General features: G+C 41.3%; 4 protein-coding genes across 9 annotated transcripts; 2 read left to right on the top strand and 2 right to left on the bottom strand.

Annotated features, from left to right (window-relative positions):
• Positions 1-6,971: 6,971 nt before the first annotated feature.
• LOC113950008 (cytochrome c oxidase assembly factor 7) lies at positions 6,972-8,946 on the bottom strand. The gene is made up of 3 exons (XM_027649254.1): positions 8,741-8,946; positions 8,530-8,670; positions 6,972-7,554 (listed from the first exon to the last, which is right to left on the bottom strand). The coding sequence occupies exons 1-3, from the start codon at positions 8,844-8,846 to the stop codon at positions 7,106-7,108; spliced, it is 696 nt and encodes a 231-aa protein (XP_027505055.1). The 5' UTR covers positions 8,847-8,946; the 3' UTR covers positions 6,972-7,105.
• A 2,771-nt stretch (positions 8,947-11,717) lies between these two features.
• Positions 11,718-32,790, top strand: LOC113950016 (protein zyg-11 homolog B). Of its 3 annotated transcripts, none has more exons than XM_027649268.1 (15): positions 11,718-11,946; positions 14,075-14,196; positions 17,396-17,561; positions 19,942-20,696; positions 23,290-23,430; positions 24,610-24,786; positions 24,951-25,015; positions 25,624-25,723; positions 25,805-25,855; positions 26,489-26,650; positions 26,758-26,805; positions 27,416-27,613; positions 27,707-27,759; positions 28,377-28,474; positions 30,775-31,093. In XM_027649268.1, the coding sequence occupies exons 2-15, from the start codon at positions 14,164-14,166 to the stop codon at positions 30,963-30,965; spliced, it is 2,238 nt and encodes a 745-aa protein (XP_027505069.1). In that variant the 5' UTR covers positions 11,718-11,946; positions 14,075-14,163; the 3' UTR covers positions 30,966-31,093. The 3 variants fall into 3 exon arrangements, with proteins under 3 accessions (XP_027505069.1, XP_027505071.1, XP_027505068.1); XM_027649267.1 differs by lacking the exon at positions 11,718-11,946 and adding an exon at positions 12,337-12,720 and having other exon boundaries at positions 30,775-32,790; XM_027649270.1 differs by lacking the exon at positions 14,075-14,196 and having other exon boundaries at positions 11,720-11,946.
• An 861-nt stretch (positions 32,791-33,651) lies between these two features.
• On the bottom strand, positions 33,652-40,290 carry ECHDC2 (enoyl-CoA hydratase domain containing 2). The gene is made up of 10 exons (XM_027649278.1): positions 40,206-40,290; positions 38,899-38,966; positions 38,203-38,290; positions 37,601-37,687; positions 36,490-36,582; positions 35,803-35,859; positions 35,242-35,429; positions 34,764-34,814; positions 34,394-34,441; positions 33,652-33,920 (listed from the first exon to the last, which is right to left on the bottom strand). The coding sequence occupies exons 2-10, from the start codon at positions 38,947-38,949 to the stop codon at positions 33,843-33,845; spliced, it is 741 nt and encodes a 246-aa protein (XP_027505079.1). The 5' UTR covers positions 38,950-38,966; positions 40,206-40,290; the 3' UTR covers positions 33,652-33,842.
• A 1,007-nt stretch (positions 40,291-41,297) lies between these two features.
• On the top strand, positions 41,298-59,436 carry SCP2 (sterol carrier protein 2). Of its 4 annotated transcripts, none has more exons than XM_027649272.1 (16): positions 41,306-41,458; positions 43,012-43,066; positions 43,619-43,690; positions 44,179-44,310; positions 44,899-44,963; positions 46,008-46,134; positions 47,015-47,078; positions 47,321-47,407; positions 47,945-48,095; positions 48,596-48,743; positions 50,192-50,299; positions 52,102-52,255; positions 54,847-54,940; positions 55,529-55,658; positions 56,992-57,071; positions 58,279-59,436. In XM_027649272.1, exons 1-16 carry the CDS (start codon positions 41,417-41,419, stop codon positions 58,372-58,374), a joined length of 1,605 nt encoding a protein of 534 aa, XP_027505073.1. In that variant the 5' UTR covers positions 41,306-41,416; the 3' UTR covers positions 58,375-59,436. The 4 variants fall into 4 exon arrangements, with proteins under 4 accessions (XP_027505075.1, XP_027505076.1, XP_027505073.1 ...); XM_027649273.1 differs by having other exon boundaries at positions 54,850-54,940; XM_027649274.1 differs by lacking the exons at positions 55,529-55,658; positions 56,992-57,071; positions 58,279-59,436 and having other exon boundaries at positions 41,298-41,458; positions 52,102-52,284.
• The last annotated feature ends 4,681 nt before the right edge of the window (positions 59,437-64,117 follow it).

Consider the following 64,117-nt stretch of genomic DNA (forward strand, 5'->3'; position numbering starts at 1 on the left):
AGATATCTGAGAGCTAATTTGATCTGATTTGGGATTATATTCCACCAAATATCTGAATAAACCATAATCTGGATCTGGTTCCTTTGTCGAACAGCAAAATAGTCTTTGGATTGCGATGGTTTCCTTTAGGAGCACACATAGCTGGGACCAAGCTCTGGAAGTCATTATCTGTTTATCTCCAGCATTAACAAGGTAGTCCAGCATCTCTAAGGACTCGTAGCTGCCTCCCTGTTGCACACAGCATTACTGTAGCTCTTGCTGCACTCTGGACGCCTCAGGGAAGGAAGCAGTTTGATATGGGCCTTTCCTGGGATCAAGAGGTACTTCAGTGGCCACCTTGAGTTACTTGTCCTTTTCTTTTACTGACTGAGCAATGAGAAAAAATAGAATTCACTTTGAATTTATTAATCAGATGATCTTATTTTTGTATAAGGACGAGTAAGTTCTAGCTAGAAATAATTTCTCTGCTATGCAGTTTATTCCAGATCATTTTTGTCGTGAAGATGCTTTTCTTTTCAGACTCTCAGATATTTTGATCCTGTTTTTCTTCACCAGCTCTGCTATGAACTGACTTCTTGGAGTGCTTGGGTCAAGGTGAGTTACACTCCAGCAGTCCTTTAAAGCAATCACACAGGGTCCAGGTGAGGGAAGCTGACACTTGATGTGCTGCAGAAAGTGTGCAGAGTCCCCTTGGTTTTAACTGGATTCATGGGCTGAGCAGTGTTGCACAAAGCAAGTTCTAACAAGAAACACCATTAATGTTTGGCACTTACTTGTTCAAGCCTCCAGGCACAGAGAGTACTCGATCAATTCCTCTCCACACATTGATCTGATCAATGTGCAGTGGCAGGACAAAAGCAGAGAAACAGCCCATAGCCCTGATTGCACAAGGACCTTTCTGAAAGCAAATTTTCAAGCATTAAGCTTCAGTGTAATTAGGTTTCAAGGTTGTGTCTGCCTCCCAGCCTCACAATATCTCTGGTTCAGCCTAGTGAGCAGGAACTGAATAGAAAAGCTTTGTTCTTTCATACTTACACATCAAAAGATGTTTACTGACTTTCTTTTTGTCACCCTATGTATGCCCTCAGCAACATTAATGCCCTTTGAGTGCACTAAGAAGCTTGAGCAATGTGTTTTCTTGAGCACCAGGTGCCTTGGCTTGCTTCTCTATGCCATTTTCCCAGATTGTGTGTGTGATTCTGGTATTGCATCCTGGCAGAGGACCTTGCCTTTGACTCTCCAGAGAGCAACAATTCCACTGGTGCTTCTAAGATATAAAACTTTTCCACAATTTGGCTCAAAGCTCTCATTGATTGGTGCAATGTATCTGCCTGTGGGATGACAGCAAGTGTCCTCGGTCAGAACTGCAAAATACTGAGGAGAGACAGTCATTGAAATCAAGTGGAGGTTATTTATTTATTCAAATCATAGGTCAAAACCCTTTCTTGAAATTGTTCCTCGAAAATTGTAATGGGGAAAGTAGTATATATATAATATTTCCAGGGCTCTGCTATGGTATAAATATAGCCTTAGGCTGCAACTTGTAACTGGACAGTGTCTAAGGCAAAATCATACTGCATTTGAAAGGATTGAATGCTTTACATTCTTACCTAAAGATCACTAGGGTACAGCTACAGCATAAGAAAATGCTCTCTGACCACAGGCTTTAGTTTAACACACATATTAGAATGGCATTAAATTAGGAAAGAAAGTTCACAGAGAATTAGAAGCGATCACTAGACATCACTTATCTCCTATCATTTATAGAACTATATTAACTAGCTGTTAATTTGTGTTGCAGTTTAAGCCATCAATGGATCAGGATTGTCACTATGGTGTGATAGTGTGATCTGGAAATGTCCATAGCCTGCTGTGGGAGCAATGAACACAACAGTCAGCAAACATCACACTCGGGCATTTCCTGCTGCAGTACAGAGCAAACAGAAATTACCCAGCCAAGTACACTGCAGAGATGTTTTGCTTAACTCTTAAAGGGTGTGGGAAGTTTTTACTGTTTGCTGTAACAAAGCCTTTGTGCTGCTCCTATGGAACCATCTCTTGTATTGAATTTGTTCACAGATTCTGTGGCTTTTATAACTGTGTCAGTCCCTGGCATTCTCTAGTGTCAACCCCTGGGTTCTGAGGAACGTGTAAAACTCACAAAACCCAGCAGAAAAGAACTTAGAATAAGCTCAGGATTTCAAATTATATCTGATCTCTCTGAGGGCCTTTGGAGCAACTGCAGAACAAATAAGTAAAATAATGCTGTAGAGAAAACTCTTCACTCAAGAAGATACAGAAAATAACTTCCCTGAAGGTAACTAAGCAAGGCTGCTTGCGGTGTTGACAGTGCCACAGCTTCTTATTTTCTCTTCAACAGTTATTGATAACACTTGTGCTGAGGTGGCTATCACATCTTTCTGGAATAATACTCCATAAATATTATCTGAATAACATTCAAAGGCCAGTTTCCCATCTCAGTGTTTCTTGGCTTGCAAAGAATTGACAAGTCCTTGCCATGATAAATATGATTTGGAGGATAATCAGTTTGGGCCCCTACTGGCACCGTGTGACCTGCCATGAGCCAATAGTCATTCAGTGCTTTGTCCTCCTTTCCTGAACTACAGAGATAATCCGGGTTTCCTTCTCAGGATTTTGCAGGAAAGATTGTTGCAAAGCAAAGAGTTTGCTTTCCTGGGCAGGAAGCTCTATAGGAACATGGCATGCTTCCAGTGGCAGGAGAGCTGGAAGGAAACCAGCCCATTTCTTTTCACTCTTTCTTGTGAGACAATGAAATGCTCAGACCAGGCCATTACGTGTCAAACAAGGACTATCAGCATAAGGAACTTCTAACACAAATTCAGGTTAGTTCAAGTCATGAAATTACATCATGGCCAAACAATGAACATTTTCTTTGATGTCTTTCTTACCCCAACTCCATATGGAATGGCTCTGCAAGCTGAAAAGGACTCTGTCTTGTGGTTCACTGGGTGAAGCGCACTAGAATGCTGTGGATGACAACTGTGGTATTAACATGGAGGAATTTCATCTTCTTTCTTTCTTCTTTTCCATCAGAAGCCTCTCAGTTGCTAAGAAAAACTCTCCAGGGTTGTTTAAAGCACCGTACTTCAGTCTTGCATAGACAGAATGAGATCCTACAGAGAACTTCCACCATACTCATGAATGGGAGTGTATGCATGTATTACAATTATGCTGTTCACAAATCCCCATCTGAAATCACCACTCCAAAGTGGCCTAAATTTTGTAATTCCAGAGCACACAAATTTCTTACTAGTTGATTAGGGAGAAAAAGGATTAAAAAATACTTTTTAAAATATTAAAAAAATGTATTATGGTATTACAAACAAGACTGAAAAGGTGTGTCTGTAAGAAACATAAAACATATTCAGAATTAATATAGCAATAGTAATTGTAAGTAGTGTTAGGAGTAGAAGGCAATAACATCAAATCAGAAATATATGATATAATCTGAAATTAGTGTAATTCGTGGTTATTATGCTTGCTTCAAGTGTGGATACTGAAAAATGAAAGCACTGGGAGGCTACAGACATGGCAAACTAAATCAGACGTTGAAAATTTGGCACAGAATTGATCCTTAAAGTCTTCTGAGTCTTGGAGAATCTGTTTTGTGAGGTTTCTAGGCTATATTGCTGATACAGTGTCTGGAAAATCAGAACAGGACACCAGTGTTTACTGCTGAAATATGTTCTAGGGACTTCATACAATCCTGACTCTTAGCCTGTGCCTCTCTGGATCAGGGGTGTCATTATGGGTGTACACAAATGGCCCAATATCAGGCTCTGAACTGGACCCCTGGCTGTTACCCCAGCACAGATTATTGCAATGATGGCACAACTGATATTGCTTGTTTTCTAATGTGTTTCTTGCTGTATCATGACTCCTTTTCCTCTCTCTCTTTTTGCTTCACCCCTCAAAAAGGCCAACTCTGAGCAGAACTGTGTCATTCTGAAGTCTAGTGGATGAGATGTGGGAAGCACAAGGGAAGGAGGAATTCTTCCTTCGCCATCTACCAAAGGAGAAGAAAAGCTACTTGAGAGTTCTTCTCTCTCACATGGTGAGTGAAAAATTGCCAACAGAGTATTTCTTTCTGTACAGCACAACAAAAAGGTTGTGCTGTAACAAGGAACACTCTTATTCTGGTTTCTTGGTGTTGTGGCAATGACACAAACACAGTCCCCCAGACTGTCCCTCTAGGTGGGTGTGTACAGCCACAAGAAGTCCCTTCACACACACACAGCAGAGAGGAGTTGCCACTGATGGCTGAATAAACGGTAAGAAAGATTCAAAACTGCTTTTATTACAATATAACAGAAACAGAACCACCAGAACAAGTCTGTTTTTCTGTTTCTGCAATGTCATGTGGCTCCTTTACCCAACTGCATCTTTTGTCCTGAATTAACCCAAATGACACTTAATAACACAACATGATGTGGCGCCAGTGTTTCTAATCTTGGTACAAAGCCAGCACTCCACTGGTGATCTTTCCACAGCCGCAGGAAGCATCCTGCAGAGAATGCTTTCATCATTTACAGCCAGGTATCCACAAGTCTATTTAATTAATTAGAGTTGGTCACCATTCCTTCTGAAGTGTATTGCTGCTTTATTAACAGAGGTCGGTGTGAGCTTAGATCAATGCAAAAAAATGAAAGGGAAAGCAGACAGTGGTTTAGGAGCTGTGAAGCCGAGACAAATTCTTTTATTTCTTGGGAAACCCACTGATCCTGAAGAGATTAACAGGTTCTTCCACATTTCCAAGCATGCTATTATGATCATATCTGTCACTCTTTCTTTATGACCTCAGAGGCTTTGAAGAAAGTTTTCTTCCCAGGAGAAAATAAAATTTAGCCTTTGTAACATCAGGTAAAAAGAAAGAGCAGGAAGATATCAGCCTTTTGGTAATACCCTCATAATACCAGAGCAAGATGGTTATAAGCCAAGATTTGCAGGACAATTTTCACCTCTTAACAGATTTTGATTATGTCTCCTGAATATAATCTTGAGGCTGAGAATAGACTGCTATTCATAGATTCTATATGCTGCTACAGATTGCATTAACCACATAGAATTTGTAATACACTGAAATGAGATTCATCTTTTTTTTTGATGCCATGTCACTTTGGAGGGAAAAGAGTCTTATAGGAGAGGACCATAGCCATCTAATACATGTTACAGCATCATCAGTATCTGTGTAAAAAAGGTATAGGTGTGTGCAGAACAGGCAGCAAACTGTTCAGAGACAGACTGGAAACACGAAAGAGCCCTCCTTAATTTGGGTTTGCCTTTTCAACTGGTGATACAAAATTGGATGATACTTCATAAACTTATCTTACCAACACACTTAACAGCTTTTATGAAAATGATTCATTTTATAATATTTAAACTCTGCAAGTCTGTGAGTTCTAAGTGCTGTGCAAAGGTCTCCCACAGCATGCACTTTATATGTGGCTTTAATTGTCTGAAACACGTGTTGCTTTTACTGAGGATGTTCCCAGGTGTCTGTGTTGATTGGAGGTTCCTGGGAGGGTTCACTAAAAATCATTAGTCCTGGTGGAAGAAAGCTTGCTCTGGTGCCTGGACTGAGGATCTGAACAGGTCACTCTGAGGCAGTGAGTATTGCAAGCTCAAAAAACAGATCAGGGCTTAAAATGTCACCCAATTCTCCAGTGCCCTGATCCAACAGTAATTGCTTACTTCTGAACACACACAGACTGTTTTATTACTAGTGTTACACTCCACAGAGGTAGCATTTACTTACCTTTCCCAAGGTCCAGAATCACAAAGAATCGGGCAAAGTGTGTTCCTCCAAGAGCTTTACCTTTCTGAACTGTCATAAAATATTAACTGTTAACAGAAGAATTACTTTCACTTTTGTCACCACTATTTGTTTTTCCAGGCTGCTGAATACACAAGCCAGAGGCCCTGTAAGCCTTTGCAATAATGTTTTCATACACTGCCATCTGTTGTTACGGTGTGTCCCTGTCACTGCTGTGCTGTCCCGCTGGGGTTCCTATTCCAGCAGGAAGCAGTTCCTTTCCAGGAAGTATGTTCAAAGCATAGTCAAGCTTTAATTCATACATGCAGAAAGATTCTAACAATTCTGCTTTCAGTTATGGCAATGGCTAAATTAGTGTTGCTTTTAATCCCACTTCACTTATTTCAATAGTAAGTTTGTACCTTTATTCACACCAGAGCATTCATGTTCTAAATCAGCAGTGAATTTACAGCAAAACATACACACACATATCACAAAATTCCCATGTATTTATACACACCAAAATTAGAAAGGATCCTGCCAGTGCATGAATACATTTACACTCACTGACCCGCTTATTTAGAGAGCTGTTCCAGAATCTGCATGTTTACTTAGCAGTTTGGATATAATTAAGCTATGGATTTGAGTCCAAGATCTGATCAGTTAGCACCTTATTCCCTAAATCTGTATTGTAAAAAATAGAACATAATGTTACAGAAGCTGTCAGAAAAGTAAAATAACTTGTGTGTGATTGAATAAGGAGTGATCACGTGTGTTGGAGAGCAAACCTAAAGCACCCAGGCACATAGTCACAAACCAGCTGGCAAGTGAAGGAGATAAGTGAAGGAGCTAGGAATTGGCCTAAGCCTATGGAATTACAGCTGAGTATCCCTGCCTTAGAGCAGCTCACCTAAGTGTGCAGCTATCCTTGTTCCACAAGTGCTTGTGTGGGAGATGGCACAGTTCTGACTGCAACTGTTATTTTTGTGTGTGTTACAACTGGTCTGAGCACAAGCCTCGGATCTGAAGCATTGGACACAGGAGAGAGCCTTTGTACTTGACACCATGGGGACAAACTTCCAAAAGGCCAGTTTTCAACTTCCTTAAAAAAGAGAATGTATCAGATCAATACACTTAAAGAACTCGCGTATTCAAAAATGTAGAAAGGCACAGGAGAGCATTCACAAAAATATAAGTTTATTTGCATATCCAAATACAGGATATTTATTTAAGTGAAAACTGTATGCTCACAATTTAAATAATTTCACTTGCCATCTAATAAAACTGCAGTCTTAATAACTGCAACTAACATTACTGCCCAAACACTAAAGAACTCGAAGCTTCTTTCTGTTCTTTATGCAGCTGTTTTGCCCTGTTTTTCAGATCCTCTGCCTTAGCATCATTCTTTTCCACGCCATCTCCCAGTTTGTACATGCGACTGGCGTTGGCACAGGCCCACACGTGCCCCAGCTCACACCCTTTCAGTGAGTACTTCAGGGCACGGCCCATGTCCTTGGGGACCCCAGGTGCCCCCTGCAGGTATATCACACCCAGGTTGAAGCAGCTGGCAGCAAAATTGCCATCACAGGCTTTTGTGTAATAGTCTCTAGCGACCACGGGGTCAGGTTTGTCATCGTTCACTCTCCCATCGTGGGCCAACAGCCCGACGTTGTGACAGGCATTCACTGACTTCTTCCCACCTTTCTCACATGACTTCAGGAAAGACTTGTAGGCAGCTTTCAAATCTGGTTCAAGTCCACCTGTCAGCCAAGAAACCAAAACATTTCAGTAAGGACATGCTAAAACAGATAGGAGGTCTCTGCTTTGCAGCATGCTTCCCTTCCCACTGGAAATAGAGCATCCCTCTCTTTAGATACCACAGTCAACATTTAGGACTTCAGAGACACCACCATTGTCTCAGTGACAAAGGTTTTGCAATGTCTTTGACTTAGGAAACTTTCCTCCACTCATAAGTAATCACAACAGCACCTGTAACCAAAAAATAAGCCAAACCAACAAAACACTCTTTCCACTACTATATCCATGGGTTTCTTACTTAAACAAGGCAAATATTATTTTGCCAGTACCTACACACGCACTGAGACTGTTACTAGTTTTGAGCTACAGTACAAATATTGTTCCTTACTAGTATTGTCATTTGGAAGATGTTCCACTCATTTAACTGCTTCCCATTACTGTACCAGCAAATACATTTTGGACAGACTCAGGGGCTACCTAGGTAAGCAGGGTTACCAGTCTGTGACTTTCTTACTTTCTCTAAAAGAGAAGAAATCCAAATCTTAAGAACTGAACACACTGCAACATTGAGCCCTGGCTATACTTACCACTTATACAGATGTAATTATAAAAAAATAATACATGTGGTTAACCTACAGCTGATACTTCAGAAGGAAGCAATTTACAGGTTTCCACCCTTCCCCTGCTTTTATGAGGTGATCATGAAAGGGGCGGGACAGGGGCTCCTTCAAGGTCAGGATGACACGCAGGTATTCGGGGGTCAGGTGTTGGAATAGGTGGTCAGGTATTGATACAGGGAGGTGGAGGAGTCGCCATCCCTGGAGGTGTTTAAGATGTGGATTAGTGGTTACAGTAGCACTGCTGGATGAACGGTTGGACTTGATGATCCTAAAGGCCTCTTCCAACCTTGGTGATTCAATTCTCTGACTCCAGGCGCTAAGCACCTTTACAAAAGCAAGAGCCCCCCCCCGGCCCACCTTTGCCGAGGGCCTGGTAGGCCCCCAGCTTGTAGCAGCTCTCGCTGTGCCCGTGCTCCTCGCAGTTGTCGCGCAACACCCGCGCCGCGGCCGCGAAGTCCTTCTTGATGGTGTCCAGGTAGTCCGCGAAGCGCTGGCAGCCTGTGGGGCACGGCACAGGGGCTGAGCTCCCGCCGGGCCCGCCGGGAGCGGGGGGCGGCGGGGCCCTTACCGTCCGGGTCCTTCTCCTTGAAGCACTGGTAGCTGTACTCCACGTGCAGGTTCTCCAGGTACGCCCGCACCTCCTCCTCGTCCGCGAAGTTGATGAACCCGGCCATGACCGCGCCAGGGCACGGCAGATCGCGGGGCCGCTCCCGCGAGGAACGAGCCTTCCGGGCGGCACCGGGGCCGCCCCTTCCCGAGCCGCCCCTTCCCCGGCCGCTCCTCCGGCCACTCCCCCCGCTCCTTCTCCTCCCGCCCCTTCCCCGGCCACTCCCCCTGCTCCTTCCTCGAGCGGCCGTTCCCCTACTGCTCATCCCATCACCGCTCCCTCCCGCGCTCACCGGGAACTCTGACAGTTCAGCAGCTTTAAGCGATAGCACGCTGTTAGTATTTTACTCTCAGAGTTTTGCACCACTGGATGCGTATTCCCGAGGTCTGATTGGGAACACTCCAGTCCACAAGTTGAGACATGTCTGAGGCTGAGACAGTCGAGACTATGTACATTAATGCGCTCTGCATGGCTTACGAGTCACGGTTGCTTCCCCCATTTGCGTCCCGCATGTTTTTATCTGGATTAACAGCTCCATAATTTCCAACTCGGAACGGAGGAGTTGCGGCGAGAGACTGTTCTGAGCCACCGCCCCTTTCTGTGGTGCCACAAAAGCTCTTGGAGGTGCTCTTGGAAGAGCTGGAACCTGACACCGAGTGTCTCTGAGCTGGCAGCGTCAGGGGCGCTAAAAACACTCAGGGACTGATAAGCACTTAACACACATCAAACCTCGGTTCTCCAGTGATCCGAGAATCACAAAATGGTTTGGGTGGGAAGGGACCTTAAAGCTCATCTCGTTCCACCCCCTGCCATGGGCAGGGACATCTTCCACTGGGCCAGGTTGCTCCAAGCCCCATCTAACCTGGCCTTGAACACTTCCAGAGATGGGCACTGACAACACTATGGATGAACTTAACCCGAATGTGATATTAGAGTACTTACACAAAACATGGCACACTATCCAATTCCAGCAGTTTTGAGCACAAACCGAATTTTCTGTAAAGCAGCACATTAGAAATTTATGTGCTGAATTGCTTAGAGTTAAAATTAATGTGAAAGTACGCTTGAGTTAAAATGAATTACAGAGAATATTTGCAAATGCTTTGTCCCAAATTATTTCAGTAGGATAAGACCGGCTTGCCAAGTTTTTGGGATAAATAAAACTCAGTTAAATCCTGTGCGGAGGTTCCCATAGGAAAAAGCCCAATCATTTATTAAGGGCTGGAGCTAATTGTGACCAACCATCATCAGCCAGACTGGCAGCAAACCCAGGTGGGCACATGGCTGAAACGCCAGTTACGGCTTCTAAAGTATTTTCCTAAAAGTTTTCAGACTGCTCTAAATTTGGATTGCAGTTAAAACACATTTCCCATAGGAAGCTAAAATCTTGTGTTCAAAATGTATTGACCCAAACCTACTAGAGAACATGAGTAAGAAGATGCACATCGTTTGGTCCATGCTGGCTGCGATTGGAGACTGTGGGAAGCTTGTGTTCTGGAGAGGGCCTTTGGAAAATGAACTGATTTTGTATCAGAAATATTGTTTCTTTGAAAAAACATCTTTGAAAAACATTCCAGTTTGCACAGAGTCACTAGAAATTCCTTGAGTTTGTTGGTTTATGTCCTTGAAGAGTCTGCTCCTGCTGGGATTTTGCCTTTGCAGTTTCTGATGCCGATGTTGAGCCGGTGCCAACTCAGCCATACGGCCTCTCCAAACTAGGACTGGAGTGACAGAGAGGATTCCCAAGTACAGCGGGGCAGGCCAAGAACTGGCACCGGGAGCAGGGGATCAGTCTGTCACTTCAAAGTTTTCACTGTCTGAGCCCAGACAGGAGAAAGGAAAATAGTTTCTATCATAAATCCATATGGAATGAGAAAGAGAAGGTGATATCTGTACAGAAGCTGGGAGTGAATCAGTGAATTTGTTAATAGGTATCAAAAGAACAACCTGGAAGTTTGTAAAGGCATTAGGAAGTGGATGAAACTCATAATGGACCAAGAATAATAAAACCAGCTCCTTCCTAATCTAAGCTAATTTCTGTGTTCATAATTATACAAATTATTTCTTCTAAGGAGATTAGATTTTTAAATTAAATTCAGAACTTGGAGGCTCTTAATTCTGTTCTTGTCGGATCCAGAGTACATAATTTATTTTCTCTACATCAACACCCTAATCTAAAGAATTGGGACTATAACTGATCCTCGTTATGTAGTCCTTAAACAGGCAAAACTGTGCTTCATAATATTTGTAGAATATTTTGTCATCTTGTAATGACAGAAATGTAAGCTATTTTAGCAATTATACCTTAATATGTATTTATGTGTCTTGCTGGTTTGCAAACAACAGCTATCCAAAGCTTCTGTATGTAGAATCAGCATTTCTTCAAGAGTAAACTCTTTATACATTAATTTTATTTGGGCAGGGTACTTGTATTACTCTTTACTTTGTATCCTGAAACAAAAAATAACTCTATTCCCTTTACAAGCAATACATTGTAGTACGTATTAGTTGGGAGACAGGTTTTCCTCACTACTACTACATCTGAATCCTGAAATTACTTTGTTTGTAATAGTTTATTCCTTATGGCAAAGCTCCTCTCCGAAGTAGATGGCAAAAGCGATTGTAGTGGTGCAGGCTAATATTCATATCACCAGAATAAACTAGTTCGTTCAGGAAACACTTAAATTTCAGAGGCTCGTGAGCACGAAGCAAGAAGTGACGCCGGTTCATGGCTGTGAGAGGTCCCCAGACACAGGGAGCTGCTGCTCACCTGCTCCAGCCCGGGCACTCCTGGTGCCTCGGTGTTCCCGAATCCTGGCTCCAAACCCAGAGCAACCAGGCTGCAGGAAGGTCCCCCGCACACAAGTAACCAGCGAGGCCGATGTGTTTTGTTGAGCAATGGCCCCCTCTCCTCACACTTCGAGCCTTGGAGAAGCTCCGCTCTCCCGCCACCCCCCAAAGATGTGCCGGCGCAGCCCCTTTAAGGGAGGCGGGCTTGGCGTTGCGTCCCGGCCGGCTCAGGCACATTCACTTCCAGGTCGGGGAGGTAAACACCGGGGAAGGGAGGGAGGAGAGAAGAAGAAAAAAAAAAAAAAAAGGAAAGAGCAGGAGCCCAGCGTCGGGACCGGCTGGCTGGGCGCTCGCCGGCGGCACCCAGCGCCGCGATGGTGAGGGGGCGATGAGGGGCTGGCGGTGGCGGGCAGGGAGGGAAGGAGGGAGGGAGGCAAGGAGGTAGGGAAAGAGGAAAAGAGGTGGAGAGGCTGCTCGTCCGCAGCCTCGGGGTGCCGGACCCGGCGGAGGGAGCAGAGGTGACCCGGGGGGAAGGGGCTGCCATGGCGGCGGCGCTGAGGGGCTGAGGCGACCCGGGGGGACCCCTTGCCGTCCCTCACGCCGGTACCGCGAGCCGGGCCGGGGCAGCCCCGCCGTTGTGTAACCGCGGCGCCGCCACCCGTTATGTAAAAGGGCGGTCGGACCCGGCGGACGGGAGGAGGTCCGAGCCCTGCCCGGTGCGCCCCGGTGTCCCCGCGGCGCCGTGAGCGCGGGGATGGCAGGGCCGGGCTCGCCGCCCTGACCGCCCCTCACGGCGGAGCGCGGGCAGGGCCCCTCGGCGTGAGGGCACCACTGCCTGGCCCGGCCTCCGTGCCTCCTCCAGCCCTCCGACAGCACCTCGGGAATTGCTTTGTCCACACAGGAGGAAGCGTGGGCCTTGCTGGGCTCTTCCAGCTCGGAGCTACCAAAGGAACAGTCTTTCCCTGCTCCAGACAGGCCAGAGCAGAACATATGGGAGCTGTTGGAATTGCTTCTCTGCTCCAGACATGAGTGTGCATATTTACTTCTAAAGGACTAGCAGGACCTTCCTGGGCGATCTGGTCTCATCCTTTGTCGTTAAAAGCCTAATTTCAGGCAATCCCCTAATAGATTTATTTATCGTTATTTTTAAAGTAGGTACTTTTTGTGCCTGCTGTTCTAATCAGTGAACTAGGGCAGAACTTAATTGTTTAACTATGTACTGACCGTTTTAATGCACCTTTGTTGCTGTGCTGGCACTGTGCTTCTCCTTAATGGCTTTTCCCCCTCTTATAGTTTGTATTCACTGTGGTGTATTTATAGGCAGCATTCGTATCTCTCACCTTTTGATCTGCTAGGCTAAGGAAAGCTGAGTTTATTTCCTATTCCCAACATGCTTCCCCCCCCCCCCCCCCGAGCATTCTAGGAGCTGTTATGTTTAAACTCAAATGATTCAGGTATCGCTTAACCCAAATAGCCCCGTGAGATACTCAAGTGTCTTGAAAATGACCTAATCCTTCCCTATTTTTTTTGATGCTTCTCCTGACTCCTTCTTTGGCTGCTTCGTGTTGTTTTCTTGTGCTTCAGCAAACCACTCAGGTTCTTCTCTCCAGTCATTTCTAACTGAACTTGTATTTGAAGTTCTTCATACTAATCTTGAAATACATGGCCTTATTATGTCGTTCTGATGTGGCAGTATTTAATTTTAGACCTCTCGTGATCTCTGCTGACTTTGTATCACTAGCAACTTCAATTGCACTTGTTGTGCCAGAATGGTTTATGCTAAATTTGAGTTTTGAGCATAATCCTTCCTTGAGTCTGGTTAACAAATTGCCTGCATCTGTTTTATTTCATTTAATTCAATTTAAATAGGATAATCATAAAACTTTCTTAGTAACGTAAATCATGGAGCTGTTTATTTTTCACTGCCTTTCCTTTATTAGTGCTCAGAAGAACTTTGATGGCTGTTGCCTGAGTTGCTATTTCTTAATCATTTTAAGAATGCTCATTTTAAGAAAGTAAGTAAAATTTTCAGACTGTGGAGAGGTGGAAAAGAGAAACATGATACGTCCAACACCAAAGGCTGAGGCTCTAAATTATCTCTTATTTCCCTGCTAATATGTTGAGAGAAGGAACTGCCACAAACATTACACGTTTGAGGTTTGCCATACTGAGTTAGGTATAAAAATCAGGGAGTGCATCATAAACATGATACTGCTAGAGCTGCAATTGCTGTTTCTCTTCCAGTGTTATATTGCTGGTTTGCTGAGGGGGGAAAAAGAACCAACCAAAACAAAAAACTACTTATGAAAAGAAAAACCCCTTTGGTTTGTAATGAGTCTGGCACACAGAGCCATTAGGAGCTGCATCTTTCAGGCTGGAGTTGGAAGGATCACAACACATATAGTGAAAAAGGCCCACACAGCAGTGGAATTTACTTTTTTTGAAAAGTTAGATTGTAATTACTGACAGAAAACATCAGTTAAACCTGTTTCTTATTTTTTTTAGGTACTGTATAAGCAGGTGCTTGCTTGGTGGTGCTTCCCCAAAGGAACAGCATTTTGTTTTGACACACTCAGCCAGTTAATCTAGGCATAATGTTGGGCTTAAGATTCTCTAACTTATTCCAGGTACTCTAATATGTCCCCTCAAGCTCTTTTTTTCTCTTCAACTTCATTTTGAAATATATGTTGAATATATTTTAGTGGTATTTAAAGTCGATTCAAGGGGTTTTGAGGAGAAAGTGCTGGAGGATAATGTTCTTTGTGAAAACCTTTCCAGCTGCCCTGGTGTGAGCTCGAAGCTGAGCTGGTAACATCATGTTGAAGTGGGTTTTGCATTTCAGTTCCCCAGGATTGGATTACTGTCAAAGGCCAGTAGCCAGGCAGTTTACTGTCCCCCTGGACACTTTTGGTTTGCCTTGGTTATATTAAGCACTTAAAATGTTTTTTGGGTTTTTTTTAATCATTTTAATAAGCCTTAAAAACCCATTTAAATGCAGTTGTTCTCCTTTTTGTGCTATTCCATAAGCTAACTGGATTTAGATGTGTCACATTACTCCTACAATATATGTTTTAGCTAATGAAGGCACCCAGGCTTGCATAATTTTGTGTTTTGTGGAATTTAATTTTATATTTGTTTCCTGCCTACTTAATTAATATCATAGGATGAAAGAAACTGTGAGTTTTAATGAAAGCATCAAAAAATTAAGAGGGCTATGAAAAAGTAAAATAGCATAATGAAAGTTCTACTCTAATACCACTGGATTCTTTATTAAATTTAAAAAAATATTAAATTTAAATGCCATGCTGTGGTTGACACACGTTTATGGTCTCTCATTAGAGTATCAGAACCAGAATGTGAAGTGAGCTGAAAACAAATGGCAGGTTTGTTTTCAAGCTGACATTAAAAAGCACAGCTAAAGGAAGGAACCACTTAAATTCTGACCTTCTGAGAGCCTAAATACAGCTTTAACTGGGCAATATTCTCTTTAGGTAAAGAGAAACTGAGCCACCAGCTCACACAAAATGTTTACAGGCTGAGTTCAAGCTGCAATTGCAGTAGCAAGCAGTCTGGGATATTGTTTTTATGGTACTTGCCAAAGTACTTTATTAGATACAGATAAAAACATTGTACCTCTGCCCAGGTTACCCCAGGAGCCTTTGTTAGGGCTGTTTCCTCAGCCTTTGGGTAGGAAGTTGAAGAAACATTACAAATGACTCCTACAACTGGGACAGGTGGAGTTAATAGAAGTGGTACTGTGTTGTTTGCAAGGGTAATTGATCCCTCCTTCTGGGGTTTGTTCCTTTATTGCCTGGAGATGCCCTGTGTGAACTTCTAAAGTGATTATATAAAAATCCAAACATTATTTTTAAATGGCAGATCGGCCACTTAGAGGTACTGGTTGAAAAAAATAGTTTTCTGAGTCATCTGCTAGTGGCCTATCTGCAGGGCTAAAAATTCTCTTTGGAGTTTGCTCACTGATAGATAAAAGTGTTTCAGCTTTTCTGGCAGAAATGGTGGAACGGTGCCAGAAGGAATGAGGAGAGCCAGGATTCTGGGTTTGTCACATCTGAGCATCCAAGTAGAAATACAAGAGCTGGTGGGAGACAAGGATGTCTTTGCTTTAGTGGGAATGATTTTCATGTACCTCTGAGTAAGGATTCTGATTTTGGTTTGAATCATCAGCTGTCATACAAATCCTGGGTGTATGTATTGATTTCAAGTTAAAAAAGAAAATTCTCCCATTTCCTTTAAAAATGTACTTATAAAATAACCAGTTGGCTTTTTTCTCTTTAGAAGTATCTCAGGTGTTGTTGCACATTACAAAGAAACAGAAGGCATTCACAGTTCCAAATTTTGTCCTTCCTTTCCTTACCAATTTAGGATTGGAGGCAGGCAGAAGTGCTGTTTTCTGGTAATGTGAGCAAGCTGCATCACAAAGGAACTCCTGTTTCAGTAACAAAAAAATGTAATAATTAAACTTAAAAAAAAATTTCAATACCTAGCAAAATTGAGACAAAGAAGTTGGAAGTTGAATGTCAAAAGCTGCAGAAAGAGCTTACATTTGAATAATTTCAAGGTTTTAGTTCCAAAGCCTGTACTTAAGTCTTCAGGAGCTATTAAATTGCAGTCTCTCATTGTTGTCAATAAATGATTCATTAAAGATAAGTTCCATTCCATCTTTGCTCTAATGTGGTACCTCCCAGTCTTCAAATATGTGCACCTTGTCTTAGAAGACTTACCTCTGTAGACTTATTTATATTTCTTCTAGGGAACCTTTTATATGTTTCTGTACTTCTGTGATGAGCATATTAGGCAAATGAAGCAAGAGAAGTTAAATGAGCTGGGAAAGAAAGGTGAAATTATCCAGAACTTTCAGTATAAAAGGGAAGCTCCAATTTTTGCTGCAGAGGAGCTCTGGCACCGGTTGATGCTGTTATTTTCAATATTGTCTGGGGGAGTATGTACCAGTCACTCGGCCTCCTTTTGTGTGGTGCTGGGCATGATTCACAGTGCTGCAAGTCACTCTTTATGTTGATTAATCTGTGTGCCTGAAAACAGTAGGTTATTATTAGACATGGAATAGAAAAACCTTTTGAGACTTTCATGTATCAGTGTACAACCTCAAACTCTGAAGGAGAAGGTCAGGTTTATATTCTGCCTTGTCCTTTGTACCCAGGGTTTTGCTAGAGGTGATTTCCAGGCACAGTGTAAAAAGGAGGAACAGAACTACTGTAATAGGTATTACTTTATTGCTGTGCAAAATTTGGAATAAAACAAGTTCTTTTTGAGTTTCCTTTTTTGATCTGAAGCTCTAGCTGCCCTTTTCAGTATGAAAAATGGCTCATATATAGGAAATTTATCTGCAATATATGAAATTTATCTGCATTTCTAATGTAGGTTGGTAGTAGACTTCTAATATGGGTTGACTTAAATGAAAGATTAAAAGAAATAACTTTAATCCAGGAGTAAAATTTGATTTTAAAATCTTCTTTCAGTCTGTCTTGAATGATAAATTTCCAGTAGACTTAATAAATTAGAATTGTTTTTCAGCAATTACATTTCTTCCTGTGGGAACACAGGCAGGGTTCAAGCCCAGCAGACCTGACTGGATGTGTTTCTGGGGTGACTGGAGAAGGAGGCTCCCAGCAGTTGGACCAGTTGTTTATTGTGTGACCTGCCTTTGCCTGGCTCTGTGGGACACATCTCCTTTTGTAATATTTACCAGACACGAAAAAGAACATTACAGAGTAATGGGAGATTCACAGACCAGACAGAATGATTTGACTAAATCTCCTTTGTTTCATTGTGTTTTGTGTATGACAGGAGGAAGCTTCTCCTTATTCTTTACTTGATATCTGTTTGAATTTCCTGACTGCCAACCTAGAGAAGTTCTGCACAGAAAGGCAAGATGGGACACTGTGCTTGCAGGAGCCAGGGATGTTTCCTCAAGAAGTGGCTGATCGACTGCTGCAGACGATGGCATTTCATGGTAAAAACAGTTATTTGTGGGGCAGCAGTGAAAATATTCTACTGGAATGTGACACTGCAGTTCTGGTGTACTTTCTAGTAGAATCTGCTGTTGCAGCTGTTTAAGCTGTGTTCATTAATCTCTTAATAGAGAATTTTTGTTATTTTTTGGTTTTCCACAGTTTCAGCAGAATTCTGCGTTGCCGTGTAGATAGTTCTAAATAGGTCCTTTGTCTTGCCTTTATGATTTTAATGTTCCTTTAATTGAACATTCTTTAATCTTCTTTGGTCACTTAAGAAAAAAACCAAATATTTGATTCTACTACTTCTCACAACACTCAAATATTCCATTATCTCTCACAGAGCAATGCAATTTTCTTTACTGTGTGTCCTTACGATTAAACTAGAAAATAACCTTGTGATTCTTAAAAATAGTTTCTCATCTCTTTGGTCACTTTTATTGAAGTGGAATTGTTTGCTCAAAAGCAGACAGTGTCAAGAGTGGTGTAAGCACCTTGTGGTGTTTCTAACACATAGTGTACTGGCCTGTCATGTTCCCTGTCAGCACATCTCTGAGGAGAGGGCTGCCCTTGCTCGCTTACTTTAGGCATGATAAAGGAAAAATTGTGCCAATAAAGCTTCTTACTATGAAAAATTGAATGTGTAGATTACACTAGAGAAGAGGCAGGAGGACCCATTCCTGGAGATCCTGGAGACTTTTGGTAAAAGATGAGACATGACACTACAAAAATTCCTGTACACACATCAAGTGCCCTATCCTATAGATGCAGATTTGATTGGGTCTTACTGTGCAAATACTGGTGTTCTGGTCAGAAATAACAGAAGGAACGGTCCTAAAAAAAGACAAGCTCAAAAAAAATTAATCTTTAATATACTTTGTGTTCTGATAAGTAATTCTTTATAGTAGTCCCAAGAAATCAGATTCAAGAAAACCAAATTACCAGAAACTTATTACCAGTGAGGAGGACAGTTCCAGATACCAAATGACACAAACACACAGAAGGCAGGATGGAAAAACGTGCATGGCAGGGTAAACAGGTCAAGGAGGGCCAGTGAGGGAGCCTCAATCCTTAGATGAAAAGATGATGGAGAAGTAATTTGGTGATGCTTGAACCAAACTATTATTATATTTATTGCTTTTACTTTTTCTGCTTGGTACCAGTTGTTTCACTCCATGTTTTTGCTTTGCCAGCAAAAGAGGAATGTCCTGACTACTACGTCAGAAATGCCCAAACAATTTGCTCTTTAGAAAGGTCTGCAAATCTTAACATTAATTTGACTTTTCACAGAGGCAATTACTAGCTCATGATTTAAATCCAGACTGTAGTGGCAATGATGTTATTTTTCATATATAATGCATTTTTATTTTGCTTTCTGTGTTAAATATATGTGAAGATAGGAGGTTAAAAATCAGGAGTGCTGACATTGGTAATGCTGTACAGTGAAACCAGAAGGACATGTTCTTCCTACTCCTTTTGTGTGCAGGGTTGTGCAACTGTACTCTTCTAGTGGCTTTTTATAAAGCAGTAAAACTGCTGTTGATAAGATACCATGGTATATTCAATGCATTTTGGGTAGTTCCATGCAGGGAACTCAATGTCTTGTTTCAGTTAGGATGTTGCCTGCATGTTCCAAGAAAAGGCTCCTTATGCATTCTCCTTTCTACAGAGTAAAAAGATAATAATTTCAAAAAAGGATTGTTGCATTTTCCTTTTTACGTCGCTGTCTTTCTCTCCTTCTCACCCTTTCCTTGCCCTCCTCTTTCTCCTCTTTGAATCACTTCTTAGGTTTCTTTCTCACATTCAGCTTGTTTCTGAGCAACACTCCTACCTTCTTCCTGAGGGATGTATAGAACTTGATTAGCTTAATTTAGTGTATTGATCCTACTCATGAATTCAGTCAAATGCTAAATTATTCAGTTAAAGCAAGATGAGATCAGGTCATTGATAGGTGGTGCAATCTTGAGGTTAATAGACCTATGGCCAGGGAAGAATTATACTCAGAAATTTTGAAATTCTGAGTATAGCACAACTTCTAACAAGTTTGGAGAGAAAATCCAAAAGATGCAGGCAGCAGTGGGATTGTTTTTGAATCATATCCATGTTTTATTTATTGCATGTTCCATGTTCTGAACCAAACAGGTGATGTGTACATACTGCTCCTTAATATATCTATCCTATTCTTAAACCTGAAATTTTCCAAAAGTGAGGTCATAATCTTAAAAATGGAGTCTCAAATACGAGATTTTTGGGATCAGTGGCGTAACCATCCAAGACAAACTCCCTTGTATAACTAATTTTCTTTGCTAACCCTTTGACTCCTTAAAACAACAGTGGTGTTCTGTAACACTGGAGCCAAACGCTGATGCTGTTTTCCAACAGGGCTTCTGAACGATGGGACTGTGGGGATCTTCCGAGGGAACCAGATGCGTTTGAAACGGGCTTGTATCCGGAAAGCCAAGATCTCGGCCGTGGCCTTCCGGAAAGCGTTCTGCCATCACAAGCTGGTGGAACTGGATGCCACGGGGGTGAACGCGGACATAACAATCACAGACATTATAAGTGGACTGGGCAGCAACAAATGGATCCAGCAGAACCTGCAATGCCTTGTGCTGAACTCACTGACTCTTTCCCTGGAAGACCCGTACGAGAGGTGTTTCAGCCAGCTCTCCGGGCTGCGCGCCTTGAGCATCACCAACGTGCTGTTCTACAACGAGGACTTGGCGGATGTGGCGTCGCTCCCGAGGCTGGAAAGCCTGGATATATCCAACACCTCCGTCACTGACATCACAGCACTCCTCACCTGCAAGGACCGGCTCAAGTCTTTGACCATGCACCACCTGAAATGCTTGAAGATGACCACGACCCAGATCCTGGACGTTATTAGAGAACTGAAATACCTGAACCACCTCGATATCTCCGACGACAAACAGTTCACGTCGGACATAGCCCTTCGTTTGCTGGAACAGAAGGATATCCTGCCCAACCTTGTGTCACTGGACATTTCTGGCAGAAAACACGTGACAGACAAAGCTGTGGAGGCGTTCATCCAGCAGAGACCCACCATGCAGTTTGTGGGACTGCTTGCCACCGACGCCGGCTACTCGGAATTCCTGACGGGAGAAGGGAACCTAAAGGTTAAGTGGGGGAATTAATTTCACTGAAAAATTGCGATGTACAGGAAAAATAGAACTAATCATGTGTAACAAATGTATGTGGGTGTTTCAGGAGGAGACTGTAGGTTCACTTTTTTAAGTGTTAATTGTAATTACTTGACTTTATGTCAAATTCCTGCTTAATTCTGACACAAACTGCTAAATTTGCATAATACTATTATTGTAAGAATTACCTGTTTTCTTTTCAGTGAACCTTAGATCCTGATTTAACACACCTAAGAGAGCTGAACTTTGTCTAGTCTGAAGTCATTTAGTGGAATAATATTATCTGGATCCCAGCACAGTGTCTCTCATAACTCAGAGTGTGTAAGAGGTGGAAGTACAATTTGCATAAGCTTTGAGCAGTTCATGGTTAACACAGCAGATACAGTAAAACTGAATAACTCAGCTGCTCTTACCACCACCACTGCTATTTCCTGTTACAATATTCCTACCCACCTTAAAAGATCTTTTGGTGATGAACATATAAGAAGGAATTACTTAGGATGAATGACTTCCTCTTCTTGAACAAATCCTAAATTCCTTAGTCCCTTAGGGTGAGACAGTGTTTGCTGAAGTGCATTTATTTATCTTTTAGTGCCAGGCAACAAGACATCATTCCCTGTTCTGTAGAATATGGATGCACTTATTAGAGAATGAGCCTGTCCTGTCCCTACTATGAAGGGGTCAGAATTAATGAAGAAAGAAAGAGATATTTTAGGCAACTCAGTGGTATATCATCTTTAACTCTGAGTTTTGTTTGCTGTTGTGCCATGAGGATGATGGAAACTGGAGAGGGAATGAGGAAGAGTGCATAATGTGTCCATAGTTTAGTCTGTCTCCTGTCCAAACTGTGTTTTGCACTTCAGTTTTAAAATTCAGAATGCTCTTGTTATAGGCAAGTGGAACAACAACTGCACAATTCAATTTTTTTTTTCCCTGAAACTTTTGAAATTTGTTACTGGTCAGGTCTCTTGAGTACTTAGTTGTCACAGTGACAACTAAGTGTATGAATGTTGGAATGGCTGGTTGGAGAAAGCAAATTCCCCTTTGGTGTGATGATGTACAGCATCAGGGAGTTATACCTCATGTTTGTTATAAAATAATTCAGTGTAATCCTCCTATTTAGAATACATGCTTCAGAATTGTCTGTGCTGTGAAAGTGCAGGAAAGGAGAAGGTTCTAGTAATGTGAAAATCCCAATGGACTTGTAGCAGTGTAGTTAACAAAAAGCAGTTTGCATTTTATTTTTCTTTTTTTAAGACATAGTTGCCAAGAAGAGACTGTAGGCTGTGATTGTTTTTATTTCCTTTTTTCCTTTTTTGTTTTGTTTTGTTTTTTTTTGGTGACCTAAATTCATTAGTAACTCTACTGAAATATTCAACTGCTTAGTCTAGATACTGCTAAAGAATAAACAGGACACAGCACTCATGGAAACAGCAGAGGTAAAATATTACTGTCTTTGCAGCAGTCCAGTGAAATTTGATTATGAACACCAGGCAGATATTATAGTTAAGAACATGAAACCAAGTGGAAATACTTCATGTGGGGTATAATTGGCTACAGGACATGTCAGTAAATATGATTGCCCTGTTCTAATCAGTAGAGAATATAAAACAAAATCCAAGATGTTTTCAGTTCTCTCTAGGCTGTAATATGTTTCTGATCTCAAAAGTTTAAAAAAATATATCTCTGTTCAATACAGGATATACAGAATGTGACACTTTAATCTATGAACATTTGCTTTCCTGTGTGTGAAGTGTTCAGGAGAACAAGTTCTGCATGCTGCCCTAGGAATTGTAAAAAACAGTGATTGCAGCAATGGTTCATTAAATAGTAGGACTGAGGAACAAATCATCCACAGTTATACAACTTACAGTTATAAATAGATAAAATATAGTTAAATAGAGAATTTAGCAGACTGGGCAGTGAAAAAAATTGCAGCCAGTTGCTGATTTAATATTCTGAACTTAAAGCTCATGTTAGTTAACAGCTCAGCTTCTAATGCAGTCTTTGCCCAACTTAGTTCATTGTTTGGTTTTCACATGTATTTCAAGTCTGGTTTTAAGAATTACTTCTTTTGCAGGGAGCATGAGTTAGTTCTCTACTGTGGTGCTGGAAAGCCTTTGCTACAGATACAGTTTATAAGAAACTTGATGCAGATAAAGAATGGAATTTTTTTTTTTTATTTATTTTTGCTGGAACTAGAACCAGGGCGAAAAAATTACAGCTAAAGCACCATGAGTTTATCAGCTGCAGTGACAGAGTATTCAGTTACAAACAGTGCTTGTAGGCATTTGGGGCATCATACACAGCTTTTGGTAGGTGTGAAGTGCTACTTTTACTTAAAGGTTTCATACAGTTCTGCTTAAAGACATGGCTGAGGCCTGATTTTGGCTTACAACGTGACTTCTTTATGGAGAATGTTTGCAGATTGTATAGTTCTGGATTATCCAAAGTTAAAGCGATCCGAAATATCATTGCCTTTGAAACTGCAGCTTTGCACTTCTTGAGATCGAAGTTTTTAAAGCAAAATGATGACATCTTGAACTAAAGATTATTTCTGTGCTCACAGGTGTCAGGAGAAGCAAATGAAACTCAGATTTCTGAAGCACTGAAGCGTTACAGTGAACGGGCCTTCTTTGTGAGAGAAGCGCTTTTTCATTTATTCAGCCTGACACACGTCATGGAAAAAACAAAGCCTGAAATTTTAAAGGTAAAATAATATGGTTTTGATGATTGTCCTGCATTGTTTCTTAAACTGAGCTCGCCCCCAGAATCTTGGTATAAGTTATTTTATACCATTTTCGGTTGTGTTTGTTGAGATTAAAATGGTAATGTTAGATAAAAATGAAAGAACTCTTTAAACAATGGTGATGTAGAAGACACCCTGTAGCATTTTGTATCAAGTAAAGTGGATCTGGTCTAATGTATAGTACTTAAATTAATTTTTTCACATAACTTTTAATATGAGATGAAGTTTTCTTTATATGCTGAATTCTGTCAGTAGAACATAATTGGATCAAATCAAAGGTCTGTCATTCACCAGACAGAACTGTGCCTCCTGCTGATGCTCACAAACAGTAATAATAAGTAATAATAAGTGACAGTTTTCTCTACTGTCACCTTCCAGTATGACAGCAAGTGAGTAAATATCATTGGTGTTCTATATTGGGCTCTATTTTGAAGCCTAGAAACTTCCTTAGAAATCCATTCTAGGCATTGGTTTTCCATGTCTGGAACACCAGAAATGGTTAATTTTTGCTGTGGTAAAAAAGATATCAGTAGGACACATGATTTTTGTTTTTCTTGTCCTCTTTGGTGTTGAACAGGTGGCCTTGAACTTGCTGGCCTCAATATCAAAAAGACTTTGTCCATAAATAATCAACAAGAAAAGTATTCCTAGGTGGGATCACAATCAACATACTTAGCCAAAAACAATTCAGGAAGCAGCTGCAAGGAATCTGTTCTGACCTAGCAGCTGAGGATGTGATTTGAAATTGCTCATCACAAACAAGCCACCACATTGTTACCATTGCACTGCAGAGATTATCCTACCTCGTTCACCTCTGAAAGGCTTTGGTGATTTCAGCCTAAACCCTGGATCTTTCTAGGAATTTCTTCCATTCCATGCAGCCTCTCTTTTGAGAGCTTGCTGCAAGCTGTGCAAAAGGACTTGGAGCACTAGAAGTTGTCAGCTTTGAATCACTGAACAGAAGGAAATGTTCCTCCTGAGAATTTAAATCCCACCAGATGGATTTCTCACTGAAGTGACAGGGAGGCAAAAATTGGGTGCTGGGAGTCAGTGCTGTGGCCTCGAGCAGCAGGAGGTTGTTCTTGGGATCTGTGTGCAAATGTGTAAGTAACTAAGGTGGGCAAAACTCTTGTATTTCAGCTGGTGGTGATTGGGATGAGGAATCACCCCCTGAACTTGCCCGTGCAGTTGGCAGCCAGTGCGTGTGTGTTTAACCTGACCAAGCAGGACTTGGCAGCGGGAATGCCCGTGCGGCTTCTGGCCGACGTCACCCACTTGCTCCTGAAGGCCATGGAGCACTTCCCAAACCATCAACAGGTAAAAGACAAAATTCCTTTGTTTTCTGTAGGATTCTCTGTCTCGTGGATCTTAAGGCTTTTCTACATCTCATGGCCTCATGGAAATATGTTTAATGATTCATAGTAAGAAAGTATTCTGAAATATGTATGTTTCTGATGAAGGAATTCTGTTTCATTTCTCAGCTGCAAAAGAATTGCCTTCTTTCACTATGCAGTGACAGAATCCTTCAGGATGTTCCATTTAACAGGCAAGTTTTATGTATTGGTTAAAATTATGTTAAATGTAGGATTGCAGAATATTTTTCTTTGTCTGTTCCGTCAGAAGCTTTGTTTCTGGTCTCAGTTTTGGTCAGCTTAAATCATTCCATTGTGCTGAATTTACCTGGCCTATGTTATTTTAGGCCTGTGGACCCAAACATATACCAGTAAATACAGGTCTGAAGAAATCCTTTGGTATACAGGTATTTTTTACTTCAGCTGGATGGGTCTGTCACTGATGGCATGTAACAGAAGTCAGGATTTTTCTGAGCATTTCTATGGGATTGCTTTTTGCAGTCATTTTCCTACTTAAATATTTTGTCCAGATGCTTCCAAGTGTGTTGACCTGATGTTTCAGAAGATTGTGCCAAATTTTTCCTCCTTCTTTGGAAGCAATTCCTGTATACTTTAATATATAATTAGAAATAAGAGAGGCTAAGCAAACAGCTCAAAGCTGGCAGAGGCTCATGGAATACCTGCAATTTGACTGTATTTCTACTTTTTTTGGTATGGGGCATACTTCTTCCAGTTTCTGTTGTTTGTGTACATCTGTCTTTTACTAAGATTTATGAAAATTAATTTTATTTTTTACTTCCAGGTTTGAAGCAGCCAAACTTGTTATGCAGTGGCTGTGTAATCATGAAGATCAAAACATGCAAAGGATGGCTGTAGCCATAATTTCCATTCTTGCTGCAAAGGTATGAAATTTAAGCTTTGAGATGATAGGATTGTATTTCTAAAGTCTAAAAAATTGTTGATATGATTTTGTTTGTTTACAGCTTTCAACAGAGCAAACAGCTCAACTTGGCGCAGAACTCTTCATTGTTAGGGTAAGTCAGATACTTCCCTGACATCCCATCCTCTCCAGCTCTTCCTGCTACCAGTATTCCTGAGATACAAAATAAACATAAGGAGATAATCTGTTCTTAAAGTTCTGACTTGTGTTCATATGAAAGTTCTTTAGAAGGGAAAAGCCTAGAGATTTTGTTAGAGGTGATAGCAGAGTCGGTGGCAAGGAGACATATTAGCACAGATGGAAAGGAACTAATGTGGAAAAACTTGACACAATTAATACAAGGTGAAACAGCAGGACTTCTCTTGATTTGAAATCCACTGTGTCAGGTGAAATATGCTCAGAGGGAGAATATTTGAAGCGAATGCTTCGTGCAGTCAGTGTTTGTGTGGGGTGCAGAGTTCTGTGGGTGGCTTTGTGCCATCCATAGTGGTGCTACACATGTAATTACTGTGAAAACAAGGGAATTCCTTTAGAAGGCAACCATGTTCAGAGGGGAAAATTTAATAGCTGTTTTATTTTGTATAGTTTGACCCTAAACACGTAGATCTTTACTCTGCATGTAAATGCCACTGTGCATTACCCTGGTTGGTGCCAGAAGAAGCAGAGGAGCCAGTACGTATTTCAATACACAGTCATAACTGGGATTTTTTGATTTTTATTTTTCCAGCAACTTCTACAAATAGTTAAACAGAAAACAAATCAGAATCTTGTAGATACCACCCTCAAGTTCACACTGAGTGCACTTTGGAACCTCACTGATGAATCTCCAACAACATGTCGGCACTTTATTGAAAATCAAGGGCTAGAACTTTTCATGAGAGTCTTAGAGGTGAGGAGTGCAGTGGTGGTGGTGGATTGTCAACACAGGGTTCTAATTAATATGGTTTCAGTAATAACATAAATGGTTACCTGTTGTTTTGTCTCTTTTTTCTACAGTCTTTTCCATCTGAATCATCCATCCAACAGAAAGTTCTTGGACTTCTGGTGAGATGAAAAAGAAAAATCTGAAATACATACTTCTAAATAGTAATTTTGAAAGGGTTTTTTTTAACCCTATGTTAATCTGAAAAATTCCATTATATTTTTATGTTCTTCTTTAATTCTTATAGTGTGTATTATTCACAATTGACACGTTTTTGGACTGTTTTATGAATTCTTCAAAAGTTATATTGAAATTTGATGTTTACAGTAAATAAAAGGAGCTTTTAAGAAAGTACAGTGAGTGAGGCTTCATGTGAGTCCAAATGCAAAAAGTAGATTGATAGTCAGTGGAATTCAAAACTGTGCACTGCTGAAGTTTCCTGAAAATGTTTTTTAGAATGTTAAAATCAGCCTTTAATTTAGTGTAATCTGCATGTTAATGGCCTAAAATTATTTTATGGGAAAACCTGTTTGTTTTAAGATGTATTCCTGCATTAGGCTGGAAAAATTTTCAAAAGCAAAAGTAGTATTTTGGCATGTGGTGGTCACCTGGATGTATGAAGATCTCATCCAGGTGTTTACTGACACAATGTAGCTGAAGTTTATGTTTATTTCCTCACACTATATTCTTTCTGTTGATATTCTCTTTTTTTTTTTTTTTTTCCCCTTCCAGAACAACATAGCTGAAGTTAAAGAGCTCCATTCTGAATTGATGTGGAAGGACTTTATAGACCACATCAGTAAATTGTTGCACAGTGTGGAGGTGGAAGTCAGCTACTTTGCAGCAGGGATTATTGCTCACTTGATATCTCGGGGAGAGCAGGCCTGGACGTTGAGTCGCAGCCAGAGGACGTCTCTCCTTGAGCAGCTGGTACAGAAATGATGGTGAATTTTGTCATACTCTCTTAGATTTTTTTCAATGTTTGTATTTAACAGTCAGTGTTCTCGGTTCTGTGTTTTGCAGCATTCTGCCATTTTGAATTGGCCAACCCCAGAATGTGAGATGGTGGCTTACAGGTAACTACTGTCTTGATCTAGAGTTTGGAAAATAAACTCAACTAGATTTAAAACTTGTTCCCAAAGCAGAGTGAGCTGCCAGTCAGACATGGTTTCATCCAGTGGAAAAACACCTATTGGCTAAAAATATGCAGTGGGCTGATTTTCCCTTTGTGACCAAAGAAGGTTAAGGACTCCTGTACAGTAAAAATATGCTGCTTTTCTGTTAAAGGTATTCAGCTGCAGGCCTAAAAAACTTAGACACAAAGATTAACTAGTAACAATTATCTTGGCTCACACCAGGTCTGTCCTAGGTAAGAAACTTGAGGCCAAAAAGTCCAATTAGATAATTGCTGGAGATCTAACACTTACGTTTTCCACTGTTTTTACTCCTATTTTTAAGGAGCAGGAGGCACCCAGATCTTATGGTAAACACATAACATATCCACTATATCTGATTTTTGCTAATAACTGCCTTCAACTAGAGTTTTAGATGCAGCAGGCCAGTGTCTTAATCAGTGTCTTTCCCAGTTAACCTATAGCTGAATGAACAGACAACACAGACAACATGTCACCTCTGAAGTAATGATATCTAATAGCAAAGCAAGTAGCTGTTTCTCTCCTCTTTGTTTTAATAGGTCTTTCAATCCGTTTTTTCCACTACTTGGCTGTTTCATGACACCTGGTGTCCAGTTATGGGCAGTGTGGGCCATGCAGCACGTCTGCAGCAAAAATCGTATGTATTGAGATCATATTACCCTTCAAATTCTTATTTCTTAACATACTCACTAGCACAAAGTGGGGAAAAAAATAAGAATTCCTCAGATATTCACTCCTGATCCTCTGGAGAAGATACATTTGGGCCTTGACTAAATGGGGCAGAAAAAGAAAGTAGTAAAAGTTCCTTACATCCTTTTTATTTACTAGAATTTTACTGTTAGGTGCATAATATTAATTCCAAAATGTGGATGTATTAAGATTAACTACATTTTTTTGCTTGCACAGGTGTTTTTATTCAGAAATATAACTATTAGTAATGGGCAACAGATTTCTTTTAAGTTAAGAACAATGACCATAGCAGGTGTCAGTGTCTCACTGTGGGAGCAGAAATGCTGGGTAATCCTGCCCTAATCACCTTTTGCAGTAACTTGCTGGGACAGAAAGATCAGTTCCTTAATCCATCCTTCCCATCTACAAAATGGGAACACCAATGTCTAGTTTGTAAAATGATTTGAGAGCATTTGATAAAAGTGTTGGGAAAGGAAATAAATCTCCCAACCATATCTAAATGTAAGAGTGGACAAACGTTCCTGGCTTTTAATGCTGGGGTTTTTGGTTGGTTTTTTGACATAAATTTTTGACATGAATGTGTGTATATAAAGCAGCTTTCCTCTAAACTATTAAAAGTGTTTTCTGTGCCAATTTTTAATCTTCTTGACAGCAATATATCAAGGCTTGTTTATCCCTGTCGCATAAATCACTATTTCTGCAGTGATAAGGCATCTATTCAGGACTAACCAATAAGATGGCAAAATATATAACTGCACACAGAATACTGTTTGCTGCTCTTTATAGAGCTCATAAATATAATGAGCTACTGTTCCCAGGGTGCTGCCCAGAAATCTGAGAGGGCTCTTCCTGTTGAAGTAGGATTGTTCTGACAGAGCTGTTTTACTGGTCAGACTCTGGATAACAGATTTTGATTAAGACCCTGTCATTTCTCTCTGTCCTTTTAGTCCTGTTAACTTGGTACTGTCCTATTTGTTCTATTTATTTGTAGTGTTTATTTTGTGCTGCCCTAACCTCTGAGCTTTCAACATGCCACAGGGGTTTGTATTGGCATACTCCTGATTTGAGATCAAGGCAGTTCCTGAAGTTTAGTTCTGATGGTAGTTGATGCCAGAAGCTTCTGCACAAAGCTGCAGAGAAGCCAAATGTTTGGTAGCAAATGTAATAACCTACTCTGAGGGAAAATGTGTTTAATTCTGAAATATGTAGATTTATTTTGGGGGAAAATGTTCAGCTGTTGGTGCTTGTCTCCAAGGAGGCTTTTTCTCCTGGAGAGGAGATGCATTTTATTTTGACCCACTCTTATAGATGAGGCTGGAAAGTAACCTGGAATTAATGAGGTTTTTTAAATTTTTTCTTGTTTATTTTTCTCCTTTTGCTGTTTGCCTATATCATATTCCCCTCAATGAGCTAACTTCACTAAAATGTTAGTAACACTGCAGTAAATGTGATCCCCAGTGAAATGCTGAACGTCAGCACTTAAACAACTCCGGTGTTGCATCATGGAGATGAATGGGGACGTTGGGCCTGGCTGAGGCCTGTGGATTGCATTACAGTCATCCTGACCTTTCCATAACAACCCCTGGAGCCTGCACATTACATTCACCATGCAGCTCTTTTTATAGTTCTTCCCTGCTCTCAGTGACACCAGAGCTGCTGGAGGTGCAATTTCAACTTTTTGAAATCAACAGTGAAAATGGAAGAAACCCTGGAAAGGCATTTGTAGCAACTTGTTGCTAAAGGCCACCATCAATAGCATTTGGCAAAGTGTATTTGAAGGAACTAGTTCGTATTCATTCCACAAGCCTGTACAGATGGTGTGGTATATCTGACACCATTTTTTGGTAACTGTTCTGTACTGAGGTTTTTGGCAAAGGTACTACTTTTACCTGGATACTCATAGACACTACAGTACTTCTTATTTCTGTTTCTTATAGTCTGTATGTGTACACTTAAAATGCCTGCAGAGGAGGTGGAGGAAAGAGAGGATCCTGTGCACATTACAGGGCACTTTCCAGTCAGCTGAGACAGGCTTGGTAACAGACCTCATTACAATCTGAGTCCTGTCCAAGTAACTCTTGTTGTGTTGTCACTTGCTTAAGTACCAGTGCACTTCTGTGGACACTTTAGGGAGTGTCCTAAATGTTGCCTGGAGACAAAAATGGATTCCAATGAGTGTTTACAGTATCTGCTACCTTTACCCTAGATAATTCTGTTTTTAATTCCCTTTTTATAATCTCGTTACAGCTGCCAGATACTGCAGCATGTTAATTGAAGAAGGGGGTTTACAGCATTTGTACAACATCAAGGAAAACGTCCAGACTGATCCCCATGTCCAAAGGATTGCCATTGCCATCCTGGACAGTTTAGAAAAACACATTATGCGTCACGGGAGACCCCCACCGTGTAGGAAACAGCAACAGACCAAACCAAACTGAAAGCTGCAGGTAGAGGAGTGTAAAGTATTGTCTCTGTAATAATCCCTTCTGATGTGTGTGTAGCTGGAGTAATTTGTAATATATTGGTCACCATTAAAGTGATTTGCCAGTAACTGTGGTACCCAAAACCATGTGTGGAAACCTTTGCTGAACATCAGCTTTGATGGCAACCACGTGTGTGACTTGTCAAGGGTCAGGCTTGAGCTGGTCATAAGGTGGGGTTAGTGCTGCCTACCAGGAGATGGGACTTGTACAGATCAATGTGCACATCTGAAAACAAGACTTGAAGGAATATCCTGTTTTGTGACTCCTGGGAGAAAAAGTTATTCCATCCCTGTGATTGCTCTTCATAACACTGTTCACCAGTTTGGTGTTTGAATAGAACTGTGTGTGGTTGTGAGATCCAACACTCCTCCAGACTAAACCACAAGTCCGTGCATGCAGGTTACAGTGAGACTTGTAACTAAGGCGACCAAAATGTCCATTGTCTCATAACCCTTCTAGACACAAATGAGGTCTTCAGCTTCCTTTTCCTTTTGCCTGCAAGCCATGTTCTTTTGTTTTCCTTACTGCTGGAACAATGCCTTTTTGTGGTTCATTTCTCCAGAGTCCTCCCTGCTCTTAGCAAGGTGGGGACCACATCATGTTCAGGGAAAGGGGAAACCCACTCAAGTAAAGCAGTAGAAACAGGACTAAAATGAAACAGTACTAAAAGGATGAACTAAGTTTGAGATTTTAAACTTTATAACAAGAAGGGAGTTTTGTTGTTGTGTGACTACTTTTAGTTGTGTGTGATACCTTTTGTTTTTAGAATACTTGGGAATAGGGAAAGGAGAAGGCTCATTAGAGCAAAATACTGACTTGACTTCATCGTGAAGGGGATTGCATGTACTCCTCAGAGGCCCAGGATATTTGGTCACCTTATTTATAAGAGACTAATGATTGCTCTCGTTTTCTGTAAATATTCAGTCAGTATTGTGCAGTGAATTATATTTCCAAGTCATGGCAGTGAGTGTAAAATACACCCAGTGTTCTATGTAAACCCTGTGTCAATGGCATTGCTTTGTGGAGTGTGAAATTTTACATGAAGATGCTAATTGTAACAGCTTGTTCCTTTCTTGGTTACCTATGGGTTACAAATGATGTGTCCAATGAAACATATTGCACAGCATACAGATGCCTGATACAATGCAAGTGATGGAAGCAAACTGCATGTCCATTCAAATTCAATTTAATTTCAGGTATTGTTTTTGTTTATCTGCTTAGTCTCTGTATTTCCATGGCCACTGATTGATATTCAGAGATACTTCTGTAAATACTTGGGAACTGAGTTTAAAAAGAAAACTTAGGTTTGGTAGCTCATGAGCAGGGATGGCTTCTTCATGATGACCATATTTTACTCTTTTTAACTCCTTCCTTCTCCCAGCTCCAATCCTTCAAATAAAAATATCACCTCTAATCTTCCATAACATTGTGTATTTCAGCAACTTCAAAAGGTGCTCATCCAGTAATTTAATCAGTGTTTTCTCATTGTTTTTTGTACAAAAGTATAATTTGGTTATAATTTCATGTGTGTATCTGGCTATGTACAGTTTTCTCAATTCAGACAGAAATTCAACTGGCTGTAGCTTTGAATTATGAAGGTGGTTTAAAAATTAAAAACAGCCTACAAGCTTTTACCCCCCACCCTTCTGAGATGTCTGCTATGGGACTTGTATAGAGTTTCCATTACATGAAGTGGAACACAAAACTTGTCAAAATTGGTGTTAATAGAATAAATATAAATCAATTGCTATAAGATTTTAAAATAAAGATGACAACTCTCCTTACAGTACTGTTTTTTCCTAATAATAGGAGAACTTGCTGAAGCATCTTAACTAAAACTGTGCAGGAAAAAAAGTACTGCTCCCTGCAGCACAAAGTGCAGGTGATAATGGCATCAGGCCACAGGTCTGGAAGACGTGTCACTTCATGAAGTTCTGCAACCAGCAAGCAGAGAGATTCTGAACGATTTTTTTTGTACCCTTTTTCTTTTGCTCTCACACACCTCAGGCAAACTGTGAGCAGAATTCTTTCAAGCTGAAAAATATAAATTACTACAAGGTATAAATCCACTAAATTTACAAGTGTATGTGCCACTTACAGAAAGGTTTCTGCCAGGGGACAATAATTCTGGAAGCAACTTTGAAACTCTTGTATCCCACCTCTAGCATCTTTTGTGAAGGCTGAAGATCCTGACTCTGCTTTATCTTTTCAGATGTTTACATAGAAAACTTGCAGGTGTGTAATTTGTTAAGGTGACCTCACCCACAGAATTGTTTGGGTAACTTTTCTGGCACAAGTGAAACTGTGGTTTGCTTTGAGACAATCATAGCACGAAGTGACAGCCAGTTCCAATGTGGTAAGCCAGACTTAGTAAGTATATTTTGATAACCTGTAAAGTGTTTACTAAAACCACATTTGCTTCCTAATTTACTTTTGCTTGAAAGCTCCAGTCTAGGGAAGTAAAGCACTTCCTAAGTTGTCTTTCTCTTCGGTGGTTGTCTTTCCTAACAGTGTTTAGATGCAGCATGTTTTCTGCCTTTTTTTTTTTAAATTTCTTTATGGTGAGCCAAAGCTTCTCCATATTCCTTACTTGACATCTGTGTGAGAGCAACACTGACTCAAGATGTACGTGCTTTAAGGATCAGGTGTACAAAGTTAAATCTTTATTGGAAGATTAGTACAGAAAAATGATCCAGTGGAGTATTCAGAAATGCAGTCCAAGGCAAGGGGTTAAGTGCACAGAATGGTGTCATAAAAATTATCCCCAAGAAATCAGTGGGTGCTCTTCAGTCCTACTTTACTTTCCAAAAATCAAGGGGAAGCTAGAAAGTGTTATTTGCCGATAAAGCGCGGTGGTCGTTTCTCCCTGAAGGCAGCCATCCCTTCCTGACGGTCTCTTGTGGGAATATTCTATATTAAAAAGAAAAGCAAAGCAAATGGTATGTTTTCCACTGACAAGTAGATGTGCTTTTAAGTCCTGGCTAATTTGGCAGTAGTGGTGTAAGACTAAGATTGCTTTTCTGTCAATACATTAAGTCCCAACTTCCACGTTCTGCGATTAGGAAAATAGAGACTGGGTTCTAGAGTAACTCACAAGCAAAGCATCTCAGACAAAGACTGTAGAACTAGATAGGAAAACAGTTTTCCCTAAACTTAATGCTTTACCATCTTAAAATACACTGAGAGGCACGTTATATTGTAATAAAATAATGTACTGTATTGTTCCATTAGCTAAGACAGGTGCGTGCTCTCAAAACTTGGCACAAAGATTCCTCACAGGAGGAATCGTTTTTAATTTGTCAAAACCAAAACCACTTGTAAAGCTCATCCTGTAATTAAAATACAGTTGTTCCTTTCAGGAATGAATTCTGAAGGTAACCTACCTGGGCATAGCACATCCCCTCAATAGCCATCCCTGATGCAATGTCGACCTGGGGATGAGAGGGAAGGGTGAGATTTTTCTGAAGTACAGCCCTCAAAGCTCTTCATAGTTTTCAAATCAATAAACATTCACTTGTAGTACAGAGTGACCTTCACTCCTGTATTAGAACTGCAGTGTTAGTGACTAGAAGAGAAATTCTGCCCTATTAATTTTATCTTTAAAGAAAATCTTTAAAACCTCTGCAATGGCTTTAAATGCCTGGTCTAAATATGGATTATAACTCATCTGTTCTGATCATTTTTAATGTAGTAATTTGTAAGGGCTGCTCGTTTGCTTCATTCACCTCAATATTTATAAAAAAAATTTATTACCTCCATTCCTCTGTTTATTGCCAGTTTTCCCATTTTCACAGCAAATGGAGCCTTTATTAAAAAAAAACAGAAATCAAACTACAACAAACATTTAAAATAATTAAAGCCACATTCATTCATAATAGAGGAATTGTTATGCCATTGTCCTAGCTCCAAATGACCTTCTAGTCTACAAAAATTTGCAGCAAGTTAGTAAGTATTTAAAAAAAAAAATTAAAAATCGGTGTTTTCTGCAGTTCACATATGTACATGGTGAAAGGTTTCAGTGTGTCCTGCAGGGCTGCATGACTGCAGCTGGGGGTAAAACTGTCCTGTGGGTTAATCAGCTGGATGTTAATGCTTGTTCCTACAGAAATTGTATTCACAAAGGACAGTTAAGAGACTTAAACATGAAGAACCAAGACTTCAGTATTTCACAGGAAGGAATTTCAGTTGTTGTTTGCTGTCTTTACGTTGCCCACATAAACACCACACTTACCTGGGGAAGGATTTCTTTAGCCAAAGCTAGTGCTCTCTGGTAAGCTGCATCTCCCTCGCTGTTCTGTGGCACTGAGTGATTTACCAAGCCCATGGAGAAGGCCTGTTGTCCATCAATCTGTCTGCCAGTGAAAATGAGTTCCTTTGCAAGACCTATTCCAACACATCTGGGCAGGCGCTGGGTTCCACCTTAGGATAACAGTGAAAACACCTTTTCTCATTTCTGAGAAATGCCCCACTAGTATTCTGTCTCCTTAAAAAACCAGGAGGTTTAAAAAATAAAGGCATCATATAACCACTAGCTGACTATGTCAACATTTTGAAAGGCATCTGAAAAGCTCCCTTTTGAGTATTTCGATAAACAAGAAAAGGTGTAAAGGGACTTTCCTAAATTCAGAGTAAGTCTGAGACAGGGTTTGGGGCAGAACTCTTGATTCATAGATCTCCTGCATCACTGTGAGATGCTACTTCTAATTTACATCCAAAACACTTAAAGTGCTCTAATGGCAAAATATTTACTGTACAGCTGAGAAAGTGTGACTGAAGATTGAGTGCAGGTCACCTGCTCCAGGAAGAAGTCCTCGTGTGGTCTCAATAAGGCCCATTTTAGCTGATGAAGCTATTAAAAAAATAAATGCAGGGTTAGTTACTTTTTGATTTGTATAACTACAAGTTTTCCATACTGAACTGATTGATAAAACTACAAACTGGCAATACTGAACTGGAACTCCATTTCTCCAAGTAGCCAGAAAGTGAGTACTACAGTGTTTCACCAATGTCCATCTCAAGTGCCATGGGGGATGTGTGGTATGGCTGCTTAGCCCAATGTAGCAGTTTTATCTAGAACAAGGAATCTTATGTCCATACTAGATAAAACGTAATGGATGGAAGCACAGAAACAGAAAAAGGAAATCTTCCAGTCCAAACTGATTTAAATTGGGAAGGTTAGATCTAGCCAGAGTGCTGATCCAGAATTACATTCCAATAACTGCTTAATTTTACTAATAAAGTTTTCTAAAGGAATCCTAATCTTACCTAAAAATAGGCTTTACTTTTTAAGCATGGAAACTGCTTTTCCAATAGTAACTAAACGTCACAATTTCTGAACAAATGCTTCCTCATTTCCTGAACTGTTTTAAGTTCCTCTCAAACTTCTGGATTCTATCAACAGTCCATTCTCAAGCACGTAAGTTCTCTTCAAAATATAGTCACTGATTGCAGGACGATTCCTACATGGAGCAACACCAACCTGCCACTCGAAGGTCACAGGCCAAGGCCAGTTCTAGTCCCCCTCCCAGCGCGTAGCCATCGATGGCAGCGATCGTGGGCACAGGCAGGGCAGCTGCAGAGCACAGCACAGGTTACGCACTTGTGTCCCAGAAGTTCTCTTCTGGAATTTGAATCCTTAAACTCTAAAGCTTTTAGTCCAAAATTGCCCAAGAATTCATTTTCTACTGCAACACAAAGCAGGGTGAACTGTCTCCTTGCAAACTGATCACATCAATGTCCAGCTGGTGCAGCTCAACAGTCAGGGCAAAGAAGCCACCCCAAGTCACTGTCACAAGGATCAGTTTTTCTGGTGTTTTTGTCAGCCAAGGCTCCTGAACTTGGTAAACACTGTTGTTACCTCACAGTTGAGCAACGTGATGTATCTGGAGATTATCTGCTTGATACCTTTCCAAATATTCTGGGAGCTGGATGCAAACTTCAGACATGTGCTACTTCTGTGCTATAACCACCCCTCCCTGACTGCTCCTGGGGGTTTTTTAATTACTGCAACTCTGATTGGTATTTTAGTCAGCTTTCACTTTGGTTTTTCTCTCTAGTGAGAGCAGAATAATTCATAAATAGGGGAAGAAAATCAATTGCATGAGTCCGTATTCCTTTCAGAAAAAAAAAAAAAGGAGTGGAGGAGTTGTAGATACAAACCCAAACATTCCACAAATCCATTTAGCAAATCCATTCAGAGATTCAAATCCATGTTGTTAGGGCACTGCCATATCCTGAGAGTTTCAGAGCATGTACTGGAAGTGGGACAACCAGCACAGCTCACGTTGTCTAGCACTGCCTCCCTAGGATTCCACAGAACTGGATATAAATGCTTTGCCATAGCAGGTATTTTATTTATTACACCCATGTGTGTGCACTGCTCATGTTGTGGGTAAGGCAGTACTGAAATGCATCTTGTCCTGGGAGTGGCAGCAGGAGAGTTAGTATTTTACCAGATCTTTGTTTCAGGCATAAGCTGGAGTAATTTGGGAAGCAACTCCTACATGGATAACCTGCTGGTTGTCCCCTCCTACAGCATGTTTCACTACAGGTAGTCTGGGATAACTTTTCCAACTGAAATAATCCTTTACCTATTTCATCCATGAGATTTCTCAGCCTTCTAACAAACAGTCCAACTTCTGCATCATCCATCTGTGCACGTTCCTTTAAGTCTGCTCCTAAATAACAGAGAGAAAGGTTAGAATCCAGGAAAAGCCATCCAAACTGTGTTCCCTCCTGTCCCTCTCAGAGGACAGACCATTTCATTTCAGAAGTTTTGAACTACAGCATTCTGTAGAGGTTAAGTAAGGTCGGGGGAGGTCAGAGTGTGGACACTTGGGCTGCAGCAATGGGGGCTGCTCCTCTGTGCCCTTTCCACAGAGGAACACCAACCACTGTATGTAAGGATGACAATCCATAAAACTGGAAAGAAGAACTCCAATACCAGAGCAGCTGTGCTTGAAGAAATGGAAAACAAATAGTGGCACCATGCAGCCTGTGTGGCTCACTCTGTCACACACATCTTCATCATGGAAGCCAAGAGACAGACAGCTGAGAGAACAATGTGGTTGTTATTTGCCACACAAAAAAATTGCCTATTTTTCTTTTAGCACACATTTTCTGCTTGATCTGATCACAGTCCCAAGAGCCATCATGTTTTTTGAGCACAGTTTGCAGAGCCTTTGTTACTCACCTGCACAAAACACACCTTTCACCTGGCTCTTGAACACCACCACACGCACCTTCTCATCGAAGCGGAGCTGCTCCAGGGCACTGAACAGCTACGAGGGAGGGAGGGCAGACAAGGGGGGAAAAACTTCAGGCATAAATTAGAGCAAGCTCCTAATATATGATACAAGGGTTTTCTTTTTGCCCTGCAGGTGCCAGGATATTTCTGGAAATCATGTAAGTGGAACCAGCAGGATCTTTCCGTGACAGCCTCAGAATGATGTGTTTCCCCATCTCTTTTTTCCTTCCACTCAGAGATGAACCTTTGCTGTACCTTAAACTCATTCCCTTTTCTGTCAAGGCATGAGCTGGACTTTCTCGAGGATGTATTATTCTTGAACAGATCACCTGCTAAGGTGTGACAATGAGTATGTTTTTGTTGTAATTACACAAGTAAGGACATTAACTTGCATCTGAGTTTAATTAAATTAAATTAGCTAACTTCAATAACTCCAGTATCTCTGTCCAGTCCACATCTGAGATACTGCAGTAACTATCACAATCCCTTTTTCTCCAGGCTAACCTGCCTTGCCCTGGTGCCATCTCCCACTGACCTTCAGCAAGGGATAAGATTTTGTTTTACATTTCCTACAACTATTCTTACTGCAGTTGGTTATTGATCACAATTCCAAACACACTTACAGGCCAGGCCCATACTCACTTCGTTTACAAATACTTTTCCCAGTGAATTTCTCGCGTGGGGTCGGTTCATTAGGATTTCAGCAATACCTTGGTAATAGGAGACAATTTCAGTTATACTTCATTTAGTTCTCTGACACAGTAATTCAACTGGGAACAATATCTGCATGTGCTGCATCTGCTCTTCCCTGAAAATGCATGTAAAGTATTTTCTAAACCAATCAGTTATTTGAAAAGTAGAGGTGGCACACCATGTCTACAAAACCCAATTATGCAGAAAAACTGTAAAATTCAGCAGCACTGTAAATACTATTAGACTTTGAAAAATCAACACAACATCCAAGAACATATGTCTTAGAATCACTGCAGAAATGGGGAAAAAAACCCAACAAACCAAAACCCAAACGATCCATCTTAGATTTCTCTTTTGAATGTTACTTAATTTAGTTCTTATTGTACAGTCTTACTATGTTCAAGTACATTTCTTTAATGAAAAAAATTCTCTTGGGATTGCTGTTGGCATGAGAACAGCACAGACTGGTCACTCTCAGTTCATGTTCCAGAACCACTAGGGAACTGCAGCTCCATTTTATTTAAACTTAATAAGCTCATCAGTGGAAAAGACTCCACTAAAAGTTCCTAAGTCCAGGCAGAAAAATAAGGCCAAAATATATATCTACTTCTCCCTTGCACTTGTGACTTGTAAATTATTATCCAATGGCTTCTGTGTGCTTTGGAAAGAAAAAAAGATCTATCCTGTTTCCTTGGCTGGACTTCTGCTCACTTCCCAGGCACGAACGTTCTAAGCTGCTGTTGCTGCTGCTGTAGGTGCACAGCTGTACCTTGCACGTGTGTATTCCTTTGCCTGTGCCAGGGGCCAGCTACTGAACCAGACACAGGTGACAGCAGCAGCAGCAAAAGACACAGCTGTGGGAACTGTTCACGGGTATGTAACCAGCAAAACTACCAAGAGGTGTTTAGGAGCTCTTGCAATAGTTACAAAGAAAGTAAATCCATTGGCAATCTGAACCAAAACTCAAACTGTTTACTGGCTCTCATGCATAACTGTGCACAGACATGCCCAAGTCCTGTCCTACCTTTAGCGCTGTACATTGCTGATGTCAGAAAAATCTAAGGTATGCAAACCAGAACTTCCTGTGCTGAGCTCTCCTGCACACGTAACTTAAGAACATGCATCTAGCTGTTCATTTGGCAGGGGCGTTCTCGGAAACAAGGCATAACTGAAAGCTAAGATACGACGGACGACCTGGCTTCAACCCCCGCCCTCCCTGCAGCACCGGGTCACCGCGCCGGTCCCCGGGCACTCACCGCCGCTGTCGCCGCCGGCCGAGCCCACCAGCACCTCCGCGCCCCGGCGGGGTTGGGCCGCGGGGGTCCCTCGGCGGGCCCCGCGCAGCGCGGCGGGCACCGCCCGGCCCAGCCGCAGCATGGCCGCTCTGGGGCCGCTCTGGGGCCGCGGGGCACGGCACGGGACGGGCCGCCTTTAAGGAGGACCTAGAGGAGTCAGGGACACAGTGACAGCCCGCTGGAGTGGAAGGGTTACTGACAAGTGAGGACTCGTGCGGTGGGAAACAAGGTAGATGCCGCCTGGATATCTGTGGAAGGCAAGAGCTGACCTCCTTTTTTGTCCCGTGACGGAGCCGTGGAGATCCTCAAGGATGGCACCGTGAGGGAAGGGGAAGGACTCTTGGAAGAGTGGGTTGATGAAGGTCAGACGTTGTTTTCACCGTGAACCCATCCAGCATTTCAGGAAAAGAGGATGATCCCTTCAAGTGACGGACCTGAAGACATCTCTGAAGGAAAAGAATCACAGAATCAATTGGATTGCAAAAGATCTCTGGGATCATCGAGTCCATCACGAATCATCACTGAGTACCATGTCCAGTCTTCCCTTAAACACCTCCAGGGACAGTGACTCCACCACTTCCCTGGGCAGCCCACTCCAATGTCTAATCACCCTTTCTGGGAAGAAATTCTTCCTGATGTCCAGCCTATACCTCCCCTGGCACAGCTTAAGACTATGTCCTCCCGTCTTATTGCTTGTTACAAGGGAGAAGAGACCGACCCACACCTGGCTCCACCCTCCTGTCAGGGAGTTGTAGGGAGAGAGAAGGTCCCTCCTGAGCCTCCTTTTCTCCAGGCTGAGCCCCCCCCAGCTCCCTCAGCCGCTCCTCATAGAACACGCGCTGCAGACCCTTCCCCAGCTTTGTTGCCTTTCTCGGGACACGAAGAGACTTGCGTCATTCCAGCTCCACTTTGGAGAAACGTCTGATGAGTCAACAAGATAGGGAGATTCGGGGGAATAGGCCAGGATGGCTGTAGGGATGGCCATGGCTGTGCTATGGACGGGTTCAACCCGTCCGGGGCCGCACCGGGTCCTCCGCTCCTTTAAGGGGCGTGGCGGCGCTGGCCCGCCTCTGTCGCTCTGCCCGTCCCTCGGTGGCGCTGAGGGCCCGCGGGTCGCGGCGGCAGCGGCAGGACAAGGAGGAGCAGGAGCAGGAGGGGGTCCCACTGCCATCATGCAGCGCCGGGTGTTCGTGGTGGGCGTCGGGATGACCAAGGTACCGCCCCCGGCCCTCCCCGGCACCGTGTGTGTGAGGGGGAGCGGCCCGGGCCAGGCTGGGCTCGGCGGGTGTCCCCTGTGGGCGCTGAGGGGACGCAGGGGGAGCCGTCCGCTCCCTCCCTCCCTCCCCCGTGGGGTGAAAGCCCCTCACCGCGCCCGGCGCCGCCTCAGCGGGCCCTGGCGGGGCAGAGCCGTGCGGTGCCGGCCCGGGAGGCAGCGGCGCCGCGCAAAGTCCGCCCGCGCCCGGCGTGAGGGGGAGGCCGGAGCGCGGCCAAGGGGAACGTGGTGAACCCGCAGAGCGGGTCGATACCACAGACCTGCAGTGGGCACAGTGTCCCCGGAGTGTCACCGCAGCCGCTGGCCCGCGGCTTGGCCTTGCCCGAGGGGCTCAGGGCCTCTCCTGGGCAGTTCTGTACCCGGTCACTCAGCGGCCAGCACAGTTTCCTCCGCAGCTCCCTGAGAGCGGGTTGCAGCCAGGTGCGTGTGGGGCGCTTCTCCCCAGTAACAACTGACAGGACAAAAGGAAATGGCTTCAAGTTTCCATGGGGAGGTTTAGGAGTAGGATTAGGATTAAGTAAAATTTCTTCACCCATAAAAATTGCCAAGCCCAGGAAGGGGCAGCCCAGGGCAGTGGTGGAGTCACCTGAGGCCATCATTTAGTGGTGGATTTGGCAGTTCTGGGGTAATGGTGGGACTTGATCTTAAAGGTCTTTTCCAACCTAAATGATTTGATGATTTTCAAAGAGGAGCAAAAGCTAAAGGAACAGACTTTTACAATGATCAACTCGCTGACTGATTTTTCTTATGGCCTTCAGTATGAAGGTTCTCTGACTAAATTAATGGAAGGAGGCACTACAGTAAGTACAGCAGTGTTGCAAAACGCTGGAGTTGGGGAGGAAAGCACAAGGAGGCAGAAAATTAACTTTTGTACACTCACAGGGAATGTCAGATAATTTGTAGAATGAAGACTTTTTTTTAGCAGCGACACTTTTTGTTAGTGATGTAAAAACGCAAAGCACATGTGTTTGTGGTGGACTCTAACAAATCACTGCAAAGAAAATAGAAATGCCATCTCTACTCCAATGATGAGGGGTGAGGTATGATAAATTCTGTACAAAAAGCAAGCATTTTCTTGTTACAAATAGGAGTAGAACAAAATAAAGGGGAAGGGAAGTATTTATCAAAGTCTTAGTGAAGATTATGATATATTATGATGAATCAGTGACAATGACAGTTCTTCTCTGTCCCACCTCCAGGCTTTGCACAGGGTTATTGTCCATATCCACAGCCATGGATCTTCTTTAAGAATGAGCAAAAATGGCCCTCAACTTCCATAAAGTGCCCCTACTTTATCTGGATTTGGCAGTAGCACTTGGGAATTGTCAAGGTTTTGTGCACACACTTTTGGATCAATTAAATTACATTATTTGCATTATTTAAAGCTGACTTCAATATTAAATACAAAGCTTTTAAATATACCAATTTGAGCAAAAAAGGTATTAAATCTCACTGTGATTTGTTTTTTGGTTTTGTTTTGTTTCCTCTTGTCAGTTTTCAAAGCCTAATGAGAACAGTGCTGATTATCCTGAAATGGCTAAGGAAGCAGGTAATTTAATAATAAAGCATTTTGTTTGATTGCTGATGCTTATTTTAAGTCTTACAGTTAATATTTTTATTATACATATGAAGGTACAACTGCTGTTCAGTTGTATATAAAAAGAAAAGACCACTCTCAGAAAATCCATAACTGACCTGTCCAGCTCGCTGTCTCCAATGCTGAAGGCAGCAGGATGGCTTAAAATTGGATTGGACCCTTAAATAATTTAATACTTAGCTATAGTATTCAAAACATACTTTCATTGGGATGAACCACCTTTGTGCAGGAACACAATTGAATGAAATTTGCTGATAAAGAAACTTGTTCAGAACTCAAAACAGTGTGAAATTGTCCTTGTGAGTATTAAGGTACAAGACTATATTAACCATTTGCATCATATAACAATGAATTTGTACAACTCTTTTTCTAGTTTGAATGCAGGAATTGTACATACAACTACATATTACAGCAACTAGGGTTGCTTGTTATGCTTGTGAGAGCTGCTTTTTTTTTTTCTCTTCAATTTTAATTTTTTTTTTTCAACTTGTAACTGTTTTTTAGGCCAAGCAGCTTTAGCTGATGCTGGGATTCCTTACTCAGCAGTGAAGCAGGCGTGTGTGGGTTATGTTTATGGTAAGTGATGTTTGATTGGGATGTGACATCCTTGACAGTTGCAGACGTCTCTGTGGATAAAATTTATCTACATCTGTGTGGATAAAGTATGGGGGAATCCCATGCATAAGCTTTCTATTATGGGGAAACCTATGTAGAGAGAGTTTTGCATTTACTTTCTTCCTGCTTCTCTCTTAATGGCTGTATTATGGCAACTGGAGTAGGGTCAGTCAGCTGTGATAGCTAGAGCAGCTTTCAAGCTGCACCTCTGAGTCCTTTCTGCCACTTTATCACAGAAGCAGGACAAGCTTCTGTCTTTAAAATCTGATGAGTTTCACCTTTTTTCTGAGGTTCTTTGCTGTGGTTACCTGGCAGACACACTCATGGGGACAGTTCAGAAGTTCAAGTTCACAGTTTAAGTGGTAGCATTGCACATATATGGCAGGATTTCTTTTTGTGAGTGGAGTTTGAGTTTGTACCTTACTTTAATGCTGTGTTTCTCTCTAAAGGTGACTCTACCTGTGGACAGAGGGCCATCTACCACGGGTTGGGTCTGACTGGCATTCCCATTGTTAATGTCAACAACAACTGTGCCACTGGATCCACTGCTCTCTTCATGGCCAGACAATTAGTAGAAGGAGGTGAGTTGTTTTGCTCTGGAGCTGGGTAACACATAGTCTCTGTTTCTAGGAAAGGAAAAGGAGAGAAGAATCTGCTAAAAAGCCTAGCTTTTAATTTTATTTTTTTTAACTTGAAGTTAACACAAGTGTTTGACTAAGGCATTTTTGGAAGGGAGGGGAAGAGCAATGCCTTGTGACAGACTGCTTTGAACTGATAGATGAGCATTTCCTTCTGTTTCTGCAGTTCCTTTGTGGACTTTGATACTTTCTTGCACTTAAATGCTGATGTTTCTGTAATGAAAACTATAGTATCGCTGTATGATTATTCTAGTATTTGTAGCAGAGACATAAGTGCTTGCTTGCCTAAGACAATTGCTGGCAAACAGTTAAAATAAACCCAAATCCTGTAGCGATCTCTGATTCCTGAGTATCAGTATGTCTGTATCAATATCATTTTTCAGTTTAATTTGACTCCCTTTCAAAAATGAAGGAAGGAGGAAGGGCAGCTGGTAGGTGTTTATGTACACATCTTATAATTGAATAGTTGTTAGTACTTAGTGTCATTTATAATCACATTGTGCTTTAAATGGCCACAAATTTTATTTTAAGGTTTGGCAGACTGTGTTCTGGCACTTGGCTTTGAGAGGATGGCGAAAGGATCTCTTGCTACAGGTGTAAGTGTCTGAAACACTTCATATGTTCTGTGTTTGTAGCGAGTTACACCTCCTCACTCTCTGAGACATATTCTCATTTATCCCAGTTGCTTCATTATGTTGCTGTAGGGGATTACAAAATAAACCATTATTTTGATCCACAGAAACTTTTAATGAGTTTTATCATTCTGATGACAGCCGACGTGCAAATTTTGCGTGGAATGTTTTAGAATTAATTTTGTGTAATATGTCCTGCTTCTAGTATTTTGTCAAGACTGTGTTAAAGGTTGGGTTAAGAGGGAACAATGAAAATACCAGATGGAATACTGAAGCTTTGAGTAATTGAAGTGTCTTCCTCAAAATGACAACAGCAAATCAAAGAAATAATCTGAGTCTTCCAGCTTGATGCTTACTCGGTTGACCTGTTAACACACTTTCCCAAAACCTGAGGGCTTCTTGACTCTTCTTTGTTTTTACTGGAGAAGTCTGTGGGAGTTTGTTTATATTTTGCCTTATGGCAAACTGTATTAGAGACCATGTGTCATTTAACTACAGAACTGCCAGATTTGGTAATATATGCAAGAGGTTTGGGTGAGAAATGTTACATTTAACAAGTGATAAAAATGAGCAAGGGTTATCTTTTAACATGCTCTAGAATATTTCATCTAAGCTTCATTGAAAATGCTACTATAGAATTAATTTTATAACTCGAAATTATATTAACTATAGGGTTTTAAGTGAGGGGAAAAATACCCAATGTCCTCTGCTGAAAATAGTGACTGTGGTAGAAATCACATAGCAGTGATCCTTGCCTTGAGTCAGTGCAGTGGTTATAATGTTAAGGCATTTTCTGCTTATTTACTCTTTGTTCTAGTTGGGAAATTACGAATGCTTAAAAACAGGTCCCTGAAGTGTAACATACTGTCCAGTGGAATTGTTAAATGATCAGAAAAACCTTTATTTTCCTTGAAATCCATGGCACTTTTGTGGTGATGTTGTAGAGAAAAAGAAATTATGACTTTCTTGGTAACTATTTCTCTTTGTAACTATTTCTGTTCTCTTTAGTTTTCAGACAGAACTAATCCAATGGACAAACACATGGAAATTATGATAAATAAATACGGCTTAGCAAGTGCTCCAGTGGCACCTCAGTTGTTTGCAAGCGCTGGCAAAGAACATATGGAGAAATATGGTATGTCAACATACATTTTTTTTCATTGTCTTCTTTTAATGAATTGATTTAAAATAATATATTAGGGGTTTTAAAAAATGGTAGCATTCAGCATCCTTTCTTTTACCCAAGTGCTGCAACTGCAACATCTGCAGCTCACACACGAGGGAGTACATTTGGATAAAGAGTTCCCCACAGAACAGCTGGTGATGTGTAGGCAAACAAAACCATCAGGAGACAGAATTAAGGCTGTGATACAGAGTGTCTGGTGACTGTGCTCATGGTATGGTCTGTGTCTGTGTAAGGTGTGAACAATCAGGCTGCATAACTTCCTGCATTTTTAGCTTGTGCCTTAGGATGGGTGGCTGGGCTTGGGACTGGATTCCTTGGCAAAAGCTGTTGGGTGTTTGATTTAATCCCTTGAACTAGGCTGCTGACACTGCTGTTTCTTACCCCCTCAACAGATAAGAGAATTGGTCCCAAGGTAACAGGATGGACTGTTGTGCATCTTTTATTTGCACTTATTTTTAGACTATTATAGGGAAAAATGTTAGACTCTAATATTTCACTGCAGCTGTTTTGCACTGGTAGGAAAATGAGCATTCAAGTTTCAGTTGTATGGTAATACATCAAATAAAATGCACTTATTTTCTGTATTTTTATGTAACTGTTAGATATCCAAGTGGCTTGTTCTGTTAGCTAAAACTCAACCATGTTGAGTAGTCTTTATGTAATTTACTTTTGAGACCTAAGTTGAGCTCTAAGGAAAGCCTTGATAATAATGAGTCTCTTGTAAAGATGCTTGTAAAGGTCAGATGCTCATGACACAATATTTAAACTGTTACATTACCACTGTTTGGGTAAACAGAATATTTCAACACAGCTTTCTTTCCCCTTCCAGGGACAAATCCAGAGTACTTTGCAAAAATTGCATGGAAGAATCACAGCCATTCAACTAACAACCCGTGAGTGGTGTGCTCTGCTCCTGTACTGAACATCCCTTGGTAAAAAATTCAAGCACCACCAAGTACTATTTTTAGAAATGCTTTGTGGAGTATATTCTTTACTATGGAATGAGAATTTTCCCCAGCATAAATTCTACATCCAGTGCCTTATACATTGTAAAAACAGCTCTATAGCTGCCTTATAGTGTGATCTGAGTATGTCTAGTGCTGAAACTGAGATGGCATCTGTGTGTTGTCCTCAGGTATTCCCAGTTCCAGAAGGAGTACACATTAGATGAAGTTCTGCAATCTCGCAAAATTTTTGATTACCTGACTGTCTTACAGTGTTGGTAAGGAGAGGAAAATATATCTTGATGTTCAGACAAGTCTGTTTGTGTGTAAATTAAAATTTAGAGATGACTTTAAGGAAAACTTTTTATAGATAAAACAATTGTGGAAACTCTGTCATGACCAAGTGCTGGATACTTGTTCACAGTGCAATACAATGAGCTGAAATATGTTTTATACTTTGGGGTTCTCACATAATTCTGCATGTTTTACTCATGTGCAGCCATTGCTGTTAAGTGTTGATTTTTCTCTTCAGTGTTTCCTACACACTCTTGATCTGTTTATAGCCAAGTAGAAGCTTTGATTTTTCCTAAATTGAAAAACCTTTATGATATGTTTCTATTTTGATTTTCAAATGTCTGGTATAAATATTACTGCAAGTGCCCAGTAAACACTGTTGGAATTTATAGTTTCAGCCAAAGAAAATGTCTTTTCATTTGTCCTCTTTGGTTTTTTTTTGTTTGTATTAAAAGATAAATCTATGGAAGATCTACATTACTAATTTAGAATAATATCATCATTATTTTTCTTTCAATCAGTCCAACATCAAATGGTGCTGCAGCTGCAATTTTGGCTAATGAGGAGTTTGTGAAAAGGCATAAGTTGCAGCCAAAAGCTGTGGAAATTCTAGCCCAGGTGATGGCTACTGATTATCCAAGCACATTTGAAGAAAACAGTTGTATGAAGATGGTGGGTTTACAATTCCCTGTTCTCTGGTACTCGTTGGGATGGTTCTTCTGGGGTTTTGGTTTATGCATTTCTTGTTGTTTTGTTGGGTTTTTTTCTGCTGCAGTCATGTTCTGTTTAGGTTTAAAATACAGTCCTAGTCAGTGGCTGATAGAAAAAGGGAACAAGACAGTTTGAGGATTTGTTGCAAGGCTGTTGGTCTGACTCACACAAAGGAGCAAAGTGGCTGGTGAGCAAGGTCCAGAAAATAGAGGATATTCCCCAGAAAGTATTTGCATACCAGCAATAAGACTTAGAATGTATAATTTCTTTCTATACAATTCATATTGTACAAATATTAAACTCTGATATGTGATGCATTAAAATAAATCAGAATACCATCTCCTCTGGGTTACTTTCACTGACAGGATATATAGAAGCATGTTTAAAATTAAGTGTAGACATGAAATGGCTGGCTGTACTTCTTTAATGCTGCTTTAACATACAATTCCTTCTTTTGGCAGGTTGGCTATGACATGACTAAAAAAGCTGCACAGAAATGTTTTGAACAAGCAGGCCTAAAGCCCACAGATGTTGATGTGATTGAACTTCATGATTGCTTCTCAGTGAATGAGTTCCTTACCTATGAAGCTCTGGGACTCTGTCCAGAAGGTAACAGCATCAATGGACATCACTGTTTTATTAAAGTGGAAAGCACTAAAAATACCCAAATTAAGGACTCCTGTGATCTCAGTATTATGCCCTTTTTTCAGGGCTACGTACTTACCTACCCCAAGATCTCCATCCAGGTATTTCCTTTTAAGAGGATAAAAACTGGACAAGAATTGCCAATAGAGGGCCTTAGCAAGTCACTGATCTTTGGAACAACTTTGCCTCAGCGATGTTGGCAAGTAGTGACCATGCCTTTAAAGTCAACTGGGTTACAATGCACAATCTGCCCAGATTAGTGTAATGTCATTGAAGAGGGTGGATTTACAACAGGTTAAGTGGCAGTGGAGTTTAGTTCTGTGTATGTAAGTCAAACCATTAAAATTTTCTACTGAAGAGGTTTTCGAACTGCTACTTCAGTTTGTGATATATTTAAATTTTAAACATATTCTTGCTTTGCATAAATTACCATCTAACATAATCTTTCTCTAATATGTTTTTAACTGATTTTGAGAAAATACCATATTCTGGCACTAGGTGGTATATTGAGTCTGAGCTTTCTTACGAAAACAGAGACATTCGTGGAACTCCAAGACGACTTTTTATGTGTTTGTAGGTCTTCAAATATTTGCCTTTGAATGGTTGCTTATTTGCCTGATAAGTCTTGTGCATGGTAATTTAACAGTGCAGGTCTCACAATCTTTAGTCAGTCTGACCTTAATAGTAGATGGAACTCATCTTGCAGCGGTAGATTAATTAGGCATAGAGATTAATGAAAGGGCATAAACCACACTGTGGATTCAGATCTGCAAGACTAACCTGGTGTTCTCACTTAGTGGCACAAGTAAGTTATAAGTACAGGAACCATGGCAGATTCTTTTTAGATTTCAGAGTAATAATGTGGGCCCAAGAAGCTCGTACAAGAATAAAGGAATAAGAGCTTGGTTAAAAGGGAGAACTGTCTGTAGTCTGGAAAGCTGAGTAATTCTAAGCACTGATCTTAAGATTGGTTTTATTTACTATCTTAATGCCTTAATGCAGCCTTTGTGGCAAAGGCTCCTGTCCAACTTGGTGTTGACCTCCCATGTACTGGGGGGCACAAATTACAACTCTTTTACAAAAGACATAGTTATCACTGCAGTTTCATGAGCAAAGTAATAAATAGCTCCATTATATTGGTTATATCAAAATACTGTATATCAACAAAACAATTCAACAGCAAATTAAAAACCACTTTTGTATCAAATCCTTCTCTTCCCTGTTCCACTTTCTCCAGTGATATAAGCAATTCTCACTAAGGTAGTTGGGCTGATTCCAGTCGGCCCTTTGTGAAATATGAGCTGTAACATTTCCTTGGTTTTGCCTGACATGCAGCATCTCTGGTAAGTGACAGCAGAATTGACAAATCACTTACAAAGACCATTTTTCTTACATAAATTCTGTTTTTATAGGAAGAGCATGTGACCTGATCGACAGAGGAGACAATACTTATGGAGGAAAGTGGGTGATTAATCCCAGTGGTGGCTTGATTTCAAAGGGACACCCTCTTGGTGCCACAGGTAAGCAAGGACACTTCATTGAGTCACACCCCTGAAACAGGAGATGCAGCCCTTGAGCAGGCAGGGGCTTCCCACTGGTGCTTGACACATGAGAGCCTCACCATCAGCTCCAGAGCTTCTTTCCAGTTTCTCATTTCCAAATAATGCAAGTGTTAAGGCAGATTCACCACACAGGATTGCTCAAACCTATGTGAATTTGACCATTAGCACTGACTTAATTTTTGGTGCTTTTTTTTTTTTTTTTTTGGTGTTACTAAAGCAGTCTGCAAACAGTTAAACTTGTTTTTCTCCTAAATAATTACTCAATGGTAGAGTTTCTGATTAATGTGGTTTGAATAACTGTTTTTATATTATGTCATCCTTTAAATTTGAGATCTTGGAGGCTTTTACTGCCTCTGAATAGCCTGTTCCATTGTTAGCTGTACTAGAAGCCATATCTGTTAAATCTTGCATGTCAAAATATTTATCTGATGTTTAGAACAGAAGCTCACTTAGTCACCATTTGCCAGCAGCATGGCTTTTCCTTTTTGTTTGTTGGTTTGGGTTTTTTTTTTGGTTTCTGTAATATGCCGTGCTTGTTATCAAATGAGTTGGCTCTTGGATAAAATGTGATTGGATTTGTGAAAATAATTCACCTTCCTTGTTTGGAAATGAGAAGTTATCAGAAAACTGGAGAAGAAGAAACCTTGTAAAACAGCAAACTTTAATCTAAACAGCTGTAACAGTGAGATAATACCCAGTTGGTGTTGGGGGCAGGGGGAATTTTTAGGAAACTTTGGAGAAAAAAGGTTGCAGATAAATGAGCCTGTGGGTGTCTAACAGGATGAGAGTGTTGCATTGCCAGGTTTGAGTTAGTTTTTTGTCAGCTCCAGTGACAGATGTAGAGGCAGTTACTGGTATTTTTGCCTCTCTATTGCCATGGGATGGGGGAAGAATTGTTAAATTTTCAAACCATTCCAGGGCAGGCTGCACCACTGTGCACACTCACTCCTTGGGGCTGAGAGAGTGTCAATGAAACCTGTTCTGTGACTGGAATGATAAAATTCCTTGACTTGACTCATCTTCTTCATAATGTTTCAGTTGGCAATGTGTTAAATTCAGTCCACAACATGCAGATTCCTTGTCTGCCTTGCCCAATGGGCTGTGCAGTTGTCCAGGGGACGGGATGGAGGGAAGGAGAAATATGTGAGAAATGTCTGGAGGAGGGCAGTGGGGCTGGGGAAGGGTCTGGAGCACCAGGAGGGGCTGAGGGAGCCGGAGGGGCTCAGCCTGGAGGACAGGAGGCTCGGGGGGCCTTCTGGCTCTCTGCAACTCCCTGACAGGAGGGTGGGGCCAGGGGGGTCGGGCTCTGCTCCCAGGGAACAAGGGACAGGGCGAAGTGGCCTCAAGCTGTGCCAGGGGAGGTTCAGGTTGGAATCAGGAAGAAGTTCTTCCCAGAAAGGGTGATCGGGCTTTGGAATGGGCTGCCCAGGGAGGTGATGGAGCCACTGTCCCCGGAGGTGTTCAAGGAAAGAATGGACGCGGCATTAGTGCCATGGTGGTGTTGGGTCTTAGGTTGGACTCATGATCCCAGAGGTCTTTTCCAACCTAATTGATCCTGTGATTCTGCGTGTGGTGGAATCGGTCTCCAACTCCAGAAAGAGCTGATGGCACAATAGGGTAAACGTAATCCCAGAGTCAGGGCTGCGATGAAAAGGGGCTCTCCTCCCTTTGTGCCTCCCAAGGAGATCTATCTCTAATACCCGCGCTGGCAGGAAAGTAGTTTTCCCAATGCCCTGACGGCTCTGCGCTCGATGTTTCAGGGCTGGCGCAGGTCGCGGAGCTCTGCTGGCAGCTGCGCGGCCTGGCGGGGCGGCGGCAGGTGCCGGGGGCGAAGGTCGCGCTGCAGCACAACCTGGGGCTCGGCGGGGCCGTCGTGGTGACCCTGTTCGGAATGGGCTTCCCGCGGGGACACAGGTGAGACGGGGCTTCCCGCGGGGACACAGGTGAGGCGGGGCCGCCACGGCACGGGGCACCGCGGGGTCGCTCACAGGCCTGGCCCTGCTCCTCTGGGCTGCGCACGGTGGGAGAGGGCGAACTGCTGCGGGAACATTCCTGCCCCCCCACCCTGTGTCCCCGTGGCTTTGTGCCTCAGAACTTGGTTATTTTAGAGTTCTGGGTGCTGCTGCGCGAAGAAGGGAGTGCGCTGGTAACTAAACTTGCTCAGCGCTCTCGCTGGAGACCTGCTCATAACTCTTCTGTAGCCGCAGCCGTGCGGGTGTTGCTGAGGCTGTAACTCACACACTGCCCTGAGTCCGGGAAATAATGCGAGTTGGGAGGTACTGAAAAGAGTGTGTCTGGCAAACAACGTGCACTCGGAGTTGGGAGTCATGGAAAAGTGGAAACTGGTCCCTAAAAATGGGTCATGCGACTGTTTCTAAGGAAATGTCAAATGTTTGGAGGAGAAAAAAGTCAGCAAAACAAAACAAACCCTTCCAAGAACAAAACAGGCCCCATCAAAATGAATTAATTGAAAGTAGGCATCTGCTAAAAACATCCATGGGAATAGAGATACCCACTGCTGAAATTGTTACTAGTTTGGGTTCCTGAAGAATTGCTCTTAGCTGAGTTCCATGTGGTATTGTGAGTACTCAGAAGAGTTCAGGTGTGTTACTGGTCCAGTCCTGGCTACAGAATTTGCAGTTGCAGCCTTTTTCAGAGTGAGAGGAGAACACTGCTACAAAGGTGTCTGCACTCTGCTACAGTTCTGTGCTGAGGTGGACAGGAATGGAGAGAAAACAAAATTTGTATTATACTAGAATTTCAGGAGAGACTTTTTATACACAATTCCCTTTTCAACTTTGCTCAGAAAGATGGAGCTGCTCTTTGTGGGACTTAAAGGCTTTTAAAGGTTGATGCCAATACTTTATATTTGCTCTAAAAACCTGTGAACAGCAAAATTTATCAATTGGCCTTACAGTAATAAATATTCCTCTCCCTCCCAACTCATATTTCTAATGTCTGTTTTAGCTAAACCTGAGCAGATCCTGGGAGGTGATGATATAATCTGGAAGAGGTGACAAGAGAAGCTTGGAAGGGCTGCAGCAGTATTTTTTGTAGTACAGAGTCAGGAGTGATAATCCAGTCACTTCTGTGGTCTCTAAGAGATTGTCCCATGTGAGAAAATAGGTGTGATAGAGGAAGAATGTTTTCTCATGGATTCTCTTCAGACTTGCTCACAGAACTGGGCAGTGGGTGTTGGGACAGTTTTAATTCAGAGGGGGAAGGACTGTTACAGGGAATGTACTATTTTCCACTGCTTTGAGCTTTGTCTTTTAAAATACTGTAACTTTATGGAACAGAGAAACTGTTGCTATTTTTATATCCTTAACCTTGAGGTACTGCTAGAAGTGTAGTACCTTCCTGTCAGGAAGAGCTTTGCATGTAGATATAATGTTTCTCCTGAAGAAATGAAGTTTAATTTACTACAGCTCAGGTCACCCTCATTTGTGTTGAAAATTTTTAAAATACTTTGTTAGGTACAACTCAAAGCAGAGAAACCTTAGCAGTGCTTATTTCATCTCACACTGGAGAGGCTTAAAATCCTTTAGTTCCCCAAAGGCTCTGTGTGGGAGATCCCTGACATGGAGTTGCACTAATGTATATCAAACTTTGGAATGAAAGAGCCTGATCTCTTCAGACACCTCTTACGTAACTGATTTATGATGTGCATTGTGTAATTAAGGGAAAGGTGGTGAAATTCCATGTTTATGGGGATATTTCACGCCAGTTTGCTACAGCAATGTATGTAGAAACTAACCACTGATTCCAGATCTGGCCTGTGGCTTTAGCAAGAGCTGACAGGCATGTGCATCCAGGTGAATGGCAGCAGCACTTGATCCATTTGGCATTAGTTTTTGAAACAGTTCTGCTTTTTATTTGTTTTTTGGGGTTTTTTTCCTATACCTTACAAATTTTGCATCCTGTTAGTACAGCCCTGGTTTATTAATAAATTGGATGTGTCTCCTTCAGATGACAGTGCCCACTATTGCTACCCTGTCACACTTGTGGGGCAGTGTCAGCACCACACCAGTAAGCTCCAGCAACATTTCTTAGGCAATTCTGTCACTTCAGTAATACCAGACCTGACCACAATTTTGGACTCTGCTGCCAAGAGATGGTAATAACTGTAAACTTGTTTTTCCTGCTGCTTGAATTGCCATTTCTTTGGACATCTCCATGCTTGGCTCTGTGTGTCCCTGCAGAAATGAAGAGTTGGGTTTCATGCTGCTGTCAGACCATGCAGGATGATTGCTCCAGAGAATCAGGAATAATAAGATTAATGATTTACTTCCATTATAAAATTAATATTCTGTTCATGCACGAACTCGATACTTGATGTGATTGTAATTCAAGCTGTCAAGCCCATGAGAGAGCAAGCTTCACTTTGATAGCAGAGTTGCTCTGTGTTGCTGAAATGTTTCTTGCTGGCATTAGGCCTGTTCATGATGATTTGAGGATGCTGCAGATGTGATTAAAGGTTCATAAATTAATGGTTTTTGTTGCAGCAGCGGCCGCATCACGGCTGTGCCGCTCAGCGCAGCTCTGGACGGATTTAAGTCACAACTGGTCTTCAAAGAGATTGAAAAGAAGCTCCAAGAGGTACTTGACTTATTCTCTTACCTACAACAGGGTTTTAATTGGTAACAATGTGTGTGAAACCTGATGGGAATGAAGTAACATCCCTCACTTCCTCAGCACTGCTCATTGAAACAAATGGTACAAATTTGGTTCTGCTGGGCCAGAAACCTTTCTACCTGTGCCATGATTTTAAATTACTTTTTTTTCACATAGTTCCTACCTGCATAAGGGTATTTCAGTGAAGGCAAGTTTAGGCTGTACATGAAGAGCTTGCTAACTAACACGAGAGACTTTGTGTCTGCTGTTGGGTGCTTCCTTTGTAAATGTGATTAGAGGAAGAAATCACATTTTGTCAGACTTCCATCAGGACAAGGCTGTTAGGACTGTGGTAATTTTTCTTAGTTTAATAGATTTTAATATAGATAGTCGTAGTTTGAGTTTTTTGTTTGTTTAGATTTTTTGGATGGTTGTTTAAATGATGACTAACGGGGGATACTTTTATATTAGTACAAACGGTAAAGGTTTTTAAATTACTTTCTGTTAAATTCAGACTATCTGAAAATTATGTTGAAGTAAATTACTAACTTTCACATTACCTGGTCATTACAGGAAGGAGAGCAGTTTGTCAAGAAAATTGGTGGAATTTTTGCCTTCAAAATAAAAGATGGTCCTGGTGGAAAAGAAGCAACTTGGGTAGTAGATGTGAAAAATGGTAAAGGCTCTGTGGCAGTTAATTCAGGTCAGTGTTCCTGTAGAAAACACATAAAACTAATGGAGATAAACTCATATTCTTTTTAAGCTTTAATGAACAAAAATTATGTAGAGCTACCTTAATTAATTTTAAACTTTTCTTATTGCTGACACTTTTCATCCAGGATGTTTTGGACCAAGAGTTAAATGTCTTCTACTCTGAATCTATCTAGAGATAATTGTTTATTTTCTTAGAGGCTCCAGGCAGATCTGTCCTAGACTTCACAGGAGTCAGAATGAAAAATAAAAAAGTTAAAATCAAACCTTGGGGATTTTGTTGTTCTCACCTCTTAAAATTTGGGCCAGAAATTTAATTTGCAGTTGTTTTATTTCTCAGTTTGTTGGAGACATTGGTAGGTGGTGAGCTGGTCTGTCTTGTCAAGTTACTTCTCTGCAGGTAGTTAAGCAACAAAACTTCACTGATGTCAGTGCTGTACCAACTGACAGAAACTGCAAGTTCCATTTTAAAAAAGACAGAAATAAATGAGACACAGACTGAGGGGTGGTGAGGAACCCCATAAAAGTATCAGAAACACAGGATTTGTACCCTTGCCATGAAGGTGTCTTGGCTCATGTCAGAAGTCACACACCCCAGTAAGGCAAATAAAAAAACAAAGACAAGAGTGTGTCCTCAGAGTCTCATCTATCCATGAACCTGCATCACAAACCTTTTAGTTAAAAACAGGACAGGGGATTTGATTTGGAAATTCATTGTTCTAAGTTATTACAAAAAGAAAGGCACTGTTTTCTGTTGCATGCACAGTTATCAAATATTTCAGTTTAACAATAAAATGAGTATAGGAAAAGATGTGTGCAGGTTTTAGCCCTTTGGTATATCTATACCACTTTATATTGGAACTTATTAAAGTAATTTTTCAGCTTATTTTTAGTAAGAAGATCCTAAAAACTTCTGCATTTTAATTAATTCAAGTGGGTGCTTTTAGAATGCACATGTTGTTCCCATTGGAGGAGAGGACAGGAAATGCCTGGAATGTCCAGAGTGTCACAGGGGAAAACTCATCTATTCTGATTTATGTTAATACTAGCAAATTTAAACTTGATAAAACTGAAAGGCAGCTGTCAATGCTTGCAATCAACATTCTGTCTGATATTATTATTTCTTTTCAAGGAATAAATTTGCTTTCACAAAGGTCCATCTTCCTTCAGTGTTGGTCCCTTGCTGTTATTTTATAATGGCTCTTGGATGTACTTAGGTACCATTTTGCTAACCTGTAGTATCAACAGATTCTTCATGGGGTTGCAGCTTCTATTACTGTTTTATTTCTCATTTTGAATCTTCACAGTCAACTCTTCCCTTGCAGATAAGAAGGCAGATTGTACAATCACAATGGCTGACACAGATCTGTTGGCACTCATGACTGGCAAAATGAATCCTCAGACAGTAAGTGCAGCAAACATGGGATGATAAGAGGACTGACTTGTTAGTTCTGAGTGTGTTTACATTGAAATTATTTAAATAAATCCCCTGCTCCAGAACTGCTGTGTCTGATCTGAAAAATGACAAGTCTTGACCTTGTCTAAACAAATTGCCCAATGTAGGATTAATCAAGAAAGGGAGTCTCTGCTCTTCTGAACAGGTTCACACTATCTCAGACATGCTGTAGGTAATCCAGAAGGGGATTTAATAGTTCTTGGTTTGCAGAGAAGAGGGGGGGAATTCAGTGTTTGCAGTGTGCCATAAGAAAGGAGGAATGTGGAGCCTCTGTTTGGAGGGCTTTATGCTCATAGCTGGCATTAGTGTAAGGAGTGATCTTGGTGCCAAAAAACCAGAAACTGAGATTAATCCACTGAATGCCTGTGATTAGTTGGGGGTTTTTGTTTGGTTTTGCTTTTTTTATTCCTCTTGTGTGCCAAAAGCAGTCGTAGTGTATGAGTAAAGCAGATGTGTAAGTTTATGTGCTGCCTTCTAAATTTGAAATGCTCCTGGTAACATTCTTTCAAGTTTTTGGTCTGCTAATCACAGGGTAAATAAGAATGTTCACAAACTGAAGTGTGTTTAGGAGAAGTTTGAAGGTAAAATACATTACAGAAATGTTGTAATGTACAGGTAGAAAATTCAGAAGCAATTGCAGTTTTACACCTACAGTTTGGATATTTTAGTGCATGTGCTTCACCTTTTTACAAGGTCTGGAGGAGAAAAATCAAAATCTTCTGCATATCTGCTTCACAAACTAAATTTGCAAAATTTAATTGATCAGTAACAAAACCAGTTAAGGATTCGAGTTGAGAAATAAGTTGTGGCATCTTCTGTACACTGTGACTTTATGATCTGCAAATGAATTAATCAATTGTCTTATATGAACACTCAGCACCAAAACATGGAGTGCTGTGCCCTGCTCTGTGTGCAGATCCAGGGTTGGGATAATCCAAGAAACAAGCAATACCAAGTTTAGGTGTCACAAATACAAGAATACAACTTCCCCAGTTTACTGTTCTACCCTCTAGTGCCAGCAAATGCATTTATCCCTGGATGTGAGGTGTCTGCCAGAACTGCTGGAATTATCAAACCGTGCATACGGAACTCTCTGGGGGGTGCATTTGGGGTAATGTGTTGTATTGCATTTCACAGACTCTTTCTTTCTTTCCAGGCATTCTTTCAAGGCAAATTGAAGATTTCTGGGAACATGGGCATGGCAATGAAACTTCAGAATCTACAGCTTCAGCCAGGCAAAGCTAAACTTTGAGCTCAGTAGAGTAAATAGTCAGTATTTGATGTTCTTGACAAAAATGTAGAATGAGACTAGACATTATCAATAATATGGAGCAGGCTGGGTTTGATTGGACCTCTCTCACCTAAATTCTATGGTTAGAGACCTTAATTCTCTTCATAAATTCCATCAGTTTCTCTATGGTTAAGCTTGAGGTACTAACTCTTACAAATGATATATGGTGGGGTTTTGTGACAGTTTTAATTCTAATCAATATGAAAAATTTTATAAAACTTAGGGTTGAATGAGGCTGCTTTTTGTTGTTCAGGTTAGTTGAGAAGGAAGTGAGGAAAATTATAAATAGTTTGGCATATCAGTTGAGTGAGTTGCATTTTTTAAAAGCTGTAATAGCAGGTCATACAAATGCTTTCAGACTTCCACTCTAACAAATTTGCTGCTGCTTACATTAAAATAGTCTTGTAAAGGGGATCTCTAGCAACATTTTTTTAGAATAACTGTTAGGAATTTGCTATAAAATACTTTTCTTATTACTACTTTGGAATTAAAAAACCCAAATAAAATATCCAGAAGTAAGCAGGAACTAGAATGTTGAAAACAGATTATGTGTGCCAGGAGAGCAGAGAGGGAGTACAACCAACATGTTACCTGTTTTCTCCTGACAGAATCTGGTGTTGATCATGATGAAATTCTTGTCAGTAACATAAAAGCTTTAAGTTCTGTTTTGGGCAAATGTTTTCTGGTTGGAAGTTTAATAGAAAATTAAATATACTTTTCCTGTTCTTCTGTGTGTCTCTTGCTCAGATTTATAAAAATGGATTTCATGTTAATGTGCTGAACTGACTGTTTTGTTCAGGTTGTCACAAGGGGAACCTGCAGATGTCCATTGTTTCCTCCTCAGGCACTGTGAGTAGATAGTCCATAAACTACATCTCAGCCCAGCAGATACATCTCACATCCTCACATGTGGGCTATGACTGAGGAACTTAGGCTGAAACTTCCACTTCCCTGGTTTAACTAAAATCATAGTTGGGCTCCATGATCCTTGTGGGTCCCTTGCAACTCAGCATATTCTGTGATTCTGTGACAATAAAAATGAGCCAATTCAATAGTGAATGGTGACATGTTGCTGAGCAGTAAGAATGGCTCTACTGAATGAGACCAAAAACCTTTGTAGCCCACTAGATTTCTGACAGTTGATAGCTTGGAAGGAATATTAAGATGGCCCAAACATCTGTTTACTCGGAGTACTTTCCTGACTGCCAGTGATTGTAATTTTGTACTTTTTTTTTCCCAGCTCATAAATTTGAACCAAAACTGATAGGTCTGGATTGCCTTTCAGGAGTTTATCCAGTCCCTTTTTGAATCCTTGGACAGCTTTTTTCACATGGGTCATGAGTTTCTGCACCTACACATCATGTGGAAGTAAACTTTATCTTCTGCGTTGCAGTTTTATATCCCTTAGGTTTTTGTTCTTGGTTTTTTTTCATGTTTGATGGTGTTGGTTTGTTGGGTTTTGATTTTTTTTTTAAGTGGAAGAAACCATGAACAGCTTCAGAGGATTCCTGGTGTTTATAGTCTTGCCCTGTCACCGTCAGGCTTCACAGCTCAAAGAGGACATTCTGTTTAACTGTGTCACATGGAGACACCCTTGTGACCTTTTGGCCCTCCTGGTATCCTTCCTGTATGCTGCATTCCCACTGTCCTGTTAAAAAGTTTTCTAGATACAAGAGCATTTTCTGCTTTTATTTTTCTTTCCCCAGTTGCTTTTCTGACCACTCCTAGTTTTAAGATTATGTTTTCCTAGATCCCTTAAAACTGGGGGGGTCATTTCTTTCCTGCTACTCAGTGCTTGTTTCTGCCCTGTGAAACTGAAATATTCTTAATTATTGCTCCATATGCTTAATTTATACTGAACTTCTACTGTCTTTTATGGTCCAGGCACTGGGTTTTCAGAGCTGCCTGCAGCTCTTGTGCTCAGCCCGGGGCTTTAATATGTGGATGAATCAACCTTTGTCACCCCACTGTTCATCTTCTTTTGCAAGGCATTAGTTTTCTGTTAAATAGGACAGAGATGGCCTTGCTCCACTGTAAACTTCTTAAAATACAGTCTGTTTGTATGAATCAGGTTTCCTCTTGGGTATTGTTTGTTGACTTATCCAAGGGATTGGAGTAGACAGTGATGTCTCCAATTAAAGCAGTGTTAGCTCTCAATAAAATAACGTTTGTCAATGCTTTTTTTTCTAAGTTCTTGCCATTTGGCTTTGGGATCAAATAAAGGGGAATTATGGGATTGCAGCAGTAATTTTGTACTGAAAACAGTTTGTTCCTCCTTTTGAATCACTGATACTACCAAAGAGCTCTGAGTAGATGTCTGTTAAGCAAGCTCAGAACATGCCTTTTTCAAGAATTTTGAACACAAACGTATTTTTGGCCTCTGTTTAATTAAAGAAGCAAATGAATTTTGAAGTATAAACAAGCTAACATAGATAATAAGAGTCCATACCAATAATGGTTTAAGTAAGATGTGCTGAATTGCAATTTGAGGTACTTTTTTTAGAGGGGTGGGGGGAAAGTTGCACAGAAATAGTAAGAGAAAAATATGTGCAAAAATAATATACAAGAATATACAAGTTTGGCCGTCAGAGAAATCTCTGGGTTTGTACAGGCCCGGGCCTTTCAGGCTTGAGCCCTTGCAAATGTGACTGTAACAGAAAGAATCCCAGAAGAAATGCTCAGTTCCCAGCAGCAGTAGCTAGAGGGAGCAATGCAGGTTAGCACAGTCTGCGGCCGAGAGAATCAATCAGTCCTGTGTTTCTCCTGCAGGATTTAAGATGATGGAGTAAAGGACAAAGTTGTATATTTACCACATCTACCAATTAATGTCTTATTTAGACATTTGTCTTGCATTACTTCTTCACTTTCAGCACCTTCTTTGTGTTGTAAGTTGCTGAGTAATTTTTAAATATATTATGTTCTCTGATTTTTCTGAGATTGAGGGGGTGTGTGGTCTTTTCTAAAAACACCAGATCCTCCATTAACATTCTGCAGGCTTAGAGTATGATAACTTTGAATAAATACATTTCACAGTGGATAAAATAATTTACCCAGTTCATCATGAGGAAATAAGCAAAGCTCTGTGGTGCAGGGCAGTCTTTGCCATTATTAAGTTCTGTTACTCATTTTTTGCATAAGTCAAAGCATTACCTAAGTTTGTACCATTTTAGAAATCTTGTTACAAAAGTTTTCTTTCTCGCTCCCTAATGCTCTGCTGACCAGGCAGCATCAAGTCCCTCTTCTCCATCTAAAATCCTCTGGTGAATCCCCTTTGCAGCTCTTGGTTTGGGGTTTCCCCAGCCATGATAAATGTGTTCATCATTTGACAGCCAGAGGTGCTCTCAGGTTGGCAGGTGTATCTTGCCTCTACTTTCTTCTGTAAAATTTGTGCTAATTCTTGCAGGTAGGAATGTTCATTGTAAAGAAAAAAGTAAAATGTGTTTCATTGCTGCAGGAGAAGCAAATGTTTTGTCAGGGTTGGAGCCAGTGAGCACAGTGATGCCTGACTCAGCAGATCTGGCTTGCAGGAATTTGACTGGATGTTTTGGGTTTGGAGCACAGATTTTATTTTTAAACTTTTACTTGAGTTTTGTGTTCCAGCCCTGCTGCTTTGCCTGATCACACATAAGTTCAATGCAGAGCAGTACACTTACTTTTGAAAATAGGTGTGGTGTCAAGAAAGTGATTGCTGCTTTTCTTATATTTGAGTCATTAGAAGAAAGTCCTTTTCAAAAGAAAATGTGCTACTTCAAGAAATCTCAGTTTCTGTGTTGATCAGGATGACAAATAGGAATTCACTGCAAAATTCTGAATTTGGGATACTTGCAAGAGAGCTCTCTGGATAAATGAGGCACATCCATGGGCAGCTGAGGCAGCCTGGGGGGAGCAGGGACTGCAGCTGTAGGTTGGTGTGTGGGGCTGTGCAGACCCCTGGAAATAACTCCCTGGGGAGTGTGATCCATGTCTGGTACAGGTGGTCAGAACTGCAGGTGTCAGAGGGGGAATGGACAGTCTGGCAAAGGGCACTATCCTGGCTTTCCCTGTGGAAAGCAAGTCCTGGTCCAAGGTATTGTGGGGTCCCTTTGGTGAGGAGCAGAGGGATGAGCTGCTCAGAGTGAGGAGGTTGTGACCAGCTGAGCATGGCTGGTGACAGCTGGGCTAAAGAGCTGTTTTTTTGGGCAGTAGATCATTTCAGGCTGCAAAAGGATGGGATAAAGAGACTTGACTGCATCTTCCCTCTCACGACAGAAGAAAATTCCGATAATCACGAGGCTGGTTTTGTCCATTTCCCATATGTCCAATTCATCTGAGGTCAGATTAAACTCTTACCTCCTTGGAACAGGAAATACAGGGCTTCCTGTTGCACAGAGCTCTGAGCTGCCTGTCAGCTCTCGTTAGACAGAAAAGAGTAAGAATGCAATTAGCCTGCTGGATAAAAGGCAGGGAAAAGTCCCTTAACTACAGAAAATCAACACTTGAGGAAGCAAAGCACATGTGGAGAACAAATGCTGGAAAAAGCCCCGACTGTTTGGAACAAATGCCTTTATTACTTAAATAAACAGCAGCGTAATTTGTTGGAGTGACAGTGTGAGCTGTTCTGTGCCCTGTATCTGTAAGAAGAATTCACTGCTAACTTGAAAGCAGATGGTTTTATATGGCCCTGGGTGGGTTTTCTGGGAAATATTAGTTCTATACTGCCATACAGGAACAGAAATATCCTACTAATGCTGCAGCAGGCTAAAAGGAACAGGGATAGTGTAAAACATGTATGAAATATGCTGTGTCTGTAGCCCATATTTCAGGTAGATTAAAAGCAGTCATGGATTTTTCATTTTTTTTTTTAAACATCCTCTGGGAGAACAGACATCTTAAAGTTCATTGGGATCAGGACACAGATGCCAATAGGCTCATAGCCAGGCTCTGTTGTGCATTCTTAGGTTTGAAAAGTACTCCCCTTCCTGCTTTGAAGACAAAACCCCTTTTATTCCATGTGTTTTGATTATTCATTTTTTGAAGCAAATGATGGCAAGTTACTTAAAAGAATTTTAAATGGTCTTTTTTCTCTCCTTTCAAGTAGAGGCACGATATCAGCACATAACAGTGGTCACCTCAGCAACCCCAGTATTTCTGTAGAGGTTTAAGCAGATAAATAAGCATGAGAGTAGAGACCATTTTGTAACTTCCACCTCCTGAATGCCTCCTGTCTCACTCCATGCTGATCACAGGTGAGCTGGTGCCTGTAGAACCACTCTTCTACATAGAGCTGCTTGTACCTTTTGTTCTCTGCCATGCTGTTGTTTGACTGTATGTCTGTTACCTGAGTTAATCATATCACATCTAAATTTAGCCTGTAATCTCTTTAGGACAGTGGCAGTAGTTGCAGAGTCAGAGCTGAGCAGGTCTCACATATGTTGCCTCCTGCAGCTTGGCCCTGGACATGGCTGATGCTGAGGTCTGCAGGAGTATCTTTGAAATCTAAGAGCTTGGGTTGGCAAAGCTTGTCCTTGATCTCCACTGGGGTGGTGCAGGGGGTTGGGCCCTGCACAGAGCCCTGTGTGCCAGGCCCCTTGCAAAAGCACTGTGTGTGTTGTGGCACACCCTGTCACAGCTGCCTCAGCAGTTGGGTGCCCCAGGACCTGGTCCTCTGCCATCCGTGATCTGCAGAAGTAACTGTACCAAAGTTTAAACTGAGTCTTCAGTTTTT

The sequence above is a fragment of the Corapipo altera genome, unplaced genomic scaffold (assembly GCF_003945725.1).
Source record: "Corapipo altera isolate COAL_440 unplaced genomic scaffold, ASM394572v1 112, whole genome shotgun sequence".
NCBI lineage: Eukaryota > Metazoa > Chordata > Aves > Passeriformes > Pipridae > Corapipo > Corapipo altera.

What these genes read in the sequence shown, in the direction of transcription:
- LOC113950008 (XM_027649254.1), bottom strand. Translation starts at nt 8,846, where the DNA reads ATGGCCGGGTTCATCAACTTCGCGGACGAGGAGGAGGTGCGGGCGTAC. An exon ending in CAAGGAGAAGGACCCGGACG is followed by an intron (nt 8,671 to 8,740) that starts GTAAGGGCCCCG and finishes CGTGCCCCACAG; the next exon opens with GCTGCCAGCGCTTCGCGGAC. An exon ending in CTACCAGGCCCTCGGCAAAG is followed by an intron (nt 7,555 to 8,529) that starts GTGGGCCGGGGG and finishes CTTGGCTGACAG; the next exon opens with GTGGACTTGAACCAGATTTG.
- ECHDC2 (XM_027649278.1), bottom strand. Translation starts at nt 38,949, where the DNA reads ATGAACCGACCCCACGCGAGAAATTCACTGGGAAAAGTATTTGTAAAC. An exon ending in GAAAAGTATTTGTAAACGAA is followed by an intron (nt 38,291 to 38,898) that starts GTGAGTATGGGC and finishes CCTCCCTCGTAG; the next exon opens with CTGTTCAGTGCCCTGGAGCA. An exon ending in CTGTGACCTTCGAGTGGCAG is followed by an intron (nt 35,860 to 36,489) that starts GTTGGTGTTGCT and finishes TTTTTTTAATAG; the next exon opens with CTTCATCAGCTAAAATGGGC.
- LOC113950016 (XM_027649268.1), top strand. Translation starts at nt 14,164, where the DNA reads ATGTTGGGCTTAAGATTCTCTAACTTATTCCAG. An exon ending in ACTTCCCAAACCATCAACAG is followed by an intron (nt 24,787 to 24,950) that starts GTAAAAGACAAA and finishes TTCATTTCTCAG; the next exon opens with CTGCAAAAGAATTGCCTTCT. An exon ending in CAGGATGTTCCATTTAACAG is followed by an intron (nt 25,016 to 25,623) that starts GCAAGTTTTATG and finishes TTTTACTTCCAG; the next exon opens with GTTTGAAGCAGCCAAACTTG.
- SCP2 (XM_027649272.1), top strand. Translation starts at nt 41,417, where the DNA reads ATGCAGCGCCGGGTGTTCGTGGTGGGCGTCGGGATGACCAAG. An exon ending in TCTGGGACTCTGTCCAGAAG is followed by an intron (nt 48,744 to 50,191) that starts GTAACAGCATCA and finishes CTGTTTTTATAG; the next exon opens with GAAGAGCATGTGACCTGATC. An exon ending in GCAAAATGAATCCTCAGACA is followed by an intron (nt 57,072 to 58,278) that starts GTAAGTGCAGCA and finishes CTTTCTTTCCAG; the next exon opens with GCATTCTTTCAAGGCAAATT.